General features: G+C 42.3%; 2 protein-coding genes across 3 annotated transcripts in view; both read left to right on the top strand.

The window, feature by feature from the left end:
• The first annotated feature begins 14,978 nt into the window (after positions 1-14,978).
• LOC308291917 (putative helicase mov-10-B.1) lies at positions 14,979-54,676 on the top strand. Of its 2 annotated transcripts, XM_080734063.1 has the most exons (23): positions 14,979-15,172; positions 15,319-15,424; positions 18,266-18,444; positions 21,403-21,520; positions 22,178-22,319; positions 22,813-23,068; positions 24,293-24,406; positions 26,453-26,642; positions 30,808-30,950; positions 31,769-31,951; positions 34,903-35,015; positions 36,742-36,941; positions 38,608-38,705; positions 39,229-39,326; positions 40,742-40,840; positions 42,229-42,340; positions 42,756-42,873; positions 44,355-44,561; positions 46,315-46,386; positions 47,107-47,232; positions 47,784-47,872; positions 48,930-49,036; positions 53,219-54,676. In XM_080734063.1, the coding sequence occupies exons 1-23, from the start codon at positions 15,027-15,029 to the stop codon at positions 53,278-53,280; spliced, it is 3,078 nt and encodes a 1,025-aa protein (XP_080590189.1). In that variant the 5' UTR covers positions 14,979-15,026; the 3' UTR covers positions 53,281-54,676. The 2 variants fall into 2 exon arrangements, with proteins under 2 accessions (XP_080590189.1, XP_080590190.1); XM_080734064.1 differs by lacking the exon at positions 31,769-31,951.
• A 4,505-nt stretch (positions 54,677-59,181) lies between these two features.
• Positions 59,182-72,089, top strand: part of ptpdc1b (protein tyrosine phosphatase domain containing 1b) — a gene marked incomplete at both ends in the record, with an annotated part of 15,769 nt that continues 2,861 nt past the window's right edge. Inside the window, 10 exons of the mRNA XM_080732891.1 lie at positions 59,182-59,230; positions 60,051-60,216; positions 60,555-60,635; positions 62,139-62,257; positions 62,347-62,484; positions 63,362-63,681; positions 64,615-65,016; positions 65,565-65,849; positions 66,527-66,709; positions 68,927-69,037. Of these exons, the coding sequence (XP_080589017.1) occupies positions 59,182-59,230; positions 60,051-60,216; positions 60,555-60,635; positions 62,139-62,257; positions 62,347-62,484; positions 63,362-63,681; positions 64,615-65,016; positions 65,565-65,849; positions 66,527-66,709; positions 68,927-69,037 (1,854 nt within the window). The remainder of the gene's footprint in view (positions 59,231-60,050; positions 60,217-60,554; positions 60,636-62,138; positions 62,258-62,346; positions 62,485-63,361; positions 63,682-64,614; positions 65,017-65,564; positions 65,850-66,526; positions 66,710-68,926; positions 69,038-72,089) is intronic.

Below are 72,089 nucleotides of genomic sequence, written 5' to 3' on the forward strand. Positions count from 1 at the left end.
TTTTGACTGGTCGTGTGGAATATTCTAATAGTTTGAGAGATGGATTTTTGATTTTCATGAGCTGAATGCCATAAAAATCTAAATTTTAACTAACGCTTTTGAATGTTTCACTACATGCACAATGAACCTAAAATATGTGAACGTTTAAAACAATTAATTATATTACAGAAGAAAATTCACTTTTACGTGATATTCTAATTTTATAAGAAGGATCTGTAGATACAAATTCATTCCCATATCCGTTACTCTGTTAAACTCAGGCTGTTACTAGGGTGTGTTGGCTCAATTATGTGGTGTAATCTAATGCAATGTATGCACTTTAACTGTATGTCAGCACTGTGTGGTTTGCACTATTCTTTTTATTTACAGGTATTTATTTATTTATGTTTTCTTGTTTGTTATGTAGCAGCCTGCATGTCCAAGACAAATTTCCCTCTGGAATTAATAAAATAATCAGGGAGCTACAGTATGTATGTACCCTATCGGAGCCAGCAGTACAATTAGTCCAGGCAAACTAGCGTTTTACGAGAAAGTAATTGTAAAAGATTTTTTTTCTTCACAGACCTTTTCTATAAGGTCTCCAGAACAACATACTAAAAGTCCTAAGAAATCCCAGTTGCGGAAATATGTTTAATTGACATTAATCCAAGACTTAATATACACTACACCAGTGATACTCAAACTCCGGCCCGCGGGCCACTTCCGGCCCGTGGCGCAATTTTGACTGGCCCACCAGCTTAATGTCCTCAAAGTCACGCATCCAACAAGCTTTAAACTGAGCAGATTGGACCTTGCGTTCCAGAGATAATGGCCAAAACATATTCAAAGTGGCCATTGAAATCGCCGATTTTTGCCGATTTCTTTTCTTTTCTTTTTTTTTTTACCAGTGGCTCTGTCTGACTAATTAGCATACCCAAAACGTCATTGTAGGAAATCAAATGAATGAGAGGTGTACTGTAGCTCTACTTAACAACTGCATCATTAGCCATTTGGTAGCTAAACAGTCTGGGTATCTATTTGAAGTAGATTGTTTGATTTTATTTGATTTTCCTTAGCCATAAGTATCTATTTTCTGTAGAACGCCATTTCAGTTGAATGTGGGCCAAGTCATAAATAACGTTGTGAAGCAATTGAAAGAGAGATGTGCTCAGCCATCTTTAATGTTATCCCTCTTGATAGCAGGCAGACAGATATCAACCCAGACAAATAGCAGACAAATGTACATTAGTTTGTTTTAGTGTTTGTGTGGAATTTGTTAATTGCACAGAAGTATTAAAAAGAGAGCAAAATGTAGCAAATTACTTTGATTACAAATTGTGTCACTGACAGAATATACATGGATTTCCAAGCCATAAAATAATGCACATTACACTTGTCTTATGTGGAAATAAAGCAAACAAAAGAGAGAAGTTATCAAATAACGTCAACTGGCCCGCGGCCCCTTGACATTTTTGTAATGTGGCCCACTGGTTCAGAAGTTTGAATATCCCTGCACTACACTATAAAGGCAAAAATGACTCCCAAAAAATCTGCTTTAAGTGGGATGGGAGGGGTCAAACTAGGGGTTATTAATTATTCTGAATCCATTGCAAGCATTTGTTTTGCAAAAACGGACCCCAAAAGGCTGTGAAAATTGATGACTCATCACTAAACCATCGTATTGTGGGGTCATTTCTTGCCCAAGGAATGTTTTTCATGCCAAACAAATGCTTGCAATGGATTCAGAATAATTAATAACCCCTAGTTTGACCCCTCACATCCCACTTAAAGCAGATTTTTTGGGAGTCATTTTTGCCTTTATAGTGTAGTGTATAGTAAGTCTTGGATTAATGTCAATTAAACATATTTCCGCAACTGGGATTTCTTAGGACTTTTAGTATGTTGTTCTGGAGACCTTATAGAAAAGGTCTGTGAAGAAAAAAAATCTTTTACAATTACTTTCTGTTTTGGGTCCAAAATGAGCTAGTTTGCCTGGACTAAATACTACCTTTTTAGTAAAGCTGTTTGTGGTTTGTTTGGTTGCCTTTTGTGAGCGTGCTTCACACTGAATACACACTGTGTAAACATTATGCACTTTTTCACTGTCTTCAACAGGAATGTACTGCTGGATTTGGAGGACGAAGGACGTATCTCCTATTTCGAACACCGCGGACTCACATTGAAGGCGAGTTCCCTTCCCAAAGGAAATGCACACACAATGACAATGTTTTACTGTCCACTTGAAAGCACACACAGCAGTCTTGTTATTCTCAAGCTCAAGTCATTAAGAAACGTGAAACTTAGTGCCTGTCAATACTTATTACTTACTGCCTAATTGTTGATGATCTATGCATGTATACAAAAATGAATTATAAGAAGTGAAGTGAATTTTGTTTGAATGGCAACCTGTCAAAGGATCATCCTGATATTCAATTTAGGGACTGCAGTAAACAAATAGAACTACACTCTGTTGAAGCGCCAACTAGCGCCTTGCCGACAAGTAGGCCATGTATGGCATACTTGTGGGCAAGCACCATGAGGTGCGCTCACCACTGGCATCACTGCTGTCAAAAAGAACTGATCCAATGATATCACCACTGGTCCCTTATTGCCTGTTAATGATGTTGCCAGAGATGCTGGTCCCTGTCTGCTACGGTCTTAAATAAGAGAGGACACCGTCATACATACATACATACCCAGACAATAGCAGTAGGCGACTTGCATGTGGTCTGAACTGAGTTGTCAATGTAAATGTCCGATCTACAAAACGCTGTCTGGGGAGGTCTGATTGACCAGCTGCCAGTGGCTGGCTGTGAGCCAGCTGTGTCCCGCTGTGGAGTCCACCGCAGTGAGAAAAAGAAGTGATTAAAATGCACACTTTCTTTTATGCGCAATCATTTTTCTGTAATTAATCAATATCTACGTGTTAAAGTAAGTGTGTGTGTGTGTGTGTGTGTGTGTGTGTACCGAAAGCAACATGATCATCACTTATTTATTTATCTCAATGTTTATGGACAGTTTAAATGTAACGTGGTCTGAACTTAGTTTTTGTGGTTTTCTTTCAGGTATCTGCAGGTGAAATAAAACAGAGCAAGGTAATATTAAATGGTGTACTAACTGTAATGTTTTACATTGTTTTACAATGTACTTAAAAACTCTTTCACTTTCTCCGCTAAAATGGCTTGTCCTCAGCTTAGCCGGGAATTTGTATTATTGTATTATGATCTTAGAGTGCATTTATTCATTCAGGCCATCAGCACAGCAACACATTCCACATGTATGTTTTTGTTTTGTTTTCGTCGGCTAATGTTTACTCACCAGCGAAGAGTCTCGCTTCCCATTGGAATATAGTGGGGATTTGACGGAGGCTTCTCCCCCCCCGGGACGCTTCGCGTGCGCGTTTCGTGCACGTCAATTTGGGCACAATCAATGATCTCCGTATGTACGCATTTTCGTTTCAATCAGCTCCGTCAATGTTGCTAAGCTTGTGGCTGCTGTGTACACAGTAACTCAATGAGAAAAAAACACCCATCCCCCTCTGAGCCGTCCCCCCTCCTCCTCGCCGGCAGATGGGGTGTAACGATATAATGGGTAAGCCGATCTGGTGATATAAATGGTGTGCAGATATATATATTTTTTATCATTATCATTTATTTCGTTTTTAATCACCCATTGCGTATATGTGCGACGCCGGCTGCGATGCTGTTGCGCAATAATGCGTATATGTGCGTTCAGGCTGAGAAAGGGTTAACTCATTGACTGCCAAGGCCCGAGTTTCCCGAGTTATTACAGTAGTCCTAGGATGCCACAGCCCGAGTTTCCCGAGTTGGAAGCCATTTTGAAAAAAAAAAATATATATATATTATTTTTTTCCCAAAAATTTATTTTATAAAAAAAAATCTAAAAATGCCTGAAATGTATTAGGCATGATTGCAATCGCGAAATTGCATGGTTAGCCCCATAACAAACACATCTTTCAAAATGGCAAAAATGGCTGTTTTGTCTGACTTTGAAGGCTTCCATCTCATGAATGCCTGAACGGATTTCCAAGCGGATTCTTTTGTTTGAAAGCTGTTAAAAAGTACTACACATATGGTGCATATATGGTGCATGGGCGTGCACGATCCGTGCACAAAAGATTGATCCGTGCACTAGAAATTTAGGAAGGTGGCAGTGTTTGTTTTGTCTGACTTTGAAGGCTTCTATCTCATGAATGCCTGAACGGATTTCCAAGCGGATCTTTTTGTTTGAAAGCTGTTAAAAAGTACTACACATATGATGCATATATGGTTCATGGGCGTGCACGATCCGTGCACTAAAAATTGATCCGTGCACTAGAAATCTAGGATAGTGGCAGTCTGGTACTTGGCGGCCATCTTGAAATGGCATTCAATGAGAAGAGTTTAACTGTAACATGTGGTCTGAACTGAGTTGTCAATGTAAATGTCCGATCTACGAAACGCTGTCTGGGGGAGGTCTGATTGACCAGCTGTGAGCCAGCTGTGTCCCGCTGTGGGTTAGGTTAAAAAGAAGTGATTAAAATATGTTAATTATTTTATTTTATCTTTAATAACTTTTTCTGTAATTAATACGGTTTACAGTTTAGGCATTTAGCAGACTCTTTTAATCCAAAGCGACTTACAATAAGCAGGTAGTCAATCAATCTATATATATTTAGAATTGAAATATTTCAATATTAAGCTTTGTTGCTTGTCGGAGAATATTAAATTAGGCTATGGTGTCTGTAGGGGTCCATTTTGTTCCATGCATTTAGAGGGACGTGCACTTGAAGTGTCTTTTGTCGCAGAGCAGGTAAAGTACGTCTTGGTGTTGTTGTCATCTCCCATAGCCTGCACGCAGAGCCGTGCACACATGGTCGCTCGAAATGCTGGTTGGTTGGTTCGCTGCAGTGTGTGTGTGGATCTGTGGAACGAAGCCTAGCTGGCTGTGAGAATAGCCTGTCGCCATGGTAAACTTCCCAGACTATGGAGAAAACCTCTCTCTCTCTGCACGTCCCTGGTCCAGGGGTTGACACTAAGGTCTCAGAGGCACTTGCCCATCGGGCAAGTACAGGTCATGTTCTACTTGCCCGAAAAGTAAATCGTCCATTATAAAATGATAGGTACGATTTTAATTACCGCTCAATTTAACACTTATTTCTTTACTTTCTGGGGCTGTGCGATAAAATGTCATACCTCAATACCTCCAAATCCAAATACCAAATACTTTAGCTATGATTGAATATGTCTATGGTTTCACACTTGTTATTTGATATTTTTAAATGTAGCAACAGTAAAAACAGCACATTATAGGTAAATAGTGCTCTTATTTTACATTCCACAGACCAGAAGACACAGCGCACTGGCCACGTTCAGGTGTTTAGACAGACATCTCGTGTTGTGTTTATAGACATTTGTGTCCCCTCTCAAATGAGCACTTGCCCCGTCGGGCAACCTGAAAGCCAACTTCACCTGCCCTGACGTTTTATTTACCTGCCGGGGGCAGGTGGGCAAGCCTTAGTGTCAATGCCTGCTGGTCTAGTCTAGCAGAAAGGCGGGAGAGGGGGCAACTACGGGGGGAAATCTCGCTGAGAGCGCGCGAATCGTTGCAGCCCAAGATCCACATCCAATGTGCTGTGAGTAGGGGTGTAACGATATAGTAACTGCATCGAAATATCGTTTTCAACTTTAAAAAACGAAGTATATCGAAATGAAAACAGCTAAAATCGAATCATATCATTTGATTTTGTATCGTGTCGAATCGGCAGTGCAAATAATTGATTTTTATCGATACTACCTACTTGTGCATTGTATTTAGCATTTTTAAGAAGAAAAAATGAAAAGGAGGGGTTTAACTACTTTTCTTTTCCATATAGCTACACTTGTTTATCAATAAATGTGTGTAATGCAGGTTTGTCAATATACAATGTCCATGTATTAGGCAGATAATCACTATGTTTACTTATTTATATCCATAATAATATGTTTCCCTTAAAAACCTGCACTGTCCACACCTTTCACAGATTTTATTTGTTTGCTAAATAGTTACTATATCGATTTTAAATCATTGAATCGTATCGTAGCGCCATGAATGAACCAATATTGTCCATGTATCATATTGTTAACCATGAATCGTAATGTGTATCGAATCGCTGTTAAAATGTATCGTTACACCCCTAGCTGTGAGCCTATAGCTCCGACCGGCCAAAACGTCTGTCGGAATTTTTGAGCGCTCCATAATCACTTCGCTTTAGGACAGTTTTGGAACGTTTTTATTGTCTTTGTCGCTTTGCAACAAAGCAAAAACAGGAGCAGTAGGCAACGAAAGCAACATGATCATCACTTATTTATTTATCTTGGTGGTTATGGACAGTTTAAATGTAATGTGGTCTGAACTTAGTTTTTGTGGTTCTCTTTCAGGTAGTTGCTGCCTCTGGGGCATCTGTTGAAATAAGACGGAGCAAGGTAATATGCCCAAAAGGTATAGAGAGAGATTAAATGGTGTACTAACTGTAATGTTTTAGATTGTTTTCAGTGATATTGCTAGGTTTTCAATGTAATGGGTCCCGTCCCAAGACCCACAGATGGTCATTCAAATGGGTCCCAGAAAAAATATACGGGTCCCCAATAAAATGTTTTTGAGCGTTGTGAGCTCGTAGAACGGCTATTTACAAAATGTTTGCCTCTTTCTTATATTTTTTACAATTTGGCTGATCTTCGAACAGTTTTGTATAATATAGTACGTTGATTACACAGGGGAGGGCAAGTAGAACATGACCTGTACTTGCCCTGACGGGCAAGTGCCTCTGAGACCTTAGTGTCAACCCCCCGTTATTTATTTATCTCAGTAGTTATGGACATTTTAACTGTAACATAAGGTCTGAACTTTGTTTTTGTGGTTTTCTTTCAGCCATCCTCAGAAGAAAAGTCGAAGCAAAACGAAAAACGTATCGAAGAGGTATAGAGAGAGATTACAACTGGGTTAAGCAAGGCTAGAAGTAGAAGGTGTGAAGATGCACCGCTATTAAATGAGTTGCCTGCTGTGTCCATCTCCTGACCAGAGACTATAGATGAAACTTCACTTTGTAACTACTATACTGGGAGTTATTTAACTCTCCAGTGTCCCTATTAAGTTATAAGTAAAGTATGCCAAAGATGGATAACTAAAAATTAAGCTGGTCTCATGTTCAGTGATATTTTAAAGGGACAATTGGCCCGATTCATCAATCTGGTCGTAAATAAAGTGACTAAATCTGGCTTATATTTCTGTCTTACCTTCAAAATCCCAGACAAAAAAAACATTGCTGAATCTGACCCCTAACTTGGGAATTGCCCTAAATGCCGGTAAGATCAAAAACGTGTAATTTGGCTGTAAAGTGCTTGATGAATCGGGACCAATTGTGTTTATTTGCCGATATTGACCGATAACGGCAAACATCGGCCGATACCGATGTGTGGCAGATATATCGGTGCATATACAGTATATCCACACATACACACATATTACACACACATACATACACAATGTATATATTAAAATCTTCTTTCAGTATACCTAGGACAGGAGCAGTAGGTAACGAAAGCAACATGATCATAACTTATTTATTTATCTCAGTAGTTATGGACTGTTTAACTGTAACATAAGGTCTGAACTTCGTGTTTGTGGTTTTCTTTCAGGCGAAACAACGAAACAAAGATGTCAGAGAGGTATAGAGAGAGATTACAACAAGTGTTCACGGGTCCCGTGAACACTTGGGTTAAGCAAGGCTAGAAGTAGAAGGTGTGAAGATGCACCGCTATTTAATGAGTTGCCTGCTGTGTCCATCTCCTGACCAGAGACTATAGATGAAACTTCACTTTGTAACTACTATACTGGGAGTTATTTAACTCTCCAGTGTCCCTATTAAGTTATAAGTAAAGTATGCCAAAGATGGATAACTAAAAATTAAGCTGGTCTCATGTTCAGTGATATTTCAAAGGACAATTTGTGTATTGTTCCTCCAGCTGGAAAATATTTAACGGTATGTGAAATCTAAAAAAATTGTTGTGATTCTGACCTAGGTGCAGCGTGCCCTGAGGAGCAAAAAAGAGAGCGACATTGACGACATAATGGAATTCTTCAGACGCGAGCAAAACCCTATCGCTGTATCCACTGTTCAGTAAGACCTTATCTCGTGCATTATCTTTGTAGCAACTCACTGTACCCCCGTAACCTGTTATCCAGCTTGTCTATACCCACGGTCATGAAATTCGGTTTGGAATTGGTCAAGGGCCCTGGAAAAATATTTGGCAATGGATAGTTTTTCACTATTTGTTTAATTTATTTTCTAAAACATGTATAACTTTACACTTTTGTAAAATAAGTAGTTTTTCACCCTAATACCATTCTATGCTTTTGCTACACTGTGAGAGCTTCACACCGTCTAAATATTATGCACCTTCTCACTGTCTTCAACAGGGCTATACTGGATGATATGGTTGCTAAGGGAGACGTCAAGAAAGACTAAAGTATGTTATTTGAGCTTTTGTTTGAAGTTATGTCATTTCATTTACTTATGTAAACAGTTTCCCCTAAAATCTCTTAAAGCTATACTGTGTAAGTTGCTAAACTAGTGGTCAGTAGCGGTATTGCGGTAATTCAAGAGAAATTGCCTTGTCCAAACTCTCCTGAACTTGAATGCAGCATCTTGTGTTGAAGGAATTGCCCTCTCTGTGTGGAAATCCATGCCGTTACGCCACATCTCCAGTATTTACTATAATGTTTAGTTCAGTGTGGTGTCAAGAACTGAAAGTAGCCAACCTCCAAGCTCACAAAGCATCGCAGCGTCGGCTATTTTCAATATTTTTAGACATTTCAGCCCCTGCCTCTCTAAGATTCTCTGCACGCAGGGCTCCAGACTAACTTTTTCACAGGTAGCACTGGTGCCACCTACATTTTCATTAGGTAGCACCACCAGAAATTAGGTAGCACCATCTTTTTCTTTGTATATCGTATTAGCGTGGTAATAATACATAGCTTTATTATGCTGATGACAGTTGTGATCATTTCCATACCATAAGTTTGCCTTGATGTAATGATTGACAATGACCCAAACTTGATATTTGCTAAATATTTTAATCTGAACTTTAGGTTTCTCTGCATGAGCAGCAGTAGTTGACAAAATAGGTCAGCACTAAGGCTGTGTGATATTAGGAAAGCCTTTGATGTTCGATATAATGAATGAATACCCTGATAACAATATGTCTCAGTAAAAAAAGCTGTAGCCTAGTTTTTATGTATTTTTGCTTCAAGTTAATATTCGCAAACTAAAGACATTAATTCAAGAAAGATTTACGAATATCTAGGCTAACTAGTAAGACACCTGAGGGTGGAATGCGACCTCAGGGTGACATGCGATCGCTAAAGTTTTAGAACACCCACTCCGTTATTTTCAGCTTCTAAAGCCTTCTCTTTATATGTTTTCTATGATCCTGACCGGGGACCGGTTTTCGCGGAAAAATTACGTCATCACACTACCGGCCAATCACAGCGAGGGTTATACACTGCCGGCCAATCACAGCGCATCTTGAAGAGGGGTCGCTATGGCGGCCATATTTGTAGTCGCCCGTGTATCTCTATACTCAAAAGGTAACCTCGCCTACCAGGCAGGGTGAAGGAGTCCGTTTCTCCGGAATGCCTGAACGCACAGGAACCAGGGACCCCTCTAAAGATGGATCCCAGCGAGGTGGAGGCAGACGCGGGGGTGTGAAAGACAAAAAACGGCCGAAAGACACGGACATGACCGCGGTTTGTTATAGGGCTACTGACCACTAGTTGAGCATCTTACACAGTATAGCTTTAATGTAACCAACGGTGGAAACATCCACGAGCGATTGCTAATCAATAGCTAATCTAATTGCAAACAAAAAACCCACGGCCCTGTGGTTATTATCCAGTTTGAGATGACAACAGAAAAAGCATTATACAAAGAAAGGTTAGTACCAGTAAGACTCCCTAATCGGGAGATAAGCGACCGTAGGTCGCTTATCTCCACAAATAGGGCAAAAATTCGTTTTTCCTAAATCTTCCTGATCCATGTTGATGACATGAGTGTAGACATGCTGTGTAGTGATTTTCGTGATTTTAGGGCAAAATCTGTAGGAGTTACGGCATTTTATGTGAGCTGCAGTGGAGGGGGTCCTCCACTGGGGGCGCCACCACTTTTGCATCCGTTCTGGAGCACCAGGAGTCGGTGGTCCCCGGGAATTCCCCGTGAGCAGCCCCGTTGGCGTGGTCATTTGGTCATTTTTGCACATTTGGTCATTTTTTACATCTGGGGGTCCCCCAGGGACCTGGGGGTCCTTAGAGCTCCGGGGGTCCTTGGAGGTTGTAGTTTGGCAGGCAAGGAACGTGTGTGCAAAATTTGGCATGGATCGGGGCAACGGTTGCGGAGATATGAGCAGGGCAAGAGTGTGACGTGTGAGGTGTGACAGACAGAGGGACTGACACTACTTACACTACTTACACTACTTACACTTTGTGGAGGTTTTGATAGTAAATGCGACCTACGGTCGCAATTATGTGATATCTATCCATTCCAAGGGGGGGGGGGGGGGGGGGGTGTGTGTGTGTGTGTGTGTGTGTGTGTGTGTGTGTGTGTGTGTGTGAGAAGGGGAGGGGCGGAGCAGGCAGTCAGGGAGAGAGAGAGACGGAGCGAGAGAGAGAGAAGAGGCGTCAGGTGATCCTCGATTTAGGATTTTCTTTTTTCTTTATTTTTTTTTCTAGTCGCACCTGCGCGACCTGGTTAAATTTTAACTCGCACTTTATGAAATTAGGTCGCATATGCGACCTAATAGGTCGCACCCTGGAGCCCTGTCTGCACGTCCCTGGTCTAGTCTAGCAGAAAGGCGGGAGAGGGGGCAACTATGGGGGGGAAACTCGCTGAGAGCGCGCAAATCGTTGCAGCCCAAGATCCACATCCAATGTGCTGTGAGTAGGGGTGTAACGATATAGTAACTGCATCGAAATATCGTTTTCAACTTTAAAAATCGAAGTATATCGCAGTGACGTCATTACGTGCGCGTCCCACGTCTCTGACGCATTCACGTTGCCTAGAGACGCATTCACGTCATTGTCCTGGGGTCCCACGGACGCATCGCCTCCATTGGAGTCCACGTTAAAATAATTTACCACGTCGCGAAAAAAGAAATATTTTAAAAAGTCCACAGACGCCACCATTGTTCATGGGTGAAGGCATGCTACTTTACCCTACGTTAACACAAATGAAATCCGCGTAGAAAGTCTTAAAACAGACGATAGAACTAACGACAGTGTGTTTTAAATCCACCAACGCCATTTTGAGCGCCCATGCATGGTCACAGAATTCAATAGGTGCCTGAGTTTTAGCGTAGCACCGGGCCGCTCTCTCACCATAGTGTTAAGGTGATACACCAAAAAGGGTTCCCCCACAGAATGTGTATGGCAAGACACGGTGCAGAAACGTAACGTCTCTACACTGCAGCGACATGCGCATTGGCAACGAGCGGTCTCCGAAAATAACTTGAATAAAAAAAGAAACTTTGATGATTGTTGTGGTTATTTTGGCATAACATCGAAGCCTGTTCCTGGGCACTTGCTATCTCTGCTGATTCTTCATCTAAAGGTACTATCATAGTCCAATTGTTTCATTAGTTTTTGTATGTATTTTGTAAGATAAACAATGTAAATAACCATAATAACCAATTCAAGTTAAATGCTGCACTTTGTCAAAAATGACATGACGCGTTGGGTTGGGTACCTAAGTCGGTACTTTTAATAGTATCGACCGAATCACGTCGGTACTACCGAGTATCGGTTCAATTAAAAACGAACGGTACCAAGTTTCGATACTCTTGAACGCACCCGTGGCCGCTCGCATCCGTAACAACATTGAATTGCTTTAGTAAACTTGCGTAGTTGCGTTACTGTGAAAATGTCCCACAACTGAAAACATCCGACAATAGCCAATGATGTTATTATGATGATCCAACGGCTATGATCTCCGGTTGGAACTTGTGACAGCGTGAGCATTGATCGTCGTCACCTCTCCTCTCCCCACCCCAGTCCCCACGCTACGCTGTGGACCAGAGCTCGCTCGCTGCTCTGTCTGCAGGCAGCAAAAGGACTGTCACCCTTTCCGTGAAAGCTTTTTTCTGTGTCGTATTAAAAAAAGAATACAGTCCCGGGAGAGATGTGTAGTATGGTACATGTGTCTTTAGTTCCGACCACCTAGAAAAGGTAATTGATCGGTTGAAAGAAACTTTATAAGCGTGTTTGAGTTTGTTTCGCCAGCACAGCCACCCTGCCTCTGTGTCTGTCTGTAACTCCATGCTGCGCGTTCATGTATGCAGTAGACGCGAACGCGCATTCACGTTCACTGTAGTTGCATTCAACAGCGCAAATTGTTGATGTGAGGTTTAAGAATAAAGAGAAGCAAGGTCTTATTGTCACTACTCTACAGGGACAAGAAGCAAAATGCAATGTTGTGATCGAGGTGATAATAATAATAAGAAAAACTAAGATAAGGGATGATGATGATGATGATAATAATAATAATAATAATAATACATATAAAAGTATCGAAAACCGTATCGAAAAAGGTATCGTATCGATTCAGAGGTGAACGATACCCATCCCTACGCGGTGTTGAATTTTTTGGGACCCATAAAATATCCCTGGGACTCATCCGAAAGACCCTTCTTGGGTCCCGGGACTCATTACATTAAAAACCTATTAACATCACTGATATCGAAATGAAAACAGCTAAAATCGAATCGTATCATTTGATTTTGTATCGTGTCGAATCGGCAGTGCAAATAATTGATTGTATCGATACTACTTAATGGTGCATTGTATTTAGCATTTTTAACTCATCTAGTGCCTATCCCGAACAAGTTCGGCTTTTTGTCGGCAAAACACATTTCTTTTTTTTTTTTTATACTCACCCTGAGCTGCTTGGACCAACGTGGGTGTTCACTGTCCCCCCCAATGTTCACTGTCGGCGGCGCGACGTATTCCAGTGTGCCTATCCCGAACTAGTCCGGCTTTTTTAATAAAATGAATAAAATAATCCGAGGCCGCACCAAGCCTGTCTCTAAATTTAAAATCTAGATCAGTATGGTTCATGTGAACTGGTTTGTTTAGGCTTATCCATTATAATGATAAAATCGCTATCATTTATCACTCGTTTTCCACCACGGATCACTTCCTCATTTACTCAAAGCGGACAGCTGCAGGAGTCATGTCACCCTCCAGGTCATTTCGAGACACCGAAGGACCCGGCGAGATCCGCCGGCCAACAAATAATAGTCCGTGTTGGTGTCCTTGTGAAGACGACAGTACTGAAGTAGTGTGAAGCCACACTACATTTTAATGTGTTCGCTGTCTAAAAAAATTGTCTCAGTACAGCCTGCTGTCACTTGCTGTAATGGTCTTCATATTTAAATATTTCTCTTTTTGTGTGATGTTTTCCAGCCCGACTACAGAGTGTGATGATGAGTGTGGAGCCATCCATTGAGAAGAAAAAAAAACGTTCCTCCCCATGTTAATCTTTTATGGTTGTAGTTTTAAGTATTTCTTAAAGCGAGGCTTTGTTGCAAGCCTCTTCCTGCTGTTCTGTTCTGGTTCCGAGGTGTCCAGATACAGTGGCAGTGAGGGTGAAACCCCCCCCCCCCTCTCCCCGTGTATATTAATGTTCTAATGTTACTGCTCTCCTTCTTGGCTTCTTGTTTTGTTTTGTTTTTGCCGCCACTTTGTTACCTGAGAACCTGACGTTCATATTGGTGGGGCTAAAATAAAGTAAAGATCTAAATATACACAGTAATCCATTCTCCTGTCTTATTTCTTTGTGATGGATTATTGTATCTCATAGGGGAATAAGAAGGTGTTGTTTACAAAGAATATACATCAGTTTTGATAGAGAATGTAGGACTCCATGCCTGTTTGTTGGTATGGTTACACCCAGGGAGAACATCCCTTCAGGATAGAGAAAGTTAACATCAAGATAACATGCATCCTGCCAGACCTATCTAAACACGCACACGTCGTAAATACCAGTCACACAGTGGCTACACAAGGAAGGTTTTGGACTATATGTTGGGTTTAAGTTAACATGTAGTTTTCAACATATACATCATCAACTTGATCAACATGCAAAAGATTCAAATAGAAGCACACTATAAAACCCCTTTATCAGACATTGCTATGGAATGGTATGAAGGCTGCTTTGTAAGCATCCTCTGATAAGTAGATGTAGGCCTACTGTATAGGCTACATAGCCATAGGGCACATTATGATCATGTTACATGACACACAAACTATCATACACATGTCATTTATTGTTGTCTTCTCTGGCTTTTGTGTTTATTTTTATTTATTGTTTGTTGTATTTAAAAAAATATATATATATATTTTCATTTTCTTCTAAATAAATGATAATACAAATAATAATAAAGTAATTGAAAACCAGGGACATGTGTTAGCAGTCTAAAACATGGTAAAATGTGGGTTTATAGGAAGTGGGCGTGTCTGATAAAATGAATATCAAACAATCGAAATATTGAATTAAGCAAACTAAAATGTTAAAATGACCCCAAAAAAGTGAAATACCCATTTAGCTGTCCAAGATCTTTGGAAAAATGTTGTATTACTTTACTTTTATTCACATGGAAGACAATGTAATCTAAAAGGTGTTTTTTTTTTAACTCCCCCTTTTAGTTTCGTTTCCTTGTGGGTTGGGCACAAACTTTGTGCTAGAACTAAACTGGGCTCAATTCTCTTTGCAAGTCGTAGATCCGGAAGACACAGGATACGGAAATAGGTGCTATGCTTACACGTTTTAATTGCGTGAAAATGACCGGATACAGTAGGCGGGCTTTAGACCGGATCAGAGCACCGAGCACAGATTGAGTTTCTCATGTTTCTGCGAGCGGAAAGACTGCTGTACGCGAGGTTAGCTGGTGGCACACAGATTATACAACGCTGTGCTCAACCGAGCGACTTTCCTGCACAGCTCTCAAAAAGTCAACATTATGAAAAATATGAAAATATACGATCTTCGCCAGGTTGGATTACAGTTCTTTGATTTTTTGAAAAAGACACGTCGAGACGACATAGACAACAAGGATGAGCTGAAAGACATCTATAATCGTGATTTCAGGAACAAGAACAACTCCAGGTGAGAGAATCCCTTGAGATTGTTTTAGTTTTCAGATTAAAGCTTTGAAGAGAAGACTAAACATTCGGGTGCTTCAAGCTTGCTTGTTGTGTAAATCAGTCAGTCAGTCCCCATAATAAACATGTCCTTACTTAATTCTATTTCAGGAATGGGGAAGGACTCAAAGATCCAGGCTTTGGCAGTGTTCTTTACGCTTTGAAAATCTCCTATAACGTCTACATCTACTCAGGGAAAGTTCATTTCAGCTCCAAGGTGAGCATCTTTTCACCAGCACAACTTGTTTTTGTTTTGTTCTTTGAGAAATACACCAATGCAATCGCTGTTGCAAATCTTCATTGCGATTCGTCATTCGTGCACGCATTTTTTTAATGCAAAATAAATAAATAATGGGTCCAGTAGTTAGTAGTTTTATTTTTTAAATGGCTGATTCAGTCGACTTGTCTCGGTCAGAGACCTCCATCTCACCGTTATTCAGTGCTAGTTCCTGGTTGAGTCTGTTCTTATGTTATTACTGATATCTGTCGCTGCACATTAGCGACCCCTACAGCCTGTCGGCTACAGGTTGGCTTGTGTCCTGTCAGCAGCTTCTCCTTTCCTGACCATTTTGACAGCACTGGACTGGTTCCCAAACACTGGGTCGGGACCCATTTGTGGGTCGCAGACACATTTTTATGGGTCCCTTTATTTTTGGTTTCCTACCTGTTTTATTATTTTTTATTATTATCATTTCAATGGGTTTTCCCCCAGTAATTGAAGAAATAAAAGACAAATCTAAGAAATTCCATAAATTAAAACATGTTTAAGAAGTAGTGAAAATAGCCGATCTACAACTCAAGCTCACAACGTGGTGTGAGTTTGTAGATCTGCTATTGTTGCATCTGGACGAACCAATATAATTAGTATATTTGGGTGTTTGCAATGTATCTCTCTGGATAATTGTATTACCAAGACCATAAGCATTCTTCTTTCCAGGAGCCAGCTAGGGTAACCTCTGGGTAACCCTTGGCCCATGGAAGATTGTTAGCCATAAGTGGATTACCTCACCAACTAGCAGAATGATGAATTCACAATAGAGCATCGCAGCGGAAGTGGATTCCTGGGGTCACTTAATATTCCCCATTCATTTTCGCCATAGACTTTAACAAAAATTATGTTAAGCCTCGAACCAAGCCATCCAGGATGGAGGTGAATCATGACCATATAACCTTTTTTTTCTATGAAAAGAACATTTTGAAAATCGCTAAACAAAGGGTAGTTATTAAATGTAGTATATCAAATAATGTAATATTAAAATATATTTTCACATAGGATCAAAGGTTATATGATCATGATTCACCTCCATCCTGGATGGCTTGGTTCGAGGCTTAACATAATTGTTATAAATATATTTGAATGGGGAATATTAAGTGACCCCAGGAATCCACTTCCGCAGCGACGCTCTATACGTATGGCAGTTAGTGTACTAATGTATTGATTGTCTCTCGAGCTTGTTCTTAAGTTCCAACCATACATTTAGTTTCATGCACTTAACATGTCACATACATCATGATGTGTCATGCATGTCCTCACATTTCCTTGTAAGTTAACGCATAAAGGGGCTATGGTTCGGCAGGTCGTCGGCTTTCAGCTGGAAGTCCCTCCTGCTCACACTGCTGAGATGGGAGCTAAATTCAATGTTAGACTAGAAGATACATTTGTGAACATTATGAATAAACAAGAATATATGTTGCAACTCTGAAACATTTGTGGACAATCCCTATTATAATTTTCCCGTTGGGTCCCGGCTCTGTGGGAAAGTATAATTCCTCTTTTGGGTCTTGAGCTAAAAGGTTTGGGAACCATGCACTCTTTTACAGGCTGTGAGAAGAAAGGGGCTCTAGAGTCTACACTACAGTTAATGTAAGCTACATAAGGGGAAGGTATGAGCAATGAGCATGCATAGGTGTAGGCAGTAGTAGGCACACTAGTATGCAGCCTGTTCTTATGGCCATAGATAGGATATTATTGGTATTGCTGGTCATTGTCACTTAATTATTTCTTTACAAATATCAAATGGTGTTGGTTACCTGTCTTTGCTTACCCATTTAGAACGGGTACACATTATTGTGTGTCATTATTTTATGCTTTAACTATTGAAAAATAGCAGATATACAAGCTCACAGCGCGGCACCGAGTGCCACGCTGCGAGCTTGTAGATCTGCTATTTTTGAAAAATCGTGAAAATTAGAATTTTGTCCCGATTCTATAAGTGTCTTTTTGAATCCTTCTAAGACTTTTTGAAAAACCTATGTTTCTATGTCAGCAATCTGGCCAGCCATCGTCAAAGAAAAGGTCCTTTTCACTTAACTGGAGCTCAGTTAGTCTGTTCTTGAGAGACTACTGTGTCAGTGGTTCTCAAACCTTTTCATGTGAAGGACCCCCAAAATTACATAAAATTACATGTATTTGGCAACGGACCCGCAACTCAAAATATCTAGTTCCAGGGACCCCCCAGAAGCAAAATTTGAGTTCCAAACGTTCACTTTGAAAATACATATATTCATATATGGGGGCGGCATAGCTCAGGGGTAGAGAAACTGGTATTAGAGCACGAAGGGTATAAATCCCGAAGGGTTCCCAGTTCGAATCCGGGCTCCCCCTGAGTTAATGTCGAAGGGTCCTTGGGCAAGACTCTGAACCCCTAATTGCCTCCGGTGAGTAGGTTGGTGCCTTGCATGGCTTCCTCCGCCACCGGTGTATGAATGTGTGTGTGAATGGGTGAATGTAATGCACAATCTATGTAAAGCGCTTTGGATTAAAAGCGCTATATAAATGCACCATTTACCATTTACCATTCAAAGATTTGCACACATTTTCACGACTTTTTCAAAAATAGCAGATCTACAAGCTCGCAACCCGGCACTCGGTGCCGCGCTGTGAGCTTGTATATCTGCTATTTTACACTGGTTAAAGCATTCAATAATTCTAGGCCTAAATGGGTTAAACAGAAATACAAATTTCATATGTTCCAAATGTTCAAAAAAATCAATCAGTATTATTTATGACAAGTACGACGACAACTAACCGCCAACTAACATTTCATGATGCTGACAGCCCTACCTATACCAGGACCAGTGGCGTCCCCCCAGGAATCGTCAGCAATCGGCTGCCCAGAGAGGACCGCCTGGGGTCCCCAGACCGGTCCCTTCGGCCTCCGCTGATGAACAAAACACCAGAGTTCTTCCCCGAAGGAAACAGGCCCGCCTTCTCATAGACAAACTCAAGACTGACAGGTAATAATAATAATAATAATAGCGAAAAAACATTGCATGGATGCACCTGGGACGTATCCTCGGTGATAGTAGCCCAAGCTCATCAGGGTTTTGGGTCTCGCAACATCATTCCCCTCTCTTGGGTGACCCACCCAGGGTTGATCAAGTCCCGACTTACGTCCCAGTAGCTACCCGCAGGGGCGTCACAAGGGGTAGGAAAGTGGGACTGAGTTACTGGGGCCCAAGGTGGAGGGGCCCTAATAACTTTATCTATTGAAAAATAGCAGATATACAAGCTCGCGGTGCCGCGCTGCGAGCTTGTAGATCTGCTATTTTTGAAAATTTGTGAAAATGTGTGAAAATCTTTGAATATATTCATTTTTTAAGCGAACATTTCTAACTCAAATTTCGCTTCTGGGGGTCCCTGGAACTAAATGTTTTGAGATCGGGGTCCGTGGCCAAATAGGCTACATATCATCTTGGGGGTCCTTGACATAGGTTTCTTGCACACATTTTCACGATTTTTTCTCAAAAGTACCAGTTCACGATGGAAATAAAGAATGGCAGCAAGAGCTGTCTTTTGGTGGTTTATTCAACAAGTAAATTAGTGCGCACGTTTGCTTTCCGGACAGACGTACAAAGCTCTCTCCGGGAAACAACAGAGGAGAAGAGGGAAGACAAGCGTATATAGATTGTATCTGAGGAACAGGAAGGGACTGGGGGCCTCCCAGTGCTATCAGTCTGGTGTCCGAAGCACCCGAGGTTAGCCTGGCTCCAGCCAATAGACCCGCCTGGCTCCAGCCAATTAGCCTGGGCTGGCTTCCAATTTCGGGCTTTTGATCCGGTCGGGAGCGGAAGAGCTCCTACGTTTTTCTGTAGTCCAAAACGGACTACACTTTGGCCGGAAACAACGACCGGAAACAGTTTTAACCCGTACTTGCGCATGCGCTAACTACTTGCGCATGCGCTAAACTGGGTTGAAACTGTTTCCGGTCGTTGTTTCCTGCCAAAGTGTAGTCCGTTTTGGACTACAGAAAAACGTAGGAGCTCTTCCGCTCCCGACCGGATCAAACGGCCCGTTTAGTAAACGAAGACCAGGCTTTCTCTGAGGGAAAGCCTGGTGAGGCGAGGTTACCAGCCAATAGACCCGCCCACTCTCTGAGTGAACTGCATCTCTTGGTCTGGATGTGTCATATGACGTGGCTCTTGCTAACGAAAACCTCTCAAACCGAGCGAAACCGACCAATGAATTCAAAGCAAGAGAGAGGGGGGGTGGGGTGAAAATCAACAGAAACAGTGGAGAGAGGGGTGGCTGCGTGGCTCACCAGAGTTCTTAATTGCTCCCTTTGAACTTCAAAAGGGCAGTCATTGATTGAGCCATACAAGTGTCGAATAGCTCGTTAGTGATTCTCTCTAATCAGTGAAACATCAAAGACAGTGACCTGTTGGGTGCATGTCATTGAGGGGAGGGGGAGGAGGGATTGTTTTGTGTGCAAAAGTCAAACACAACCCCTCCCACCAGATCGCTTGTGATTGGGAATTTCAAATTTGAAATCCCCTCCCCTTTTCAATCAAATAGTATGCAGACAGGCTCAGACTCTTAAGCTCCAGCGTAGAGTCTTGAAATCAGGCTAGGTGCAAGTTGCTATGCCAACAGAATGGCCTTGATGCTTCACAAAGACTACTAAGTGGAAAAATGATACTCCCTCACACCACAAGACCGGAGAGTGGTCAAGTGAATCGTACTATTTAAACCAGTGATCATAAACCTGTCACAGCAGAACGCTAAAGTTGACATATGTATTATCATTTTCGCATACGATTAGACACAGAAGCAAATATACACATATGACCTACACATGAACTGAGGCGGGTGATGATGTCACAATGATTCTTTGTAAATGTATAGTTCAGCAGTAGTCAAAGGTCAAATAGCCCAAGCTCTGTTCAGTGGAGAACGTACACAGATTATGTATGAGAGAAAGAGGTAGTATTAGATAATTGGTTATTAGATAATTAGAAAAATCCATAACACCACGATCAGTCCCATTAGGGAAAGACAGGACCATTCACTCCACCCCTCCGGAACTACTCTGTCGAGACTGGGAGAGGAAATCTGGCGCATAGAAGGACTCACCAGGTCCACTCCTGCTCTCACCAGTTCAAGGAGACCTGTGCGTTGCGCCAGACTCAACCCCCAGACATTTCAATGTAGTTCTCAATGTTCTCAATGTGGGGTCCAGGAACCCCCAGGGGTCCTTGAGGGGTTTCCAGGGTGTCCCAGCTAAATGTGTTAATACTAGTCGTGTGGGGGTGCACATGAGTGCACAGTATATGAAGGATTGAATGTCCCTGAGGAGTCTCAGAAGTAATGTAGGAGAACCCAGACCGGTGCCCGACCCGTTGGACAAAATAGTCACCATTGACAACCGTGCCCAGGCCAGTCTGTGATGTCATCTCCAAATTTGGGCACTGTAGTGATGACAGTCATCTCCAAATTTGGTCACTTGTTTCATCATCCTTCTTCTTTCGTGTATCATCATCCTTGACGATTTGTTGACGACATTTTATTTCACAAGATTTCTTGTTATGTCCGACATACATTATTTGGGAATTGTTTTAGCATGCGGCTGTTACCATGGCGGAGACATTGTTTAGTGTCAGACAGTGGACTGCGGACAAACATTCCGTAAATGAATTAGTTAGATAGCATAAAAATCTGTTGAACCACTATTTAATATTTGGAAATAGCTGATACACAAGCTCACACAACGTTGCGAAATGTGACTTTTTGTTGTTTTACATTTTTGTATTTCTTTCTCACAACTATTTCATGTGTCAACAATGTTTCAAGGACAATTCTTGAGTTCTGCTGTTCGTACAATTACAAGCACACTGCCTAGATAATATCGTAGACACCTTTAGAAGGACACTTTAGTGAAGTTCCAGTACATCGATGGCCTCATGTCGTATCCACAGGGCTCAGATGATCTCAGACAAACGTGGAGTCAGCATCACCTCAGACCATGTGTTTGAGAGCGGGACGGTACTTCTTGGAGGTGTCGAAGGCCTGCTGGGAGTTGACGGAGTGTACAAGGTCAGTGTCTGTTACACTCAGTTTCTGATAGAACAGATACAGTAGAACAGGGGTTCCCAAACTTTTTTGTGGGCACGCCATCAATATATTATTTTAATTGGAGGCACCCCTACATTATAATTTACACTCCAAGCACCTTATATTTATAGCATATCGTCGCTGTCGGGTGGAAACCTTGTATGTCCAAAACCGTTCATTTTGTATTTATCATCTATACAAATTAGTGAAAACAGCCGATCTACAAGCACACAACGTTGTGTGCTTGTAGATCGGCTGTTTTCACTTGTTTTGTGCGACAGTCTTGTATGATGAAGCAGGGCTTTACTTTACCAAAAGACGTACACATTTGAAACTTGAAGATATGAGGTTTCTGCCCGACAGTGACGATATTTTAGTGATTATGTTGCGAGGAAAACGTTGAGATAATAGCCATTTTGGTTAGAACTGACTGAAAATAGCTGTACTTCAAGTTTAAAATGTTACTAAATAATGTTTCAAGTGTCCAAATAAATTCCAAATATTATCTCGCGGCACCACTGGACTGCCGTCGCGGCACCCCAGGGTGCCCCGTCACACCCACTTTGAAAACCCCTGCAGTAGAAGATTGTCTTCTGTAGAGTTCCACTGAGTGACTGTCTGCTCTTCCTACTGTAACAGCACGCGGTACGTCTATACGTCAACAACACTGGAACACAGCTCGTCTATTTCACCTACTACAGTCCTCTACACTTCCTAGATTATTTTATTCTGGAGGATAAATGTAAAGTGACCCCGGCCAAACCGCATAAACTGAAACCAGGTGAGATTTTCTACCGACTGAATTTATTCGTTTACCGGGGGTTCCCCGGGACTCTATACTAGGGATGGGACAATAAGCAATATTATCGTTTATCGTGATAAAAAACACTCACGATAATCGTATCGTGGAGAATTAATTTATCGTGATATCGTCCTCCGTTGTGATCAATTCACCTTTTATTTGCCGAGCTGCATATCCGGTACCACTTAAACCCTCTATAATTGGTAAAAGGTACTTATAATATACATACTTGATTTTTTTCACTCTCTATCAAATGTCTTTGCCAAAAAATAGCCGATCTACAAGCTCACAATGCAACAGATTTTTTGGCAAATGTTCCACCCCGTTGATATGAAATGTTCATATCGTCCCATCCCTACTTCCAACTACCGAATGTATTTGTTTACAAGGGTCCCCCGGGACTCTATACGAGAGTAACGAGACTGCGTATAGGATATGGATTATGGAATCTTTCATGCTTTTCTGTCCCCAGGCGATCGCTATGAAATCAAAGTGTCCTTCCGTACCACTTGGGTAGGTTACTATCCAGCGACCTTGGCTTTTGAGTTCAAAGCAGACCTGCCAAGCAAACCCTTCTACATTGTGCGCTTTCTTGAGGCCAAATGTGTCACCTCTTTGGGGAAGGAGCTGGGGCCCATAGCTCCCTATAAACCTTGCACCATGGCCTGCATGATGGTGGTAATAGAAGATGAGAAGAGCAAGATTGTGGATGGAGTGCGACCTGAGAGGTACACCATGCACTCACGATTTTGACCACAAGTGGAATGTAAATCTTCTCTAATACTGATGCATCACTTGTCTTGTAATGCTTTTTGAAGCGAGATATCTTGCTCTGTTGCTCCATTGTTTTGAAGTTGATATTCCAAAAATAGCTTCTTCATTGACAGTGCATTGCACAGTGAAGCAGCTTTCAAAGTCACTCTTTTAGCACAATAAATAAATGGAATATGGAATAATATCACAACACACCTGGTATGGTTTTGTGATATTATGGTCAACCTCCTGTTGATTTTACTGTTTGAAGTTCAAGCAACATGAATTTGACATTCTTCTTCAAAAATAAAAATGAAACGCTATATCTGTACCAGTGGTGTAAAGTAACTAAGTACATTTACTCAAGCACTGTTCTTACTTTTACTTAACTTGAGTATTTCCAATTTCCAATACTTTTACTTCTACTCCACCACTACATCTCGGATCCAAATATTTATTTGAACATTTTAGTCACTAGTTACTTTGCAGATAATTATAATATCATAAAACATACATAAACCACTTTAGCCCTATTTTATGCCGTGGCTATTTGAATATAGCCGATCTACAAGCACACAACGCGTTGCATCGTGACGACTCCGAGTTGTGAGCTTGTAGATCTGCTATTTTTGTACTTTTTGTACTTTCTGCTTTGGCTGCGTTTGTATAGATAGATAGATAGATAGAGGCTTTATTATCCCACAGGGGAAATTCATTTGCCCAGAGGCAGCACAGCAGTTAAGGTTACAAGTTACAGAGACTTAAGAAAAAGAAAAAGAGTACTGTAGTATACAGTCCAAAGAGCACGCACAAAAAAAGATAAATAAAACATAAAGTGTCGAAAGCTATTGCAAAAAGAGAAGAAGAATATATACATAAAGTGACCACGAAACATTCAACGCTCATAAGTGACACGTCACACACACAAAAAAGCTATACTCAAGCATAACTTAGCAAACAGTGCCAAACAAAAGATTGCACATAACAGTCACTGCTAGTCAATGCAGTCATGCAACACAAGTATGTATGGCAAAAGAGTGTCTTTGAGAACTCTCACTATGCAATGCAAGTCAATGGGGAGGTTATTATTATTTTCTAATCAAAGGGGCAACGGAGCAAGATATCTTACAATATGCAGTTACCACAAGGTAACTACACACCCCAAACACATTGTACTTTGAATGTTCTCCTGTAAACAGATTGTCAGAGTTGCGCCTCAACACAGTGGTTCCGCTGAAACCGCACGAGGTTCCAACGTACATGAACTCGCTGGTCCGTAAACTGAAGGACCCGAAGTCTGTCCGTGATTCAAGGTAAATGTAACGTCCTGCTGGATTTAATGCACAAATACAGTTATTACAGTACAACATGGTAAAGCACACATGGGCAACTGGCGGCCCCCACCTTCACTTAATGAGGCCTGCAGGTTAATACCGGAATACTGATATATTATTGATTTCAGCTGTTACATTCCAAACATGACCTGCTTTAATTCCATCAGTCTATATTAGTAGCTTAATGACTAGTATAGTAGTATTAAAATGTATTTTTTATATCCAATGTATTTGTATTTAGGTTCATAAAGTTAACATGAGTATATAACTACATTTCAGGATTCCAATAAAAAAGAAATATATATATATTCAGGATTCCAGTTCAAAAGAAGCAAAAATAGCCGATCTACAAGCTCAAAACGCATCGCAGCGATCTGCTATTTTTGCTTCTTTTGCACAAGATACTAGAATGACAAAGTTCGATGTAGCAATATGCAATGTGGCCCTGTGAAGTGGAGTGAAGGTGGAAATATAATGGCCCTCACCATCATCAAAGTTGCCCACCCCTGTGGTAGAGGATTCAACTATGAGTACATTCAGTAAAATACCCAGTTAAAATATGATTATTTTGGGGGTCGCGGTCTGAAAAGGTTGAGAACCACTGTTGTTCAGTGGGTAAGCTGCCTCTGATTATGATGAAATAACATGGGTTAAGTTGTATCAGTAATTGTAGCACACTGCATGTATTCTTTAATCTTTGTAGAAAGTCCAGGGTTCCCACGTCATGAAATACCTGGAAATATTTTGACATTTTGACTGGAAAAGTTTTGGAATTTATCAAGGGTCCTGGAAGGTCCTGGAAAAAAATAGCTATGCATTGTCTTTGGTTATTGATTGTGTTAATACCTCTGAAATGACAAATTAAACATGGGCCAAATTGTCAAATATTGGAGGCAGAAATTGTGAAAATAGCAGATCTACATGCTCACAACTGCTCGCAACGCGAGGCGTTGAGAGCATGTAGATCTGCTATTTTCATAATAGAATCTTAGTGCTCGTCAGGGTGCCGGGTCCCCAGTTAAAATATGATTATTTTGGGGGCCACAGCCTGAAAGGTTGAGAACCACTGGCATACACTACCTGTCTTTGGGCACTACCTGTCCTTTTTTAACAAAGCTTTTGGTTAGCTTTTAAAACCCTGCCCTTTTTAACTTGTTTTAACTTGTTTTGACTGCTTTTTGCAATTGCCTTATCCTATGTTTTTATTTATCTGTACTGTAGCACTTTGAGGTTTGTTGTCAAATGTAAAGTGCATTACAAATATTATTATTGCGCATAGGAGTAAGCGACCTGTTATTGAGCTGAATTATTGTTATATAGTCCTGGAAATTGGGTTAAATATTCTGGAAAAGTTTTGGAAAAGTTTTGGAAATTAATTGGTAAAAATGTGTGGGAACCCTGAAAGTCGTTGTAAACCACTTAAGCACTGTTTTATATTTACGAGGGTGTCACACAAAACAGGCGATCCACAAGCTCACCTTGTACCGCAATGCTGCGCCGTGTGACCTTATAGATCTGTATATCGTCACTGTCTGTCGGGCAGAAACCTTGTATCTCAAAGTTTTACATTTGTACGTCCCCCCCCCCCCCCCCCCGTAAAGTAAAGCCATGCTTCATCATAAAAGACTGCCGCACAAAACTAGTGAAAATCACAGATCTACAAGCCCACAATGACTCGCGGTGCGAGGCGTCGTGTGCTTGTAGATCGGCTATTTTCACTACTTTCAAGGAGTAGTTCACCCCAAAATGATATTTTTTCTATTGATTACTCACGCCATGGAGACTTGGAGTTCAATAATATTTTTAGATCTTTGTCGCATTCCTAAGACAATAATTTGATTACAATAAATGTATCCCCATTGATTCCGGAAGGGGACCCAAATGCATTTGGTTCCCCCTCCGGGGAATACAAATGTAGGAATACAAAAAAATATTATCTAGAATTTTTTTTTCGGGGGGTTGTTTTTCTTTTTTTAATAATTAAAAAAAAAGTAAGGACTTTAATCTTTGCCATGCCCACCGTAGCGACCCCAGGGTGGAAGTGCTCCAGAGGGCAGTGGGCCAGGAGAACTACCGTCAGAAGTTCCAGCTGATGTTGTACCTGGAGGAGATCCAGATGATGGTGGACATCAGGAAGTACAACATCCCCAACAACGAGCAGCAGCACGCCTCCATGGTCCGGGACCGAGGGAACACGAACCTCCTCGTCCTGGAGGTAGGACATTTTACACGACCATTAATAATTGTCACTCAAATAATTTGCGTGATTTTGTGTTTTTGTCGTTGACAGTTACATTTCTGTTTGGCTCTCTGTAGGTTTTGAAGTTTGCACATGTTAGATATGACATATAACCTACACCAGGAAAGAAGCATTTCTTCGACTCAGACCTTATCGCCAGGGTTGGCTTATAGCAGCTGTCGGTAGGACCATATATGGATTCTGTTAGTGTGGATCTCCTAACAGGGCATCATCTGGGATTAAACCCTCTCTCGACCCCCTGATTTTAAGTAATTTTAGGCCTATCTCAAAACTGCCTTTTTTAGCAAAGATTTTAGAAAAGATTGTGTCCAATCAGCTGATATCTTTTATGAATTTTAACAGCATTTTTGAGAACTTCCAATCCGGTTTCCGCGCATTCCACAGCACAGAAACAACCCTTTTAAAAGTTACCAACGACCTTTTACTTGCAGCTGATGTTGGTGACTGCTCTATTTTAATACTTTTAGATCTCAGCTCAGCTTTTGACACCATAGAACACTCTATTTTAATTGACCGCTTGGAAAAATGGGTGGGTGTCAGGGGCACAGCATTAAATTGGCTGCGCTCCTACCTTACTGACAGGAGCTTCTCAGTAGTGATTGGGGAGGCGTCATCTTCTCAGGTCCCTCTGTCCTGTGGTGTCCCCCAGGGATCAATTCTGGGCCCACTCCTCTTCTCAATATACATGCTCCCACTCGGCCATATTATCAGAAACCACAACATCAATTTCCACTGTTATGCAGACGACTCCCAATTATACATACCACTTAAACACAACAACGCAGGCAATATATCCAGGATCCTTGCCTGCCTTTCAGATATAAAGTGCTGGATGTCCCAAAACTTCCTCCAACTCAACGAGTCAAAATCTGAGATCCTCCTATTCGGCCCACCAGATTCCACCTCTCTCATTAAGACACAGCTGGGCAGCTTATCAAATAATGTCAAAAACACAGCCCGCAACCTGGGGGTGTGGTTCGATTCCGAACTGTCCTTCGATGGCCAAGTGACCAAAGTAGTTCAGTCCTGCTTCTTCCAGTTGAGAAACATCTCCAGAATTAAGCCATTCCTCACCTTCACAGACCTTGAAAAAGTAATCAATGCATTCATCACTTCACGTCTAGACTATTGTAACTCCCTGTATTCCGGACTCCCCAAAAAGACCATCTCTCGCCTCCAACTAATACAAAATTCAGCAGCTAGACTACTCACCAACACCAGGAGGCGTGACCACATCACACCAGTCCTGGCCTCCCTGCATTGGCTGCCAGTGAGTTTTAGAATTGATTTTAAAATTTTACTTACAACTTTTAAAGCCCTGCGAGGTTTGGCCCCCAGTTACATTTTAGACATGCTGAATCCATATGAGCCTGTGCGTCCTCTTAGGTCGTCAGATAGGGGTCTCCTGACCCCATACACTGCTAACCTCGTCACCAGGGGTGATCGGGCCTTCACAGCCCAGGCACCTCGCCTCTGGAATGCCCTACCCCAGGAACTGAGGGATGCAAACTCTATAGCATCTTTTAAAACACTTCTGAAAACCTACCTCTACACCAAGGCCTTCCCTTAGACTACTTGTTTACTGTTTTTATTGTTATTTTTATTATTCTTTTGTTGTAATGATTTTATTGCTGCTTATTTGATGCACTGTATTTTTGCTACTGTAAAGCACTTTGTAACGTTGTTTTAAAAAAGCGCTTTATAAATAAAGTTTATTATTATTATTATTATTACAATCCCTTTTATGCCCATATATGGAGATCCCTAACAGAATCCCTTTCATGCCCATTTATGGAGATCCCTAACAGAATCCCTTTTATGCCCATATATGGAGATCCCTAACAGCATCCCTTTTATGCCCATATATGGAGATCACTAACAGCTAACAGAATCCCTTTTATGCCCATATATGGAGATCCCTAACAGAATCCCTTTTATGCCCATATATGGAGATCCCTAACAGAATCCCTTTTATGCCCATATATGGAGATCCCTAACAGAATCCCTTTTATGCCCATATATGGAGATCCCTAACAGAATCCCTTGTATGCCCATATATGGAGATCCCTAACAGAATCCCTTTTATGCCCATATATGGAGATCCCTAACAGAATCCCTTTTATGCCCATATATTATGGAGAAATCCCTGCTCTGAGTATCTGACATCAGTGTGATGTCACCTGTTAATGCCCATATATGGAGATCCCTGCTCTGCGTATCTGGTTGCTATGGTAAACAGTTGGTTGCTAGGGTAAAAAAACATGGTTGCTATGGTAAACAGTTGGTTGCTAGGGTAAACAGTTGGTTGCTAGGGTAAAACCATGGTTGCTAAGGTGGTTGCTAACGTACACTAACAGACCAGCAACAACAGACTGTTGCCACAGCAACGTACACAAAGGTTTGTGTACACATGTGGTGTGATGTCATACTGATGCGGAGATATGAGCAGGGCAAAGGTGTGACGTGTGACGTGTGACGGACGGACGTACGGACGGACGGCCGGTGGAGGTTTTCATAGTAAACTGCTCCCTGACGGTCGCAATAAATATACAAAGAAATTACTGACATATTAGACAAAAAAAAAACATTGATAGTAGGGTTGCAATGGTACTCTGTGTTACCGGTGAGCGAGCACAACACAGCTGAGTACTTAACTTGCACACCGATAACACCGTTAAATAAAAAGAAAACTCATCCGCTGGTCTGCTCTGCCCCGAGGAGCGGAGTAGAGATGTGACGTTCGCCAAGGATTCCGCTCTTTTGAACAGCTCTTTTAAATGAACGATGGGATTCGGTTCTCAATCGCGGGAGGCCGGGAGCTGTTCCTTGTGTGGGAGTGTCGAGAACAGATCCAGAATCAACGGATCATCCACGGGGCGAGGCACAGCCCATCAGACTGCATGATGTCTCGTCCCCACTCACAGGGCACGTTCCAGGAGACTAGTTGTGGCTTTATAATGTCACAGTGTGCAGTAGGCAGAAAAACAACGATTAGCCAAACAAGACAACGCGGGGCTGTTGTAACACTAACAGTGTTGTTGCTTTTTTACAAAGCTGAATTTTTAATATGGTCAGTTGTTGTAGCTTGAGGTAGCATTGGCTGCTACTTAGTGCTCACAAGACGACAAGACACGCAATGGTGGTTGAAACGGTGTTACCGATAACCGCAGTGTTGACACAGACTATATTTTCGGTGTTAAAAATCTCATACTGTTGCAACCCTAATTGATAGTGGAAATAGCCGATCTACAAGCTCACACAACATTTTTCAACATGGAAACAGTTCTTACTAAATAATTGTGATTAGACGATTATGTAATAATTGTGACAGTTATATCTGGAGGTTGTACACATTACACACATTTTCTTTTTTTTTTTCATCAAAGGGCTTTATTGGCATGAGAAAACATACTTTAACAATGCCAAAGCAAAAGTGGAACAATACAATGAAAACAAAAATAATGTACAGTATGTACAATTGAAGGGAATAGAAATGATGTGTTCTTAAAGCTGTTGCGTTGCAACTGAGGCAAATCTAACTTATCAAAAACGTAAGAATTGTGCATTTGCTGTCAGGAATAGTTGGCCATATATATATATATATATATATATATATATATATATATATATATATATATATATATATATACAGATAGGAAAGGTTGTGCACAAATAGCAGTTTAAGTCAGGTAATTGCTCCCTTTGTATGTACAGTGTTTATACAGTTTACAGTTTTTTCAAAGGTGTTTAAAAATAATTGCTCCGTTTGTATGTATGACAAGCACGCACACACACAAACACACACACACACACACACACACACACACACACACACTAGGGATGGGACGATATGAAAATGTCATGTGACGATTATTGTGACCAAAGAAATTCCGATTTACGATATCATCGCGATAATAAAAATATCTCCAACATCCATTATGCTGGGGCAGAGCAAAGAAATTGCAGATCTACGTTGTGAGCTTGTAGATCAGCTATTCTTTTTGACAAGTACGTTATTTCGAGGTCTGTTTTACCAGTTTCAATGATACCGGATATGCAGCTCGGCACATAAAAGGTGAACACTCACACACACACACTCATTGTTGCTCTGTGTCTGCAGGTTCCGGGGGTGTGTGAGAACCGTCCCTCTGTGCTGCGTGGAGATGAGCTGCTGGTTTCCCTGAAAGGGGAGAAAGGCTTTAAATACCGTGGCTTCGTCCACAGTGTGGAGCTAGACCAAATCAAGCTGGGCTTCGACAAAAAGTAAGCCATGTATTACTTACAGGTAGCCTGATGTACCAAAGACTTTTACTCGTGTGTACTGGTATGCAAGATGTAACAATACAAATCTTAAATAGGGAAGGGACGATATGAAAATTTCATATCACGATCACGATTATTGTGACAAAAGAAACCACGATTTACAATATTGTCTTGGGGTGGAACATTTGCCAAAAAATAGAAGATCTACAAGCTCACAACGCATCGCGTTGTGAGCTTGTAGATCGGATATTTTTTGGCAACGAGATTTGGTAGAGAGTGAAAAAAATACTGTATCAAGTACGTACTGTATATTATAAGTACCTTTTACCAATTATAGAGGGTTTAAATGGTATTGGATGTGCAGCTCTGCAAATAAAAGGTGAATTGATCCCATTGCATGACGGAGGATAGTTTCACGATAAATTAAATCTCCACGATACGATTATCATGAGTGTTTTCTTATCACAATAAACGATAATATCACTTATCGTCCCGTCCCTTGTGTTAAATTAGTATGAATCGGTGTACCTGCAACTATGTGGACCTAATGATATGTTACCACTCTTCGTCTCTCGCACCCTATGTTAAACCTCATGTAGAAACTGCTTCTGCTGCTATGTAGATATCTAGAATGTTTTGTTCTCTTTGACATGCATCTTTAATGTTACAATGTTTCTCTCTCCCTGTCCCCCATCCTTACTAAAAGGGAGAAACGATGAATTTCACCCACTTCACTTCACACCTGTAAACCAGGGATGTGACAATAGAGTAGATCTGTAGTAGCTCATCCAGTGTGTTGTGAATTGGTGCCGCTGCAGGTTGCTGGATGTCTTCGTGGAAGACATGAAGTTCAGCGTGGAGTTCATCCCCAGCCGCCTGATCATGCGTCTCTATCACCGAGCGGTAGAGCTGATGGCTAAGCACAGACTGGGGAAGGTGCTGTTCCCTACCAACGCTCCCACCTCCCACCAGCAGGAGGAGCTACAGCTACCCAGACTGAGGTCAGTCATTGCGACCGTAGGTCGCATTTACTACCAAAACCTCCACCGGCTGTCCGTCTGTGAGTGAGTGAGTGAGTCAGTCAGTCACACTTTTGCCCTGCTCATATCTCCACAACCGTTGCACCCATCCATGCCACATTTTGCACACACACTCCTTACCTGGCAAACTACAACCTCCAAGGACCCCCGGAGCTCCAGGGAGGTGTAAAAAATGACCAAATGTGCAAAAATGACCAAATGACCACCCCAACGGGGCTGCTCACGGGGAATTCCTGGGGACCACCCACTCCTGGTGCTCCAGAACGGATGCAAAAGTGGTGGCGCCCCCAGTGGAGGACCCCCTCCACTGCAGCTCACATAGAATGCCGTAACTCGGGCTAGGAGCGTCCGGGAGAGCCGGGGCCGGTACCTATTCGTCCGCCAAGGCAACGCGGAGACCCCACCCCTCATTTCTCACATGCCCCTCTTCTAGTGCCACCTTCAGGCCGATTTTTAAAACACATTTTTGGACACTGCTCCTACAGTTTTTGCCCTAAAATCACGCAAATCGCTACACAGTATGTCTACACTCATCCCATCAACATGAATCTGTCCCATATAGCGCCACCTTCAGGCCGATTTTTAAAAACACATTTTTTGACACTGCTCCTACAGATTTTGCCCTAAAATCACGAAAATCACTACACAGCATGTCTACACTCATCTCATCAACATGGATCAGGAAGATTTTGGAAAAACAAATTTTTGCCCTATTTGTGGAGATAAGCGACCTACGGTCGCTTATCTCCCGATTAGGGAGTCTTACTGGTGATCTAGCCACGGTCATCCGCTCGTTTCTGTCTACTTTCATTGACTGTTACTACAGTATGTAACTTTAGTGGTCAGGTTCTGATTATAATAAAATCAGTCTTAGCTTGGTTTATCACTGCAAAAGTGTTCTTGCCAACAATAGTCAGAGAGGCTTACATCCAGTTAATTTCCACAAACTCCTCCAGGTCCTACACGTCTGGTATCCATTGCAGAAAAGAACACAGGATAAATCGTCACAAGCTAGTCACCATTGACCTTGTATATTGACCAAATATTAGCATTCCATGAAATTAGGACAAGCATCCTATACTTGGTAGACATGGTATATAGTTGAAATCAAATATATCAGTAAACGATACATACTAACACCAGTAAGACTCCCTAATCGGGAGATAAGCGACCGTAGGTGGACGAATAGGTACCGGCCCCGGCTCTCCCGGACGCTCCTAGGCCGAGTTAGGGCATTTTATGTGAGCTGCAGTGGAGGGGGTCCTCCACTGGGGGCGTCACCACTTTTGCATCCGTTCTGGAGCACGAGGAGTGGGTGGTCCCCGGGAATTCCCCGTGAGCTGCCCCGTTGGGGTGGTAATTTTTTCACATTTGGTCATTTTTTACACTTGGGGGTCCCCCAGGGAGCTGGGGGTCCCTGGGGCTCGGGGGGTCCTTGGAGGTTGTAGTTTGGCAGGCAAGGAGTGTGTGTGCAAAATGTGGCATGGATCGGGTCAACGGTTGCGGAGATATGAGCAGGGAAAAAGTGTGACGTGTGACATGTGACCACATTTGGTCATTTTTTACATCTGGGGGTCCCCCAGGGACCTGGGGGTCCCTGGGGCTCCGGGGGTCCTTGGAGGTTGTAGTTTGGCAGTCAAGGAGTGTGTGTGCAAAATTTGGCATGGATGGGGGCAACGGTTGTGGAGATATGAGCAGGGCAAAAGTGTGACGGACTGACTCACTCACTCACTCACCCACGGACAGCCTGTGGAGGTTTTGGTAGTAAATGCGACCTACGGTCGCAATAAACACTTTTAGTGCCAGTAATATAATTCACTCTTTGTCAAGTCCCACCTCATGTCGTTCTGTTACTAGGTGGGACAACAAAGCCAGGGAAGAATATTTTTATAATAGAAGAGAATGGGAAAAAAGTCCCACCCCATGTCGTTTTCATAGCCTCATTATTTCTATTTAAAGTACCAAAAGAAAAACATCTACGTGATATTAATAAAAAAGGAACATAAAAGTACAGTAGTTACATTGCAAAACAGAGTCCCCCCCCCCCCGAAAATACATGTTTTAATCTCCTTAAAGCCTGAAACAGGCAGAGGACAGAGAAGAGAGAGAGCGCAGTGCATCTTGGGTGACTCACAATGACCAGGAAGATGTGGAACTATAATCTCGCCCTCAACATAAAATGTATTTTAATTGTAATTCTGCCCATTTAAAATATATGTACCAATCGAATATCTTAGTTACATCGATATCGTTCATGTGAACTAGTTATGAAGCTTATTCATTATACTCATCGAAATCGCCATGACTGCACCGCGCCGTACCGCATCAAAAGCTCAAAAATACGATATCAGTGGACCTAGTATAAGTCCAGTAAAAATAAAGCTGAGGTTGGAAAAAATTGTGTTATTTAGTTTTTCAACTGATTCTGACAGGAAATTAGGTCTACTAACCAGGATAAAAAATCTACCATAATCTGCTCACTGCAAATACCCACAGTGGCCAAATCAAGTTGGGCTCCCATCGACTTTCTATACAAGAGGAAAATACCCAGAAAAAAATCTGCTTTAAGTAGGATGTGAGGGGTCTAACTAGGGGTTTGTCATGATGCTGAATCCATTGCAAGCATTTGTTTTGCACAAAAAACATTCAGAAAACTCCCACAAAACTGATGAAAAGTGATGACTCATCACTTTTCATCACTAAACCATCATTTTCTGGGGCCATTTTTAGCCCAAGGAATGTTTTTTGTGCAACCTGAGTGGATTTTTTTTCCTAGAATTACTAGACTAGTGCTCTGGTTGACTCCTGTCAACTAAGTATATAGGGTTTAAGTGTTGTTGTTGTTTTTTAAAGCCAACATCGTTGAACACTCAGTTATACAGCACCATATGGTTGTACCTTTCTCTCTGCAGACTGTTTGACAAACAGCTGGAGAAGAACCCAGAGCAGCACACAGCTGTACAACACATCGTCGCTGGATCTTCTAAACCAGCTCCTTACCTGCTGTTTGGACCACCTGGCACAGGTACTATATACTTTACTGTAGGCCTACTGGAGCAAGTGTGTGCTTGATTGTGTGGTATAAGGAAGCCATTTAGCATTCGAGGGTCTTGGGTTGTTAGCTGATTTACCACTGTTTCAGGGTTGCCAAACAACAACCCACGACCCTCGAATGGTAAATTGCTTTTCTACCACTTCTACCATATAAATGAAAGAAAACACAGTTGTAACTTGCAAGGTTATAACAGTGGGCGGGGTCCATGAGCCAACTCAAGGTTGTTGACTGATTTACCACTGTTTTAAGCCAATCAGAATCCAGTATCTGAACATGTGACCACAAAAAGTGGTAGAATTGGTATTTAAAGGTGCTGTAAGTGATATGTTTATTTTAGTTCAAGACAAAACGTTGATTTGTTAATTTAAAGCTCTATCTTCTGATAGCAATGATTGCTATAGACTAGAGTGTTTGTTCTGTAAAAGGGGTTATAGTCATGTTTCAGTGCTAGCTAGCCACTTGTGCTAGGCCTAGGCTCCTACAGGAAGACATTGGAGTGTCAGCACAGCTTTTGTTAGCAGTTTCTGCTGACCTTGCCGCGATGGTTGATGTTTCTTAATCAACTATCCTCATAAATATGTCATAGTGTTCATTCTAGATTATTACCAATGTATAACTGGGACGTGTAGTCTGCTGGAAGCTGAGACCTTAACTCATCATGGCATTAGATACAGTAACATACAAACATGCTCTAGATCAGGGGTCTTCAACATTTTCAGGCCAAGGACCCCTTTGTTGAGAGAGAGAGATGAAGCAAGCAGGGACCCCCCCACAACCTTTTCATAGATTCCATATAGTTTCATCGTTTGACAGCACAATCATCAGTGTATTTTGGATTCATGTAAATGTGTGTTCTCAGATATTTAACCACTTGAATCATCAATACATAATAAACTTGACCTTTACTTAGTGTGCTCTTTTTCACCTCTACACCAAACCTGTTTGCCAAAAATAGCCGATCTACAAGCTCGTACGAGCTTGTAGATCTGCTATTTTTGGCTAAAGTTCTCCGAATATTGGCGCTAGGGTTCAAATGCATAATATAAAAAAGGTTGGGACTTAATTGCATGATACGAGAGACTAACCTTGAAGTGTCTCGTCTTGTGTCCTTCACGCAACTGTTGGTTTACCAGGCTAGGGGAGACCCCTGTTACTGAACAAACACACACTGTATATAGCAATAATTTCTATCAGAATATAGACTGGAGCTATTACAACTGTATTCGATACAATACCACTTGCACCCCCTTTAAATCGGTGTAATATTTATTGAAACAAACGAAACACTAACGGCAGTAATATTGAAGAGGAGTGACATAAGCCCCTTTTCCACTGCAATTCAGGAACCTGAACCTGGTTATGTTTCCATTGCGTACGGCCCGGTTCCAGACGAGGTTCCTGGAACCTTTTTTAGGTCCTGCTCCTGTAGTAGAACTAAACTTTAGTTCTGGGAACCTATGGGCGGGGCCAGCAGCGCTGCTGCTCTTTTTTTTGGGACCTTCCCTGTTAGTTTTGGTTATATGGAAACATAAGCAGAACTTGGTCCTGGAACTTCACAGGTTCTTGAAAGTTCTTGGTTCTGGAAAGTTATGGTTCGAGTTCTGGGTTGGCCCTCATTACGTATGTGTGTGTGTGTGTGTGTGTGTGTGTGTGTGTGTGTGTGTGTGCGTGTGCGCTGTGCGTGCGCGCTGGTCAGGTAAAACGGTGACCGTGGTGGAGGCCATCAAGCAGATCCAGAAGACCCAGGGCTCCTCCTGTCACATCCTGGCCTGCGCTCCGTGCAACAGCGCCACCGACCTCCTCTGTAGGAAGATAGTGCAGCACGTGGACAAACACCAGGTGTACCGCATGTACGCCCGCTGCTGGGACCCCAACGCTGTTCCTGACTGTCTGCTGGTCAGTCCCTCCTAAACCCTTCAACACAGTGGTCTTCAAACGTTTTCAGGCCAGGGACTCCTTAGCTGAGAGAGATGACGCAAAGACCCCCACAACCTGTTCATAGATTCCAAAGGTTTTCATCTTTTGACGGCAAAATCATCGGTGTGCTGTATGTTGGATTCATGTCAATTTGTGTTATCAGATATTTAATCCCTTGAACCATCAATACTTATAAAACCTGACCTTTCACTCTGTACTTAGTCCGCTCTGTTTCCCCTCTACACCAAAGCTTTTTGCCAAAAATAGCTGATGTACAAGCTCACAACGCCTCGCAGTGAGCGTTGTGAGCTTGTAGATCAGCTATTTTTGGCTAAAGTTCTCTGAATATGGACACAAGGGTTCAAGTGGTTAATACAAAAAAGGAGGAAAAAAGGTTTCTATCACACAAAGATTTGGAGGACCCCCTGTAGTAACTCTGAGGACCCCCCCTGTTGAAGACCCCTGCTTGAACGCATTTACTGCCAGCCAGTAGCGTAGCCAGGAATGAGATGTAGGGGAAGCAGAATACCAGCTGAAATGCCCCGTTTCTAGATCAGCTGGTTTCTTTGCTGTCAACATAGTAACAACATAGCAACACAAATAATATAACAAATGAATATACAGTATAAAAAGAAAAATATATTTATAAAAGAAAAGGTGTGGGTGCAAGTGTTATGATGTGTGAGTGGGAAACTATGTGGATTTGTATTTCATCAAGTGGGTTCTAAGCTTATATTTAAATTGAATAAGGTAAGTAGACTTTGATGAAATGGCAATATGACTGTTCCATAGCTGAGCCCCCCCCCCAATCTGAGTTCCCAGAGGTATTTTTTTTCTGCCACTAGGGGGCGAAGAGCCCCCCTAAACCTGATGGAAAATTGAAAAAGACCAGTACGGAACTTTGGAAGATGTAAATGGTTAGCCTGTCTCACCAATGGCTTCCCCAGAGTACACAGAAGCCATTGCTGACTCATAGATTAGTGAACAGCACCATCTAGTGGCCAAAAACGAAAAGATGGAGACGGGAATGTGTTAAGAGTAAGACCTGGAATTATGTTATACTTTAGCCATTGAAAAATAGCAGATATACCTGTACAAGCTCACAGCACAGCACGAGTGCCACGCTGCGAGCTTTTAGATCTGCTATTTTGTTTTTTAAATTGTGAAAAATCTTTGAATGTATATTTTTCAATGCAAACGTTTGTAATTCAAGTCTCTGCTTCTGGGGGACACATGAACAACACATATTGTGAGATGGGGGTCTGCCGCCAAATACACATACTGTAATTTTGGGGCTCCTTGACATGAAAAGTTTTGAGAACCACAGATTTAGAGGACATTTATAGAATCGGGTCAATATATTCACATTTTCACAATTTGTTAATAATAGCAGGTCTACAAGCTTGCAGCATGTGTTTTTTTTTTGTTTTTTTTTTCAATTGCCGTAACTATTCAGCGGACGGTCGTGGTAACACTTTTTCTTTTCTGGGCGAAAGAAAACTTGTTGTTCGATGATACAGTAGCGTGAAGTTACACAACGTGGACACGCTTGTGGCTTCCTTGGGTCTTCGAAATAAGGTGCAACCAATGAGGATCAATGCTGGTAATGCTCCTGTAATCACACCCTGATGATGTGTTTTCACAGGATTGCTGTAACCTGGAAGGAGGCTCGTTTGCGTTTCCCTCTAAGGAAGAACTGATGAAGTACAAGATCATCGTCACCACACTGTTAACTGCTGGAAGGTAGCTAATGCTACGTGCTAGCATTCACTCATCACAGCCATAAGAAGAACTCTAATGCTTCATGCTATAACTAAGGTAGAGCGCCCCGCTTGGGAAGCAGAAGGTCCCGGGTTCGAGCCCCTGTGCAATGTGTCGAGGTGGCCCTGAGCAAGACCAAAAGTATTTTCTATCAATTACACACCTCATGAAGCCTTGAATTCATGGAGAATTTGTGATTTATCATCGCATTCCTAAGTCAATAATTCGACATAGTTCATAGTAGGAGACTCAAAGAGTCCCATTTATCCTATTCCATTGTGATTGGCGAATTCCGAACATTGCTGGCCCACAATGAGCCACCTGACCTGGCCCAGACCTGTGCACTTTTTCCAGTGTTCTGACGGGTTTGTATTCCATGGTGTAGGCTGGTTACAGGAGGTATATTAATCATATTATTGTCATGTGTTTGTATTCCATGGTGTAGGCTGGTTACAGGAGGTATATTAATCATATTATTGTCATGTGTTTGTATTCCATGGTGTAGGCTGGTCACAGGAGGGATTCCTCAAGGACATTTCACACATGTGTTTGTGGACGAGGCAGGACATGCAGTGGAGCCTGAATGCGTCGTCCCATTGGCAGGTGGGGTTACAAAAGTGAATCAAACTAAGCAATTTAATCCACAAGCTCACAGCGCATCACAGCGTGTCGGATCTTGACGCGTGAGCTTGTACCTGGTCTATTATGTTTGCTATTTTTGTGTGACACTGTTGTATGATGAAAAAAAAAGGAATCCATAGTATTTCAATAATGGCCAAGAAAATAATCAATAGTTGCAGCCCTATTTGTCCATGGGCCATAGGAGATGTCGTTATACGAAAGGTGGCAAAGGTTATTTGCATTTATTAGGCATTTTTGAGAAGCTCTAGCTACAGATTATATTTTGGTATGATAACCCTTTCTGAGACACAGCTAAATTGGTTATCAGCTGCTTAAGTTGGTGTCCCGTTAACTTTACTATACAGGAGAAAGAAAAAAAATCTGCTTTAAGTAGCATATCTCTGCTGTCGGGCCGAAACCTCCTAACTCCAAAATGTTCATTTTCGGGAAAATGAGCTCAAGTGGAGTTAGGAGGTTTTGACCGAAGGGCTTTTTACTACTTTTCATTGGTTCAATATCATTTTTAGCAACACACAGACATAAAGGCTGTTATAGCACATATTTTTGAAAAAAAGAGGGCCAATGGGGTGGAGTTAGCTTCACCCGATTAGCTGGTTTGTGTGGAGTTAGGAGGTTTTGTCCCAAGCACTTTTTACTACTTTCCATTGGTTCAATATTATACATTCAGCTGTAAAGGGTGTTCAATAGCCCTGATTTATGCCCAAAAAGCTCAAAAATGGAGTTAAAGGAGTAGTTCACCCCATAATGACTTTTTTTCTATTGATTACTCATGCCATGGAGAGTAGAGTTCAATAATATTTTTAGTTTTTTGTCGCATTCCTAAGAGATAAATGTGTATTAATTTACCCCCATTCATTTCGGATGGTGACCCGTTTCGAAACGGGTCACCATCCGGAAATGGGGGTAAATTTACTCAAATCAAATTTTTGTCTAAAGAATGTGACAAAAACCAAAAAATATTATTGAACTCTACTCTCCATGGCATGAGTAATCAATAGAAAAAAAGTCATTTTGGGGGTGAACTACTCCTTTAAATTAAGAGGTTTTGGCCAGACAATGACGATATGAGCGGTCAAACTAGGTGTTTTTCATGATTCTAAATCCAATGCAAGCATGTGTTTTACACCAACTTTAGCGGCTGATAACACCAATGTAGCTGTGACTCAGGAAGGATTATCATACCAAAATATTATCTACAGATATAGAGCTTCTCAAAAAATGCTAAGTAACCTCTGCCCCCTTTCGTATAGCGACATCTCGTATGGCCCATGGGCTATATTGGCGGTTGAAAAACAGTCCTGGCAAGTTAGAAACATGTGTTGTATTGCTGTATTTATCCTGTATCTGCTCTCATGTCTGTGACCCATGGAACACAGGGCTACTCCATGCAGACTCTGGTCAGGTGGTCCTGGCTGGAGACCCCAAGCAACTTGGACCCATCCTCAGATCTCCTCTGGCACTCAAATATGGCCTGGGTAGGAAACGTAGCACCCCCACTCACACACACATACAGTACAGTAGGTCCCAAACACTTGGTCGGAACCCATCTGTTGGTCGTGGACACGTCTTTTATTTGTGGGTTTGCAAGTAAATGACAGTGGCTCAGGGGTTGAGTTGCCGTCTTAAAACACAAGAGGGTTCCCAGTTGGAACCCAGGCTCCCCCAGAGTTAGTGTCGAAGAGGGGGTTCAGAGTTGGACTCTGAACCCCTAGTTCCAAGGGTTCTTTTTAGGCCATGACCCCCAAAATAAACATATTTGAACTGGGGAACCCCACCCTGACAAGCACTTGGAATTAGGTATTAGATTTAATGTGACTCGGTTCTAGACATAATTATTGTGAAAATAGCCGATCTACATGGTCAGTGCTCACAACGCCTCGCACTGTGAGGCGTTGTGAGCATGTAGATCGGCTATTTTCATAATGTTCGACTCTTGCTTACTTAATACTTGACAGTTTGGTATTAAAACGGTCTTGAAAGTCCTTAAATCGTCACATTATAAATGTGCAGATACCCTGTATACACTTATACTGTGTGTTGGTTTGTTTACCGTTGAGTGAGACATTTTTTTTTACATTAAGTTAATCATCTGGGGACCCCACAAATAAAGTTTGAGAACCACTGTCCTAGTTGCTCCCGGTGAGCAGGTTGCATGGTTTCCTCCGCTATCGGTGTATGAATGTGTGTGTGAATGGGTGAATGTAATGCACAATCTCTGTAAGGCGCCTTGCAATTTTACCAAATATTCTTCTTTTTTTTCTTATTACCTACATTTTTTGTGGGAGACCCGGACCACCCTTAGAGCAGGACATGTGTTTGTACTGTACTGGTTTATCAAATGTGCAGATGTTTGATCTACAGTAGAAGATCAAAAGCTTCTTCCAGGCATTGACACAAAGGCTGGTAGATAAAACGTCAGGGCAGGTGAAGTTTGCAAGTGCTCATTTGAGAGGGGACACAAAGGACAACACGAGATATCTGTCCAAACACTTGAACGTGGCCAGTGCGATCTGTCTTCTGGTCTGTGGAATGTAAAATTAGAGCACTATTTACCTATAATGAGCTGTTTTTACTGTGGCTACTGTGTGAAACCATAGACGTAATTAATCATAGCTACAGTATGTAGGTATTTGGATTTGGAGGTATTGAGGTGTGACATTTTTTATCGCACAGGCCCAGAAAGTAAAGATATAAGTGTTAAATTGAGCAGTAATTAAAATCTTTACCTATCATTTTATAATGGACGATTTACTTTTCGGGCAAGTGGGCATGACCGATGGGCAAGTAGAACATGACCTGTACTTGCCCGTGGGGCAAGTGCATCTGAGACCTTAGTGTCAACCCCTGCTTCTTCCATCTGCAGGTGTGTCCTTGTTGGAGCGCTTGATGGACACCACGGATGTCTCTCTGTACCAGAAGAACCAAGAGGGGAAGTTCAACAGCCGTTTTGTCACCAAGCTGCTGAATAACTACAGGTTCATTAATAATAATAATAATAATAATAATAACAACTAGTCCTTGTCTGTTCAAAGATATGTGCTCCGAATTATGTGCAGTTTGGGTTATGGGGGCACAGTATAATGATTGGATATGGATTGAATGTAGGAGTCTCAGAAGTAATGTTGGAGAACCCAGACGTATCAGTCATGTCAGTCATATCTAAATTTGGGCATTGTTTCAGCATGCTCTGTTACCATGGCGGTTGTATCAGCTATCTCCAATTTTGGTACTGTTTAGTGTTTAGTAACAGTGATGTCAGCATGCGTATATATCAGACAGACAGACTTTCAGTGATTTATTAGTAGAGTAATAATAATAATCATCGTCATCTTATTGGTAGCGTTTATCATGACAGAATGGATGTATTTTATGCTATCATCTCTGCGGCAGGTCCCATCCGGCCATTCTGAAGACTCCCAATGAACTGTTCTACGATGGAGATCTGCAAGCATGCGCTGACCAGGTGCTGCGCGACTCCTACTGCAGATGGGAACACCTGCCCAAAAAGGTAACCTTTATACACATGGGCGTTGATTTTTCTCTATTCAATGGGGTGCCTGCATTTGCATTTCTATGGGACTAAGGTGTGAAAATCGTAGCAGGAATGTGGATGAGTGAGACGACTCGGATGAGGTAGAACTGTTTATAACTGAGTGCCTTAGCTACCAGGCGTACCTTTGGGGAAGGCTAGTGTACGTTGTTCTCCTCATTCATATTGATGCCGTTTAAAGCGTGCTGATGTCACCAGCCAATTCGTTTTCACAGACGGGGGGAGGTCAGTGATAGCTCCTGAAAAAAAAAAAAAAAACACCTTGGTGGTTACGCAGCCTAAGAATTTAAAGTTTCTACTAGTAACCTAAAATAATCCTGTCAGTCCTACGGCTGTGTCACTCACATGCCCCAAAATAATTCATTTTCAAGTGAAAAAAACATGAGGCGACTGCTAGCAATTGTACCAAGTATACAGTAAAGTAGGCTTCATTGTCTCTGTAGTAGGGGTGGGCGATATGGGAAAAAAATACGCTATCTTATATTTTTCCATGCTGAATCACGATACACGATCTTATCGCGATTCTTTTTCATGTTGGTTTTTATGGTTATTTTTCAAGTTACTTAACAGTACAACCACCTACAAGCCAAGGTAAGAAAAACTAAAAGAAAAGGGATTAACAGACCATTTAGACCAGTGGTCCTCAAAGTGGGGTCCAGGGACTCTCTGGGTTCCTTTTGGGAGGTCTAAATTGACCCTTACATATATGTAACTCTGACAGTATACAAATGAAACCAAATGGACCCTTATGGGTCCATTTGGTTTACGGTTCTAATGGGTTTCATTTGTATACTGTCAGAGTTAAGGGTCTCCCATTTTGACATTTTAAAGTTTGAGAACTACTGATTCAGACCAAAATGCAGGTTTAAATGAATTCGGCAGTGAATCTCTTTATTAACAATTCACAGGATTTTTTATAAGGCTCCTCCCTCATTGCATCACGATACAGACATTGTACAGGGTTCCCACGGTCATGAAATTCCTGGAAATATTTTGAAATTACGAAAATATTTTTTTTCCTGGAGGGTCCTAGAAAAATAGCTATGCATAGTCTTTGGTTATTAAACATTTGCCAAATTGTCAAATATTAGAGGCAGAAATTGTGAAAATAGCAGATCTACATGCTGCTCACAACGCCTCGCAACGTGAGGCGTTGTGAGCATGTAGATCGGCTATTTTCACAATAAAACCGTGTTATACAATTTCGGCGGTCACGGCCTGAAAAGGTTGAGAACCACTGGCATACACTACCTGTCTTTGGGCATCGCGCATAGGAGTAAGCGACTTGTTATTGAGCTGAATTATTGTTATATAGTCTTGGAAATCTGGTTAAATATTCTGGAAAAGTTTTGAAAATTAATTGGTAAAGATGTGTGGGAACCCTTGATTGTATCGTCTCAACGATATTTATCACCATATCGCCCACCCCTACTCTGTAGGCTGGGTCCTCTCAGAAGTTCCCGGTGATCTTCCACGGGGTGACGGGCGTGGACCAGCGCGAGGCCAGCAGTCCTTCTTACTTCAACGTGGCGGAGGTGGAGCTGCTGATGGACTACCTGAAGAAACTCCTGCACACACAGGGCAAGAAGGGCCTGTCCAGAATCACACCCAAAGACATTGGCATCATTGCCCCCTACAGGAAACAGGTGGGAGTACACCTTCATTGCCTCTCATAGGCTGGCACAATATACAGTACATAGAGCAGGGTTCCCCAATAGGCGGCCCGCGGGCCATTTGCGGCCCCGCGGGGGGCTACTGTCTGGCCCACACCAACCCCAGTAATAATGGTGGTATAAGAGCATCAACAACACTGGTATATCGTCGTTGTCGGGTGGAAATCTCGTATCTCCAAATTTGTACGTTCTTTCGCAAATCATACAAGGCTGTCGCACAAAAGTAGTGAAAACAGCAGATCTACAAGCACACAACGCCTTGCACCGCGAGGCGTTGTGTGCTTGTAGATCGTCTGTTTTCACTAGTTTAAATCATTTTTAAAATGATAAATTCAAAACTAACGGTTTTGGACATACAAGAGTTTCACCCGACAACGACGAAAACTGTCGCTGGAGTAGTGGGAACGGTGGTGAGAAAACGCTAACGTTACTGTCGCCGAATTAGTTACATTTTTGCCAGAGATAGACTATCAAATATGAGACAATATCGCGGATACCATTTGTTTATTTTTGGACCACAATGCTTATACGAGACGATTTTACTCAATGTTATTCTCCATAGAGAAATTACTTCCGCGAACCGGGGGATGAGCGAGTGAAGTCATGACTCCATTACTCTATAGGAGCCACACAAGTGTAACGACCTAGAAACCAGTGTCAAACTGACAACCAATCCGAGGTCTTTTAAGCAGATGACTAAAGCTGGTCTCATAGAAAAGGTTCCCCTATTAGCCCGGGAAATTAGTACAACAATCGTTCACTTTGTGATACAAGCACCAAATTTTGCACAAAGTTCCCTCTGAACCTACTTTTCCCAAAAAGCATGTTAGCCACTCAATTTATTTAAAAAGGGGTTGGGGTCCCATTGACTTTCTATACAGTAAAATAATACAACAAACAAAATTAATCTGTTTTAAGTAGCATGTGAGGGGTCAAACTAGGGGTTTTTCATGATCCTGAATCCAATGCAAGCATTTGTTTTGCACAAAAAACATTCCTTGGTCTAAAAAAGGCCCAACGAAACTATGGTTTAGTGATGAGTCATCACTTTTCACAGTAGTGTGGGCCACTGTGGGGGCTATTTTTTGCCCAAGGAATGTTTTTTGTGCAAAACAAATGCTTACATTGGATTCAGGATCATGAAAAACCCCTAGTTTGACCCCTCATATGCTACTTGAAGCAGATTTATGTTTTTGTTTTATTTTACTGTATATAAAGTCAATGGGACCCCAACCCTTAAAAATCAAAAATTAGTGGCTAACGTGCTTTTTGGGAAAAGTATGTCCAGAGGAAACTTTGTGCAAAATTTGGTGCTTGTATCACAAACTGAACGTTTCTTCCAAAAAATATACTTAATTTCCTAGACTATATAGAAGGGTCAGTAGTTTAGGAAAGATAAGGGAGCACATGTTATGTTTGTACTGTATATGTATGTGTTTTGTACTGTAATTTGTATTTGTTTTTAACTTAGTAACTGTTAAGTGTACGAGGACCTGGAAATGAGTCTCACAACCTTCGTGTGTAATCCTCAAATTGCTGTAACCGTGTGTTCTTTTGCTACTTTTCATAAAGATTGAATCAAATCAAATACCACAGTTCACTTTATTCTATAAAACACAGCACAGCCGCTGTGATAGGATCTAATTGTTCATGTGTGTGGATAACGTGGAACATGATTCAAACGTAGAGTGAAATGAGGTGTTTTCTGGGAATGCTGCTTGTGTAGGTGCAGAAGATCCGAAAGGCCCTTGGGAAGGTGGAGCAGGAGCTTAAAGTGAAGAACATGCATGAACTGAAGGTACAAGCACTGAAATGGAACAAATGACAGGTCGCATGAAATATATCAGCCATTTGGCAGTTCAAATGTGTGTGTGTGCGTGTCAGTGTTGATTTCGTCGACTAAAACTATGACGAAAAATGTTTGTCCACCGTGTTTTTTTCACTGACGAAAACTAAACAAAAACAAAAATGTAGTGACTAAAACTAAGACTAAATATTTGGCAATTTCGTCAAACAAAATAAAAACTAGACTAAAACGTTAGGGAGGGACTAGAGGAGAAGAGAGTCATTTTATGTTTGGTTGCTCTCAAGTGTTGCGTGCTGAAAATAGCCGATCTACAAGCTCACAACGCGTCGCGCTGCGACGCGTTGTGAGCTTGTAGATCTGCTATTTTCAGCACACAACCAAGTGTAAAACCAGTCATTACGATGCCATCTAGGCCTGCCAAAACACATTTTAGTTGACTAAATCAACTGTAGATCTAGTCGCCTAAAATCTTATGATATTTAGTCGACTAAAATTAGACTAAAACGAATACTTTTCTGGTGACTAAATTATGACTAAAACTAAATGACATTTTATTCAAAAGACTATGACTAAAACTAAATCAGAATTTGCGGTCAAAAACAACACTGGTGTGTGTGTGTGTGTGTGTGTGTGTGTGTGTGTGTGTGTGTGTGTGTGTGTGTGTGTGTGTGCGTGTGCGTGCGTGCGTGTGTGCTCGGGCTTGTGCATCAGGTGGGTTCGGTAGAAGAGTTTCAGGGTCAGGAGAGGACGGTCATTCTGGTGTCTACAGTTCGCAGCAGCCGCAAGTATATGGAGTTTGATGAGCGTTTCTCCCTGGGCTTTGTGAAGAATGAGAAGGTAAGTGGTGAAAATGTGTGCAAATCTTTGAATATAATGTATTTTCAAAGCGAACGTTTGTGACTCAAATTTTGCTTCTGGGTGGTCCCTGGAACTAAATATTTTGAGATGCGGGTCCGTGGCCAAATAAATATAATTTTGGGGGTCCTTCATGTGAAAAGGTTTGAGAACCACTGACATAGTAGTCTCTCAAGAACAGACTAACTGAGCTCCAGTTAAGTGAAAAGGACCTTTTCTTTGACGATGGCTGGCCAGATTGCTGACATAGAAACATAGGTTTTTCAAAAAACCTTAGGATTCGAAAGACACTTATAGAATTGGGTCAAAATTCAAATTATCACGATTTTTCAAAAATAGCAGACATACAAGCTCACAGCGCAGCACTCGGTGCCGCGCTGTGAGCTTGTATGTCTGCTATTTTTCAATAGTTAAAGCATAACATAATGATACACAATATGTGTACCCGTTCTAAATGGGTTAATTTAACACAAATGTTACCAAAAGGATGTGACTGTGTACCCTCCTGACACACTTTTCTATTCCTGGGTCAGAGGTTCAACGTGGCGATGACTCGAGCCAAGGCCCTGCTGATTGTGGTGGGAAACCCCGTAGTGCTGAAAACGGACCCTACATGGGACAGGTGGGTGTCACAATGTCAGCAGCTCCATAATACAGTAAAATATTGTTCATTTTAACACACGGCAGGGACGTGCTGGCCATTGGGAAAAGCGGGACAACTCCCGAACGGCCGGTTCATTCTCGGCCGGTCCAGGCTGGGCCATTAGGAAAAAATTAAACTGTTTGCACAAAAGTAAAAATTAAACTGTTTGCACAAAAGTAGTGAAAACAGCAGATCTACAAGCACACAACGCCTCGCGGTGCGAGGCGTTGTGTGCTTGTAGATCGGCTGTTTTCACTAGTTTAAATCATTTTTTAAATGATAAATACAAAACAAACGGTTTTGGACATACAAGGTTTCCACCCAACAACAACGAAATATAGGCCTAATTCATGTAATTGGCCCACTGGCTTGTCACTTGTCATGATCTGAAATGGCAAATCTTTGAGTAGCAGCAGCGCTGTAGAGAGAGATCTCTCTCCATAGCGCGCAATGAAGGCCTCTCCAACTCTTTTTCCCGGGCTGAATCAAGGGCCCAGCACGTCCCTGACACACGGGATGCCTAACACATCCAGGAACGTGATAAGGATTACCCCCCGTGGAGACTTTGTATACAAACTCGCTGCAGAAACATGGATATATCTCTCCACGTCTTTTCACATATTGCTTGTTTGGTCCAAGCGGCCTGTTTTCTATGGACCATATCTTACACACAGATCATTGCGGCAGTTTTTGAGCGGTGGTAAACCGCTCCATAGAGTGGCTGTGCGTGTGTCTGTAGCCTTTTTCCTCAGCGTTTTGCCATAGCAAAATGTGTGTAGGTAGCATCATTTTTGTCTAGTGATGTCATCATCATGTGCCTGTAGCCTTTTTCCTCAGCGTTTTGCCATAGCAAAACGTGTGTGTGTGTAGCATAGCCTGTACATCCTAGACTCAACTCCTAGTCTGAAGACGTTATGCAAGCACGACCACCGTTCACTTCACATTGGGTGTGATTTTTTTTTTCACAACACATCTGCTGCTCAACCATAATACATTCTAATATTCTCTTCCTGTGTGTTACTTTATCTCCCGGTAGGTTTATCCAGTACTGTAAAGATGGAGGAGGCTACACCGGTTTCTCTGACACAGACGATGAGGTGGAGCACAGGTTGGCTAAACTGATGCTCAGCATGGAGATTAATGGTGAGTGTTCCAGTGTTAAAAAGAGCACATTCATAAACCCTCAAAGACCTGGAACGCGCCCGAGTCGCTCTAGATTTTAACCACTTTAGCCATTATTTTATGCTTTAACTATTGAAAAATCGTGAAAATGTGTGAAAGTCTTTGAATATCTTTGACCCGATCTTTACCCGACTTCTAAATCCTTCCTCTAAATCAGAACCTTTTCATGTCAAGGACCCCCAAAATTACATTTATTTGGCCACAGACCCTCATCTCAAAATATATTGTTCCATGGACCCCCAGAAGCAGAGATTTGAGTTACGAAAGGGCGTGCTGAATCCAAATCTGCTGTATGCCCACCTCAAAAATGGCCACTAAGCCCTCAAAATGGATAATTTAAAGATGGAAGCCACCACTATGCTGAAACATAAAAGTGCCAATATCTCGGCTTCCAAGCCACTTTCATGCTTGTGTGTGTGTGTGTGTGCGTGTGCGTGTGCGCGTGCGCGTGTGCGTGCTTGCTTAGACATGGTCTGCACGTGTGTGTGGTGGGCTGCAACATCTCACCTTTAAAGCGGCATACAACCAACGCCTTGTCAAGTACCGTACTGCGTCGGACGAGGGGACGCATTGGGTAAGCCTACTGTGTCGAGGGTTGGACGAATTGGGTATGGCCAGTGGTCTAAGAAGAAAGAAAAAAAAAGTTGGTCCCGAAGCGAGATTCGATACCGCTATGAAGGGTTTACCAGCCACCCGACGCTACCGCTCACGCCACTATAAACGACAGAGCCACGCCGTCTCAGGCGCCGAGAGCCGCCGTCGAGGGAGCGGTATCGACCGAGTCGCCGCGGCGAACGGTGCGAACGGCGCATGAGCCGACTCAGCGGCGTTACCGAATTATGTGCCGTTATGGACAGAATAGTAAATTTTGACCAGGCGACTACGTTATTATCCACGTTGTCAAAGATAAAAACACAAAAAAAAGTGGAATTTCCCAGTCGTCTCCTTAGCTCAGTTGGTAGAGCATGATGACAGCTAAAACTGAGACCGGGGTTCGATTCCCCGTGACTGGAAAATATTCCAGTAAACACATGTCGGCGCATGCGTACTAAGGCTCTCCGTTCTCATTCCGTTCTCGTCTGACTGTAGACACTGTAAGTGTTCCAAAGCGTTGCACGGGTGAAGCAGAAAGTGAGTTGGGAACGTGTCGGGAGGTTGAAGCAGAGGGGGTGAGAATGGGCTGTGTGTCCTGTCATTTTGTTCTGTTGCTGTTGGTAGTCATGGTTCTCAGTTCCCACCTGATGTCGTGTGGGAGTTCAGACTCATCCAGACCATAATGAATAACTGATAGCTTGCATAACGTCTTCAGGCTAGGACTTAAATCTAAGATGTACAGGTCATCAGACATTCTAAGGCCTATGTATCCTCCAAAGATGATGATACGACCTCCCACCATGCAACAGCACATCCCATGCATCCAGGGGTCTTTCCCCTTGGTCTCAACCTGCTTCCAGGAGAAGGTCTCTGGACTGAATTTCCACAGATCATTGAAGCACTGGATCCCTTTCCAGCCACCAAATATGTACAGCTCTCCATTGTAGGCAAAGGCTGAATGACATGAACGTTCTTCTGGGAGAAGCTGTGCAGGAAGTGTCTTCAGCCAGCAGTTGTTCTCTGTGTCAAACACAGTGTTATTGTTTAAGTTCCCCTGGCGCCCCTGGCCCCCAAGTACAAACATCTTTGTTCCAATGATGGTGGCAGTGTGACCGTGGGAGGCAGGTGGTGTAGTTCCTCTGGTGTTAATTAAAGACCAGACCATTATGGTGGTGTCCAACTTGTACATGTCATTAGTATATCCAGTCAGCCGGGTGATTCCTCCATACACATACATGACCTTCTCCAGGACACAGGCCGAGTGGTGGTACCTTGCTTCTGGAATAGACCCAGAAATATTGGGTTTGGACCAGCTGTGGGTGTCAACATCATAGGCATAAAGCACATTGCAGTAAGGACGGCATCCTCCCCAGATGTAGACTATTCCTTCTACCAGCACAGCTGTTAGGCCCCAGCGCCCGGAAAGAACCTCAATGGGACTTTGTCCTCTTCCATTTTTCACTGGGGGCAACTTCCCCCAACGCAAACACAATGTGTTGAACATGTGGACTTCAATCTGATCACTGTTGTTCAGGTAGTTCTTGTATCCTCCAAATGAGTACAGCTTGTGTCCGACAACCACAGCAGCATAGTAGGCATCCTTAAGTCCTCCTTTCAGATGTATGGTCCAGTGAATCATTTCACACAACAGCACCACCGTGAATCAGTGCAACAAATTTAGAGGATGTGCCGATAAACGACAGCTGAATCAGTCGGAATAGTTGTTGGAATGACATTTGGTTATTGGCAGTTTACTTTTAAAGACCAGTACATTGGTTGCGATGACAATGTTGTGATGTCAAATGCGTGATGATGTAATTATGTAGTATATTTGGAATTTCAATCCATCCAGACTAGTACAGAGCCCTGGTGGATCCCAGTAAGGAAGAGGGTTTAACTAAGAGGCTAGACTGACATGATTACACCCACACACACACACACACACACACACACACACACACACACACACACACACACACACATTGTGTTCAGCGTTGAAGTGAATTAACACCTGAGACAAATTATGTCTTCTAAATTCTAACAGTTTTATGAAAAATGTTGCTATATGAGTGGTGCTCAAATCGTATTTATAATTATGTATTTGGCAGTGGACCCCCATCTGAAACTGTTTAGTTCCATGGACCCCCAAGATATATTTTCTCACTTTAAAAAAAGACATATATTCAAAGATTTGCCCAAATTTGTCAAAAATAGCAGACCTACAAGCTCATTCGAAGCACAAATTGACGCACTATGAGGTGCGGCGGCGGCATAGGGTCACGTAGGAAATCGGACCAATTCCCCAGCAGCTTGTTCTGACCAGCCATCTTCCGTTGTATCCCTTGCCTCTTCTGACTTATTTTCCAGCCGTAGTTTCCCTTTATCAGACAGAAAGGGAGGGTATGGTTTTCATGCTTAAAAAATGTGCTCATGTCCACCTCTGTGCTGCATGGGTATATCAGGGGCATAGTTCCGCCGATTTAAAATGAGCCCAATACGGAACTAAAACTTCCTATGATTGGCCGCTAGTTGCGCTGTTTTCCCCCAGCCGGCCAATCGCAAAAAGAATTGTTCTCCATTGGACCCCATTCATTTTCCCCTTTCGTTTTCTAACCTTAATTAACACTTTCATACATACTTTATGGTTCCTATCGCTAGTTAAAAATTGCCTTTCAATCACGATGATGTGCGTTTTGTGAAAATAAGGTCCCATTTATGTTAAAATTGATGATAAAGTTGCGGAGGGCGTGGCCAACTAAACTGATACCAGCCGGCTGTGTTCTTCTTCGTGTGCTGTATTTCGGGAGGCTCCAACCACATTCTCCCATGTATCCCTGCGGTTGCACGTGACCGTTGGCAGCCAATAGCATCCTCTGGTGCCTTTACAATCTATGATGGCAACACCCATGCCAAGGACCCAAAATGTGTCATTTGCGCTGCATAGAAACAAATGGCTTTGTCCATATCTTTTATACAGTCTATGGGCTATATACTGTAATCAGGAGAAAGCTTTCAACAACCATCTTTCAACATTGAGATGTGCCCTGCCTGCTTGCTCTTGGGCACCTTGAGGCAGTGAGTGAGTTCTATTTGATGGACTCATGAATGGAGTGTCTGTGGTCCCTGATCTTAAGGTACTTGTTGTACTGATCTCCACCCACTGATTCCACAGTGCATTTTTTTGCTGGGCATACAGCAGATTTGGATTCGGCACACTTTAATACCCCTAGAAAACATGTTGCCATAAGTTAACACGATTTGCCTTCAGCACTTTTTCTGAAATCCTGTCTAGTCTATATGCAGAATGTCCCATTTCACAAGTTTTCAAAAAGAAAAAAACATTTGAAAATAACAGATCTACAATCTAACGCGACACATTGTGAGCTTGTAGATCATAAATCCCATCTCTAATACAAGTAACATTTAGAAGAGACGCAAGCACGCACACACATGCACACTTTTCATGTGTTATGCTTTTCATAATAGTATGATTATTCTAAAATGATGAAACTGTAATTCCTCCCTTCCCTTCTCTCTCTCGCCCCCCAGTGGAGACCGAGGAGAGTGCAGTTCAGCAGCATCTGGACCCAGCCTGGAGGAATGGCCTGTGACCTGAGTGACCTTTGACCTGAACGACATGTGACCTCACAGACTTGTCCCATATTTTGGAGACCATTTTGGTTGCTTCTCTTCAGACAAGTACTCTTAAGTTACAGCGTGGACAAAAACCAAGACAACGTTGTCAGCTTCTTCCTAATAGTTTACAATTCAGGTCAGGTCATGAGAAGCAGCTTGTACCTGGTGAACTAAAATTCAAACTTTGGGAATACATTCAAACCCTCATTTCTTTTTGCTGTCGGGCCGAAACCTATTCTAGCTTTTATGAACATTTTTGAAAGTGAAATTGGTGGGTTTTATAAATATTTAACCAATGAAAAGTATTAATAAGGGCTTGTGACTAAAATAACTTGCACACATTCCCTTTATTTTTTACTTTTTTTAAATTCCTGAAAAGTCTATTTTTTTGGGACTTACAAGGTTTCCATATGACAGTGATGATGTACTTTTTAATGTCTAAGCAGACCTACTTGAGGTATTTGAGGAGAACCAAAGACATGAGCGAACATGCCGGTACGGCACTGTTATGGTTACAGTGATAATCGCCCCAATACTTAGCTTAATATCTTAATCTTAATAATGATGGTTTTTGGTCGAGTTTTTTACTTTTTTTCTTTTTTTAATCTAAAAGTTGGATTTTCTTACCGTCGTTTTTTACAATATTTTTATTGGTACATTTTTTATATTTGAAGAAACAAAACATATACATTACACTCTGACAAATCACCCCCCCCTCCCTCCACCCCCCTCCCACACAGTTACAATACAATTATGAAGCAAAAGACAAACAAACAAATACAAAAAAAAAAAAAACAAGAAAACAGAGAAAAAAAAGACACTGGTGTGTATCCGCGATCAACACTTATACAATTGTGACACTGAGTCACTAACCATGATTCTATTCCCTCTCCCCCTCCCCCTCCTGTTGCAGTAGATTACCAACATTTGTAATGGGGAGATTTGTCGTACCATCATATTTACATATTTTTATTGGAAGGATGGATGTATTATTATCCTCTGGTTAACGACAGAACCACACTGCTGTCCCTCCCCAGCATGTAGTCTGACCCATCACAGACAGTGTTCTTCAGGCCTTTTAAACGCAGAACTCATAGACATCTCCTGACCACTCCTCACGTTGACTGTTGAGCTGCAGTGAACCGTATGATTGGCCATTTGAATTAATTGACAAGTTTCATGATTACATTTATTGCAAAACATAAAATCACGATTTTTGATTATTGTCTATACATCTATATGTGAAAAGATTCAGGTTCAGAGTAAACCACATTGAGTGCCACTGCCTTAAATTGAGCACCAGCATTAATATAAAACTGAGCAGCCAGTAATCAATTCAAAAATGAAATTGCATTTATGATTATTTTAGTCTCCGGCTTGCCTTAGTGTTTCAGTGTTTCTCTGAAAGTCATCGTGAATAAATGGAAAATGAGATTCCAACAAAATCACTTGTTTCTTGTCCTGACTTAATCGCTATACTATTAGGTGTTAATTACGCCAACATTATTGTGGTGACGTAGTGTTGGTCTTGTATACTGTACAGTAGGTCACGTTTATAAAGATTGCCATGCAGTATGTCACTCTGTGTCTCCTAGACTGCTGGCCTGGGATTGACTTGTTTTAATGTTGCTGTTCTGGTCTGGTTCTAGAGCAGATACAGATATTGTGCGTGCGTGCGTGTGTTCAATTACCGGTTACCAGGCTCTATTCTAAACTGAATAAGAACACTGAGTAGTTGACAGCCTTTTCCAACTTTCAATCTATGTTACATTTCCTACAGCATTTTAACACTCCCTAAACCTATTAAAGCTAACTGAATGTACAAACTTACACATTTTCAATGGTATGTGTTCACATGTGACACTATATTGGACACACCTTATTGCACATCCACAAAACTTTATCTTGTATTTGGTCATCATCATCATCTTTATTTATACTCGAAGTACAATTGAGGGCAAGCCCTCATTTGCAATGTAGCCAAGGTTACAATACAGAAGAATAATGCATTGTCAATGGAAAAAGTATAAACTTTGGCAGGCTACTAGAGCTACAAACGTACACCTAGAAACACCATTCACACTTTATCATGTTCAGCTTACTGTGGAAATGTTTGCCTGAAAATGAATATTTGAAATGTTTCATGGTTTTATAGATACAACATTCAGAAAATTAACATGGGGCTCAATGGCAGATTTGTGCGCCTAAAAAAAACATGTTCACCTAGAAACTCCATTCATACTTTTTATAATTCACCTAACTGTGGACACACATGCTTGAACGTTTTACTTAGAAATGTTTTGTAGTTTTGGAGGTATTTAACTTTTAAAACTTAAATCTGAAAGCTTTCGCACCAAGCTGGTACGGTACTTTAACCAAGCAACTTGATTCACAATTAAAAAATTCCACCTTACTGTGGACATGCATGCTTGAGATTTTTACTTTGAAATAGTTTTTAGTTTTTTTTTAAATATTTAACTACCAATGCTAGTTAAATAGCGACCAATGTATTGTCAATGACAATGGACATTTAAAGGAGATGCAGAGGTGCCAGAGATGGGATTTAATCCCATAACCATTTGATGATGAGTCAAGAGCTTTTCTGACTAAGCCACCCAAACACACACACTTTGGTTACCCAGTGCATTTTCAAAGACATTTTGAGTCACTCATGCATATCTTTACAAAGAACATTCCAAAGTACTCCATCATCAAACTACAGGTAGACTGGGGTTTGAATATGGAACCTCTCTGCTGAAAGTCAGATCATTAGACCACTCAGGGACGGATTAACCTCCGCGAGGGCCCCTGGTCGATAATTACATTTTTAGGGCCCCCCCACCCTCCACCATAATCCCCCCCCCCCCCCCCTCCCTCCCTCCCTCCCTCCCGACATGCACTACCCAGCTCAGATTTTAAGCCATGATCATCATCTGTGGGCCAAGAAAGCACCCGTAGACAACAGAGGTATACATTTAATAGTAAATTGGCAATGACCACGCGGCCCAGTTCCCCCAAGGGCCCCTGAGAGCCAAGGGCCCCTGGCCACGGCCCCACCGGCCCAATGGTTAATCCAGTCCTGTGCTTGCTGGGAGGTAGCCCAAGCAGAGAGTGAAATGTCCCTTTAAGACTGCACTTCGGTATAGCCTCACCTTAATCAGCTTTAGCATGCTCTAAGTAAACCAAGCAGATTCTCACAGTTTAATTCCGTGTGCTACACACAGGCTGCTCCTTTAGAACTTGAACGAAGTCAATTGAAGCATTGCTGCTTTACATCCACTCATGACAAAAATACGGTTCCATCATTATCAGACATTATCCTTATGTATGATGATAATACTTTATCGTGACTAGTAGCCCCAGGCCTATAATATGACCTCATTCACAACATACCATGACACAATATGCTGCGGATGACAGATAGGATGACAGATAGTTTTTGTTTTTATTTATTTTTCACAGTGATACCGTGCTCATCATTTTTTACATTGTATTACTGTTGAGGAGTGGGACCTAAACATTCATGATAATAAGATTAGTGTACTAATCCAGAAGGAGTCAGAAATAGACCAACTGTAAATGTACCCCGGAGCTGCTGCTGTAGGCTACTGTGTGTGTCTGTGTGTGACAATTGGAACAACCTACAGACAATCATTTTAATCTAAATTTGTGTTGCTATAATACAAGGATGAGTCTTTGGTCCTGATGAGATCCCTGGATGTTTTACAACGGAGTGTAATAACAATGTATTATTGTTATTACGACAGAGCGTACGGAACGCTAATGATCGTTCTGTTGGACAATCTGAGGACAGTCGGATCACAGCAGGCGATGGGGACACCTTCACGAGCGTTCTAAAGGACATCATCGCTGCAGTGGACTTCCATGTCACCACGTTTTGGAAAAGTGACACACTTGTGTCATGGGGATGGCGGCTGCTGCGAGCTCCTTACAGTAGGTAATCCAGCTGAATGTGACCCTATCACGTTTGAATGGCGACCGTTTCCTTATTGCCTGGTGTGATGATTGGATTAGATCGCTTTGTGTGAGAGAGTAGTGGTCGTGAATTGTGGGGGATTATTTATGAGATAGGAGACGCAACTTGTGGCTTAAGATGACTGATCCCGTACACTGATCCTTCCAAATGGATTATGGCAGATTAGAATGTCTGCTTGATTGAATTTGTTGATTTTTGTATCTTAGTATTTAGATTTTTTTTCTTTTTTGAAAGATTTGTGTTCCTCAAACAAACGCTTAGACAGGGGTCTTCAACGTTTTCAGGCTAAGGACCCCTCAGTTGAGAGAGAGATGAAGCAGGGACCCCCACAACCTTCATTGTTTGACAGCACAATTATCAGTGTAGGCTATGTTGGATTCATGTCAATTTGCGTTTCAGATATTTAACCACTTGAACTGTCAATAGCCTACTTAATAAACTTGATCTTTCACTCTGTACTTAGTCTGCTCTTTTTCCCCTCTACACCAAACCTATTTGCCGAAAATAGCCGCTCTACAAGCTCACAACGCCTCGCTGCGCGAGGCGTTGTGAGATTGTAGATCTGCTATTTTTGGTTCTCAGAATATGGACACTGGGGTTCAAATTGTTAATATAGAAAAGGAGAAAAAAGGTTTCTATCACTCAAAGATTTGGAGGACCCCCTGTAGTAACTCTGAGGACACCCTAGGGGTCCTGGACCCCCTGTTGAAGACCCCTGCCTTAGACTGTAACACAACATTTCAGTCATTTTCTAGTAGCCTTCACGGGGTCATCAACATGTCCGTACATGGCAAAAAAGACTTCATCTTGTCCGTGGCAAATTTGAGATGTTCTTTTATACACACCATTTAAATGTTCTTATTTTAATCATAAAACCCAAATACTGAATGTCAAGTCTCCAGGCGTTCTTCAGAAAACGTACTGCATATGACACTGTGTCATACCACTTGTACTAGTGGTTCTCAAATGCTTTATTTGCAAGAACCTCCATAACTCTTGAGAGCGTACAAATAGAACCAAATGCACCCGCAAGGGTCCATTTGGTTCCATTTGTACACCATCAGAGCTGTTATGGTCATTCAGGGCTGTTTAATATTATTGTCCACTCGTGTCCGTGGCAGAAATGACATTTTGACAAAAGTGTCTGCCACAATCCAGCATGGCGATGACCTTGGGTGTTTTGTTTAACCCATTTAGGCCTAGAATTATTGAATGCTTTAACCAGTGAAAAATAGCAGATATACAAGCTCAAAGCGCGGCACCGAGTGCCACGCTGCGAGCTTGTAGATCTGCTCTTTTTGAAAAAGTTGTGAAAATGTGTGCAAATCTTTGAATATATGTATTTTCAAAGCGAACGTTTTTCAACTCAAATTTAGCTTCTGGGTGGTCCCTGGAACTAAATGTTTTGAGATGCGGATCCGTGGCCAAATAAATATCATTTTGGGGGTCCTTCACATGAAAAGGTTTGAGAACCACTGACATAGTAGTCTCTCAAGAACAGACTAACTGAGCTCCAGTTAAGTGAAAAGGACCTTTTCTTTGACGATGGCGGGCCAGATTGCTGACATAGAAACTTAGGTTTTTAAAAAAAACCTTAGAAGGATTCAAAAGACACTCATAGAATCGGGTCAAAATTCAAATGTTCACGATTTTTCAAAAATAGCAGATCTGCAAGCTCGCGGCGCGGCACTCGGTGCCGCGCTGTGAGCTTGTAGATCTGCTATTTTTTCAATAGTTAAAGCATAAAATAATGATACACAATAATGTGTACCCGTTCTTAATTTGCCTCTTTTTCCTGCCAGTACAACAGCACAGCTACAGTTAGGTGGACCCTCTGGCTCTGCTATGACTGTTGATGGCACCTCAGCCCACCGTACAGATGGCGGTCCATGCCAAGGCAACATCGAGGGGATTCCTGATCGATTATGGTAAAGATGTCCAAATGCAACTGTTAATCTTTTGCAGTGGTTCTCAACAGTGGCCCTTAAGTTTTGCTGCCAAATGGACCTGTTAGGTTCCATTTGTACACTGTCAAAGTTACAGACTTGTAAGAGTCAATTTAGACCCCCATAAAGGAACCTAGAGAGTCCCTGAAATCCACGTATCTATTGCAGTGGTTCTCAACCTTTTCTAACCCTGACCCTAACCCATCCCCCAAAAGAATCATATTTTAACTGGGGACCCCCCACTCCGACGAGCACTAAGAGTTGAGCCATTACACGGTTCTATTGTGAAAAGAGGCAGATCTACATGCTCACAACGCCTCACAACGCGAGGCGTTGTGAGCATGTAGATCGGCTATTTTCACAATTTCTGCCTCTAATATTTGGCAATTTGACCAATGTTTAATTTGTCATTTTAGAGGTATTTAAAAGTCCTCATTTGAAATGTGCAGATACCTTATGTACACTTAAACTTTAAAAAATGTGGGGACCCCCGACCCACAGGTTGAGAACCACTGATCTATTGGATGGTAAGAAGTAATATATGAACTGTTAAGGACTAGTTCTGAATATGTCAGAATACATATTGCCTGCCAAGGATTAAAAATCACCAGTGAAGATATCATTTAGGCCTATTCTCCCACTTACCAAAGGTATTTGTGACTATGGTAATCAATAGCTCATGCAATCACACAGAAGATTGTTTAAATGTACATACAGTACATTTCTCTGTACAAATACAGTGATTAACATTCCTTAATTTCAACTGACCCGTCTTTTGCTCTATATCCTCGGCTGAATGCAGTCACGGCCCCCCGGGCCAAATACACGGTGGTGGGGGAGCTCATACGTCATGTCATCCCAGAAGAGATGCAGTGCTCGATGGGCTGTGGAGGTCAGGCCTGCAAATACGACAACCCGACCCACTGGAGTGATGACAAGCAGGCCATCAAAGGCCTCTACTCCTCCTGGTAAACCGGCACAGCTTTATTAGCACTTTACACCAGTGTTTCTCAAACTTTAAAATGTCAAGGTCTCCCCTTAACTCTGACAGTGTACAAATGGAACCAAATGAACCCTACCGGGTTCATTTGGTTCCATTTGTACACTGTCAGAGTTACAGACTTGTATGGGTCAATTTAGACCCTCCTAAAGGAACCCACAGAGTCCCTGGAATCCACTTTGAGAACCACTGGTTTACATAATCACACGACTATTGCATCTTCTAGTGTCAAGTGAGATGGACAAAAAAAGAAATATGAATTATTATCTATGACACATCCTATTCATGATGTTTCTGTCATTTCAGGGTCACTGACTCTCTTCTGGCAATGTCCAGACCTTCCACCGAAATCATTGAGAAATATAACATCATTGATCAGTTCAAAAGGTACAGCTTTTTGTTCCTCAAAAGTTCTTTGATAAGTTCTTCCAAAAAATTAAGATACACTATAATACGTCAAAAAGTCTATATAAAGTGTGTTATGGATTAACATTCTCATGACTGATTTAAGTCATTTGGATTCTATAGAGGTTTAACATGTCTTGTATGGAAGCATGTTGCGCTGTGAAAAGAGCCTATTCTACAAGCTCTCACTGGGTGCGTTTATATGCACATTCAGAATGCCATTCAGAATGAACTTATTCCGAATAGAGCTTCATACCCAAACGTTTACATGGGACCTGAATACAAGTATCCCTCATTCCACTGTCGTTTACATGACCAAAGGATTCATTCGGAATAGAACTTTGGGCATGCGCAAAGTAGGCCTACTTCAGGTCGGAGAGGGGGGGGGGGGGGCAGTTCAGACAGCAGTTCATTCCGAATGGAGCGTTTATATGACAAATGTATGCCGATTTAAACGGCATAAACCACCTCTTCAGACCAGAATGAAAATTCATTCGGGTCAGACCGGAATGGCCATTCCTAAACGTTTATATGAGCATTTCTATTCTGAATGAGCAGTCATTCAGAATATAAGTGGAATACATCTGTGCATATAAACGCACCCAATGTGTCTGTGACACATAGTATTGTGTTAATTGTTGTGGGAACAGTGCTATGGGGGGAGGGGGCTCCTTTCACTCTGTTTCACAAATTGGAATTAGGAATTAAACATATTCGGTCTTGATTGAAAAAAAAACAACAACAAAAGAACATTGCATGTATGCACCTGGGACGTATCCTCGGTGATGTAGCCCAAGCTCATTGGGATTTCGGGTCTCGCAACATCATACCCCTCACTTAGGTGACCCAGCCGGGGTTGATCAAGTCCCGACTTTACGTCCCAGTAGCTACCCACGATCAGTCCCATTTGGGAAAGACAGGACCATTCACTCCACTGCTCCGGAACTACTCTGAAGAGACTGGGAGAGGCAATCTGGCACATGGAAGGACTGTTGGTTGGCTCCTGGCCTGGCTCTTCCCACGCTTGAGATTTTATTTTCGCTTGAATCCATGTGTTTATGCAGTGACGGTTCTAGGATTCAGGTGGCCCTATGCAAGATTATTTTAGGTGGCCCCCCACTGACGGATGCACGCGTACGTGTGCATCCGTCAGTGGAGGGCCACCTAAAATAATCTGCAGCAACAGATCAAAATTTTCTTTTTGGAGGCATATTGACTTGCTCATGAATCAAGTACAGGCAGCCAGGCCTAGAATGAAGTTGGGGATTATGAGGAAGGAGGAAAGGGGAGGGCATATTATAATAATAACGCTAGTTTTTGGATAGGGGATATATGACATATACATGTAATGTAACAATATGTTTAAAAAGAAAACATCTTCCTGTGATGTGGCCCCCGCTTTGGTTGTGGCCCTAAGCGACCGCTTATATTGCTTATGCCAGGAACCGGCCCTGTGTTTCTGTGCGTGCGTGTGTGCGTGTGCAGGAATGGTATCAAAACCGTCATCAATCTGCAGAGACCTGGAGAGCACGCTAGCTGTGGAAACGCCCTGGAGCCTAGCAGTGGCTTCTCCTATCGTCCTGAGGTCTTCATGGAGAACGACAGTGAGTGCCGTTCAAATACTCTATCTGCAGTTCTGTTTGATTTAAAAAAAGAAACGAAATCTTATTAAATCTTCCCCTCACCATTTCAGTTTACTTCTACAACTTTGTCTGGGCTGACTATGGAGTGGCTAACCTCACCACGGTCCTGGACATGGTGAAGGTGATGGCCTTCGCCATGCAGGAGGGGAAGATAGCGGTCCACTGCCATGCCGGTCTGGGGAGGACAGGTACACGTTTCAGATTATTAATCTATTAGTGCAGGGGTCTTCAACGTTTTCAGGCCAAGGAGACCTTAGTTGAGAGAGAGAGAGATGAAGCAGGGACCCCCACAACCTGTTCATAGATTCTATAATATAGTTTCATTGTTTGACAGCACAATCCATCCATCCATCCATCCATCCATCTTCAACCGCTTATCCGGAATCGGGTCGCGGGGGTAACAGTCCCAACTGAGACCTCCAGATTTCCTTATCCCGAGCAACTTCCTCCACTCCCTCAGGGAGTATACCGAGGCGTTCCAAAGCCAGTTTGGAGATATAATCCCTCCATCTGGTCTTTGGTCTGCCACGGGGTCTCCTCCCAGTGGGACGTGCATCGAGGACCTTCCTAGGAAGGCGCTCGGGAGGCATCCGTACTAGATGCCCGAACCACCTAATCATCAGTGTATTTTGGATTCATGTCAATTTGCGTTTTCAGATATTTAACCACTTGAACCGTCAATACTTAATAAACTTGACCTTTCACTCTGTACTTAGTCTGCTCTTTTTCCCCTCTACACCAAACCTCTTTGCTGAAAATAGCCGATCTACAAGCTCACTTTTCCCCTCTACACCAAACCTCGAAAATAGCCGATCTACAAGCTCGTATATCTGCTATTTTTGGCTAAAGTTCTCAGAATATAGACACTGGGGTTCAAATCGTTAATATAGAAAAGGAAAAAAAAAAAGATTTGGAGGACCCCATGCAGTAACACTGAGGACCTCCTAGGGGTTCCGGACCCCCTGTTGAAGACCCCTGTATTAGAGTTATGAATGATGATAAGGGGAAAAAACGTGTCTTGCAACAGTATTCAACACACAGGACTGTCTCGTATCCCCCACCCAGGTGTGCTGTTGGCATGTTTCATGGCCTACACCACCAGGATGTCGGCCAACCAGGCCATTTCTCACGTCCGCGCCAAGCGGCCCAACTCCATCCAGACCCGAGGTCAGCTCCAGTGCGTCCGGCAGTTCGCGCAGTTCCTCGTCCCCCTGAGGAGGGTGTTCTCCTGCGCGGAGCCCCGGTCCGACCCCGTCACCCTGTCCCAGTACCTGGTCCGCCAGGGACACGTGCTCCACGGCTACGAGCGGCGGGAGCTGAGGCACCTGCCCAAGATCGTCCCGCTCATCTGCAGGCTGCTGATTGACGTCGCAGAGAACCGGCAGGTAGGGGTGTAACTAACGATACATTTGACAGCAGTACGATACATGGTTGACAATACGATACATGGACGATATTGGTTCATTCATGGCGATACGTTGCGATTCGATTCAAAGATTTAAAATCGATATAGTAACTATTTGGCAAAGAAATAAAATCTGTGTGAAACGTGTCAATAGTGCCGTTTTTAAGGGAAAAATCTATTCTTTTTCATCTAAATGAGTACACACTTGATTCTCTAGCAAATACATGGACATTATATTTCAACATATATGGACAAACCCGCGCCTTGACATGAAAAGAGATGCCTCTTTTTCATTTGCCTTCTTAAAATTGCTAAATACAAGGCACAAATACTTAGTTTACATACAATCAATTTGCATTGCAAAAACAATTCGATACCCATTATTCGCATTGTAAAACGATACCATACCATACAAAGCCAAACGGTTACGATATTTTGCTTTTGCATAACTATATAGTAGATCAAGGGTCTTCAACAGGGGGTCCGGGACCCCTAGGGGGTCCTCAAAGTTACTACAGGGGGTCCTCCAAATCTTTGTGTGATAGAAACTTTTTTCCTCCTTTTTTATATTAAGTATTTGAACACTAGTGTCCATATTCTGAGAACTTTAGCCAAAGAGGTTTGGTGTAGAGGGGAAAAAGTACAGAGTAAAAGGTCAAGTTTATTAAGTATCGGCGGTTTAAGTGGTATATCTGAAAACACCGTATATCGACACGAATCCAAAATACACGATTTTGCTGTCAAACGATTAAACTACAGTATATGGAATCTATGAACACTTGTGGGGGTTTCATCTCTCAACTAAGTGGTCATTGGCCTGAAAACATGGAAGACCCCTAACCTGTAGTAGATCATTGCGAATTAAAATCGATTTTTTGATTCAGTCACTATATCGTTGCACCCCTACCGGCAGGTCATCGAGGAAGACGTGCTGGAGGCGCCGGACGTCCAGGACATAGAGATGACCATGAGCATGGCGGAAAAGCTGGGCCCCGACTTTGGCCTAAGGAACATGGCCGCCGACATGCGGCCCCGCTTGCCGGGCCCTCCCACCTTGCCCCGGCACTTCAACGAGCCGCCCATCTTCTACCACCACAAGAGCCTGAGCTACAGCGACTCCAACCTCGAGCGGCTCGGATCCGACCTCAACCTGCTGGCGGCGCAGCCTCACCTCGGCTCGCTGTCGCAAAGCAACGTTAACACGCCCTTCAGCGCCTCCTCCCAGAACCAGTCGGTCACCTCCTACTGCTCGACGGGCTCGCTGTGGGAGAAGGTCAAAGTTACGGCGCCGAACGACTCTCCTCTCCTGAAAAAGGTGTGTAGTAGAAATTTATAGAGTAACAAATATGTGTATTATATACTTAGTGGAGGCAGTAAGGCCGAAAAATAAGCTGTTAACTTCAAGTCATGATGCAAAGGGGACCTTTGCATCATGACTTGAAGTAAAATGTGTCTTACTGCCTCCACTAACTTGTTTTCCTTCCATTCAATCTCATTGAATGGGTGGTCAACCAGCTACAGCGGTCAAATCTTAACAGCTGAGTTCTCCCCCACGCTTACTCTCTCACTCTGTCAGCAAATATGTACTGTGTGTAACTATTTGTATGTTGTCCTTATCTTTAGTACTTGTCCTTATAAGACCATGTTTAGAATAGCATCTCTGTCAGAATGGACTATAAGAGCTGTATGATAATGGGGCAGGGGAGGGTTGTGCCCGGAGGGGCTGACAGGACAGGCCAGGAGGACTGCTCCTCTGCTGTGAATGCTGTATACTCTGTTCAACTTTTTTGCCCTTTTGAATAAATCTTTGTCAATTCTTCAAATCCTTCATCCTTGTGAAACATTAATTCATTTCTATAAAAGGTGCTGCACAAGCAGAGCTCCGTGCAGGGCATCAGCCAGTCGTCCGCGAAGAAGAGAGCCAACGTGGTGGTGGCGTCGTCGTCCGGCCCGAAGGCCGAGGAGCAGAGGCACGGGAGCAACAGGCAGCGGTGTCCGTCGGAGGTGGAGGAGTCGGAGGTGCCGTTCATAACCCTGCAGTCGGAGCTGTCGGCGGAGGCCCGGAGGCTGCTGGTGGCCCAGGCTCTGGCCGTGGACCTGTTCCTGGACGGAGAGGAGCAGCACAGACACGCCGTCTTAGCCTGGCAGGTAACTCCATCCTCCCATCATCAGCTCTACGTGCTGCATTTTCAAATCACCCATCCACTACTAGCTAGTACTATCGTTGCTGTCGAGTCCATTGAGCTGTCAGTTTGGTCTCAGTCAATCCAGGAATAGTTTTTGTTTTTAGTCGCAACCACACAGCTAGTATAGTATAGTTACTGTAGAGTGTCCGCCCTGAGACTGGGAGGCCGGGGTTCAATTCCTCGGCCGGGTCATATCAAGTCCCTGCGACATACTAGTGTCATGTCCAGGGGGTGTACTTGTACATTAAGCTGCCTCACGCTTCAGAAACAGGAGATAGGCTCCTGCCCTATGGGTCGTCAAGGCTACTTACTTACACAGCTAGTATGAGCGAAGAATACACTAACGGTCGGCACATCCTAGTTGGACCCCCCATATCCGATGACCTCGATGATTGTACCAGCTTGTCAATTAAATCAACTAGGCGATTAGATGACTAAGAAATGTCCTTAGTCGAGGACAGCCCTTATCAGCTATAAATATACGGTATAACATAAAATATATAATCCATCCATTCATCTTCATCCGCTTATCTGGAGTTGGGTTGTGGGGACAACTTCCCTGTACCTGGGCCACTGTAGCTGCTTCATCCTGGGGATCTCAAGGCATTCCAAGGCCAACGTGGAGATATGTTTGTACAGACAGAGCTGAACCTGGGTGGAGGATGGGAGCGGCTGTGCTCAGAGAGGGATCCGTTCGTGCTGACGGGGCTGATGTGGTCGTGGCTGGAGCAGCTGAAGGAGCCCGTCATCTCCGTGCAGGCCGCCACGAGCCTGGACCCCGACAACACTGAGGCCCACACTGTCCTCAACACCCTGGAGAAGGTAACACCGCTGCTACACCTACTCACATCAGTAGCACTGTCCTCAACACCAGGTAACACTGCTGGAACACCTACTCACATCAGTAGCACTGTCCTCAACACCAGGTAACACTGCTGGAACACCTACTCACATCAGTAGCACTGTCCTCAACACCAGGTAACACTGCTGGAACACCTACTCACATCAGTAGCACTGTCCTCAACACCAGGTAACACTGCTGCACCACCTACTCACTAGCCTGGCGGGGCCCGACGTCATACTGCGTTCACTCACTCATTCCTTCCATAGTATAACGTCTGGCCTTTGGCCTATTGGCAGCCTGAAAAGTGGGCGGGAGTACTTGCCTTGACAGACAGACTCCTCTAACCAAAACATCTCTCAGCCAGTCGGAAGAACGGCAAACAAACACGTCTTTTCGGCCGATAAACTCCACTAGCGCATGCTCCGTGTTCCTTTTTAATTGTTGTAATTGATTCCAACTCTGAAATAACTGCACTTATTGCTTGTTTTATGGTTAGAGCGTTAACTGTTACACTTGTTGCATCGCGAGGGCAGCTATTGTTGTTTTGAAAATGCTGCAGCATGCATCTACGTCACCGTCTACACATGGACCAATCAGGGAAATCTTTTCACTTGTTGTCAGGAAAGACAGCTACGTTTGTTGTGCGGAAGCAGTCACTGATTGGCTCCGATCAGAAAATAATCATAATACTCGCTGCCAATACCTGGAAGTCCAGACGTTATACTGTGGAAGGAATGAGTGAGTGAACGCAGTATGACGTCGGGCCCCGCCAGGCTACCTACTCACATCAGTAGCACTGTCCTCAACACCCTGGAGGTAACACTGCTGCTACACCTACTCACATCAGTAGCACTGTCCTCAACACCAGGTACCACTGCTGCAACACCTACTCACATCTAGGCCATTCACCAAATATTCGAATATTCGAATATCAAAGTCACTATTTGACGTTGTTCACCGAAGTCGAATATTCGCTTTTTTATTTATTTTTATTGTTTTCTCTTTAAAAGATGTATATATTTTATGAAGCTTGGCTAGATAGGAAGTCATAAGAATGAGCCGTCAATGCCCCTGGGGGATGAATTTGTTAATGCTCTTTACCAGGGGTTCTCAATCCTTTTTAGGCTGTGACCCCCAAAATAAACATATTTGAACTGGGGACTCCCATCCTGACAAGCACTTGGAATTGTAGGTATTACATTTAATGTGACTCGGTTCCGCAGATAGATATTGTGAGAATAGCAGATCTACATGCTCACAACGCCTCGCGTTGCGAGGCGTTGTGAGCATGTAGATCGGCTATTTTCAAAATGTTCGCCTCTTGCTTACTTAATATTTGACAGTTTGGCCAGTCCTGTCGAATATTCGACTATTCGAATACTTTGAGGTAGAATAATTCGAATACTAAAAATCACCATTCGTGAATGCCCTACTCACATCAGTAGCACTGCCAAATACAGTACATTGACATGAAAAGGTTTGAGAACCACTGATTTAGAAGGATTTAGAAGACATTTTATAGAACAAAGGACCCCCAAAATGAAGTATTGGCCACAGACCGCCATCTGAAAATATTTTGTGCAAGGGAACTCCCCATGAGAAAAGATTTGTGTAAAAAAAAAACCTCTAAATTATTCAAAATCTTTTTCAAAAAAGTTTCAACAATAGCATAGGTACAAGCTCAAGAGCTTGTATATTGACTATTTTTGGGAACTAAACCACTATTCTAAATCATTCTAAAAGAGTTTTCTGAAAAAAGAAGAAAATAAAAAGTTGCTATATAATGTAGTCTGTGTCTGGCACGTAGGGTGACCAGATGTCCCCCTTTGCGTGTGACAGTCCCACATTTCCATGACTTTTCAGGCGTCCCATTGTCTCTTTTCCCCTGCAAGATATATGTTTTTAAGCCTGTTAAAATAACATGAGAAATATCCCCTAGGGGTTAATAACAACATTATAGGCAGTATTGGGCCGGAAAGCTGCACGTCAGAAAGTCGGAACTCTCCGACAAAGGGTTTGGTTTTCGGAGAGAGTATGTGTGGACTGGCCTTGAATAGTCAAGTACAATTTGTTCCTTTCCATCATTGAGTAGTTCAACCAAACACTTCCACTTTGGCAAAGCAGCTAGAGAACGTCCAACACCAACTATTTGTGTAAAATGTCATACTTTTCATCTCTTTAACATCTCTTCTAAGGCTCCAAAGCAGACGCTGATCTGCCTACTAGACTGCATGGCTCATATGCAGGAAATACCGGCAGAGGTAGAGAACGCTTTCTTGGAACGTACTATCAAGGCTTTCACTAAGGTAAAGGAAACACTACGGCATGCGTTGCACAACACTGGCTCTCCCAACATGGCTCTGTAACTCATAAAGCAGGGGTCTTCGACGTTTTCAGGCCAATTTAGGACCCCTTAGTTGAGAGAGAGATGAAGCAGGGAGGGGACCCCCACAACCTTTTCATAGATTCCATATAGTTTTGTTGTTTGACAGCACAAGCTGTGAGCTTGTAGATCAGCTATTTTTGGCTAAAGTCCTCAGAATAAGGACACTAGGGTTCAAGTGGTTAATACTAGTAAGACACCTCAGGGTGACATGCGAGTGCCAATTCTTGGCCATCTGGCCAGTGATGTATATGGGGCCAGTTACTCATATGGAGACCCCTGCATGATAGTCAACAATGTTATGTTAAAACATGCCCATATATGGGCATTACCAAATATGGGCATTCCCAGATATGTCCTTAATATTGATAACTTAATATCCTTAATAATGTCCTTAAAGGAATTATATGCAACTTTAAAACTATTAAAAAATATACATGTATATACATTTTTAGCAGTCATTTCCCTTCTTCGGTAACTATATTATTGTGCTGGGGTGTTTCCTTGCAGAAAGACACATCCCCTGGCTGTATTTCTGTTCTGTTCCACTCTTTATGTTGACATTAAATGTCAACAGAAACAGTGGAGGGACGTTTTTGTCAGGGGAAGCTCAGCCAGAGCTCTTAATCGCTCCCTTTGAACTTCAAAGTGTTTGTGCAAAAAGGTAATTGATTGGGCCATAAAAGTGTTAAGTCCTCGTTTGTGATCTCTCTAATCGATGAAAGCATCAAAGACAACTACCTGTTTGATGCCTGTCATAGAGGGGATGGGGAAGGGGAATGTTTTTGTGTATACACAAGCTCGCATATTTTTCCTTTAATATTGATAATATAGGAATCTCCATATATGGGCATAAGACGTATGTTAATTAGTTTGATGCCTGGGGATCTCCATATATGGGCATAAAGGGGTAGATAGATAGATACCTTTTTATTTTATTTTATCGGATCCCCTGTTGAAGACCTTAGTCATAAAGTGTACAAATAAGCCTACAATACGTTTGTCATTTCTCTGAGTTAAATTTACACTGAGGATTGGGGACCCAGGAGTACAAATCGTATGAACTGGATGTCTGTGTGTTACTAGACACAGAGGCAAGAATAAATCAAACACACACACATGGGAGCAGATGTAACACTGAACCTAATGCATATCGTAATGGGTTTCTTGAAATTAAAAAAAGAGAATAATTGAAATAACCTCTTCTACTCCTGTAGTGAAATCCTGTTAATTTAACTTTGAGAGTGTACAAATGGAACCAAATGGACTCGTCAGTAAAATTCTCCCTCTGTTAATTTAAGTCTTTAAGTGTACAAATAGAGTCACGTGAGTTACGGACCCCTAAATGTCCATTTGTTGGTGGTCCCCAGTGTTGAGAAACACTGCTCAACAACGTCCTGATCACAGCCCAACGTGTGTGTGAGACGCCTGAGAACATGCATGTCTTTTCAACAGCTGGAGAAGAACTCAGAGAATGGAAGGACTGTGTACAAGACCATGACTGAAGTCCTGAAGTACATCCTTCTGGACATGAGGTGGACGACCGAAATGGCTGACGATGAAATTGCAGCATTGCCACCCTTCAAATAAATGGACTTCTATATTTGCTGTGCTGCGTGTGGGTGTCACCCTTGTTAAAACGAGGGGGACTGTTTGTGCCTTGTGTCATGTGATCATTTTATAAACATAGAATAATAGTCCCTTGTTGGGCAGAAACCAAGACTAGGCAAGATTTCAGAAAAGGTGCTTATTTAAAGCGCTGAAGGCAAATTGTGTTAATTTATAGCCTATATGTTTTCTACTGGTATTAAAGTGTGCTGAATCCAAATCTGCTGTATGCCCAGCTCAAAAATGGCTACTAAGTAAGCCCTCAAATTGGACAATTTAAAGATGGCGGCCACCACTATGCTGGAATATATTACAAAGCATCTTTTTGACTAAACAAGGTTGTTTCCCCCCCCCCCCTTTTTTTTCAATGAAATATTCTGATTTGAAATCATGTGAGGATATTTTTCCAATGAACTTTATCCGGTAACTTATATTCCCAATATAATAAGTATGTACATAAATGTCATGTGTCATTATATAACAGTTCTTAGTCAGTGGTTAACACAGTCTACACTGTGGAATCAGTGGGTAGAGATCATCACAACAAGTACCTTAAAGGTATATTCAGTGATTGTATTTCATTCAAATAAAAATATAATTGGTACATTTTCTATTCCTTCTCCTCACTAGAATGTGTGCTGACCATATAAGGACTTCCACCATGGCCCGTGTTACGAGCATTGCTTCGGTTTTCAGAGGTAGCCAGCCAGTCCTCGACCAATCAGAGTAGAGTATGGCCGTAGTTATGTTATGATGTTTAGTTATGATGGTCAAAATAGAAGTTTTGAGAACCACAGTCATCACTCTGAATTAAGAACGTGTGCTAAATGCGTAGATTGTAAACTACTGAACTCATAAAATGCCACAGTCTCATAGTAAATCAGTATCATACATATCCTGAAGCTGGAGACGTAGGCCTACCGATATTCAGTGATTGGGTCTAATGATCAAAACGAGAACATTATAATGGTGTAAAAAATCTATAAAAAACTAAACATTTCCACGCTGTAAGGCCAGTAAGGGACAAGATGACCCCCGGCCACTTTCATTATCACTGAATACACCTTTAAGATCAGGGACCACAGACACTCCATTCATGAGTCCATCAAATAGAACTCACTCACTGCCTCAAGATGCCCAAGAGCAAGCAGGCAGGGCACATCTCAATGTTGAAAGATGGTTGTTGAAAGCTTTCTCCTGATTACAGTATATCGTCGTCGCCGGGTGGAAACCTCGTATCTCCCAAGTTTCAAATTTGTACGTTCTTTTCCAAAGTAAAGCCCTGCTTCATCGTACAAGGCAGTCGCACAAAATTAGTGAAAGCAGCCGATCTGCTGCTTTCACTAGTTTAAATCATTTTTAAAATG

Source organism: Nannobrachium achirus (genome assembly GCF_963921795.1).
Source record: "Nannobrachium achirus genome assembly, chromosome: 9".
NCBI lineage: Eukaryota > Metazoa > Chordata > Actinopteri > Myctophiformes > Myctophidae > Nannobrachium > Nannobrachium achirus.

Coding starts and splice junctions, on each gene's coding strand:
- LOC308291917 (XM_080734063.1), top strand. CDS start 15,027: ATGAAAAATATGAAAATATACGATCTTCGCCAGGTTGGATTACAGTTC. Junction 23,069..24,292: donor GATGGAGTGCGACCTGAGAG/GTACACCATGCA, acceptor TCCTGTAAACAG/ATTGTCAGAGTTGCGCCTCA. Junction 40,841..42,228: donor GGCACTCAAATATGGCCTGG/GTAGGAAACGTA, acceptor TTCCATCTGCAG/GTGTGTCCTTGTTGGAGCGC.